The following is a 72,089-nucleotide window of genomic DNA, read 5'->3' on the forward strand; positions in this document are numbered from 1 at the left end:
AAAAAGTGTCAAACTGGGACCTCTCTGATGCACTGCTTGGAATTGGCAGACTGGACAATATTCAAGAACTCAGCAGAAAACTTGAACGAGTATGCCACACTGTCACAGACTTCATTAGCAAGTGTGTGGAGGATTGCATGCCAAAGAAGTAAATCCAGATGTTTCCCAACTGGAAACCATGGATGAACTGGGAAATCCATTGCCTATTGAAGACCAGGCGTGCAGCATTCAATTCAGATGATCCAGACCTGTACAGAAAATCCAGATATGAGCTCCACAAAGCCATCAGAGATACCAAGAAGCAACACCAGACCAAGTTAGAGAACCAACCATAAGGATACCTGCTGCCCGTGGCAAGAATTATACAACATGATGGGACACAAAGTGAAGCAGAGCAAGACAGCAGATAAAACTACATCCCTCCCTGATGCACTCATTGCTTTCTCTGTTTGGTTTGAGCAGAATTCCAATGGCATGGTGTCATCTGCCCCAACAACCCCGGATGGACCTGCTCCCTCTGTCACTGAGGCAGTCGTCAGATTAGTCTTTGAGAGTCAACCTAAGGAAAACGATGGGCCTGGACAGAGTTCCTGACTGTGCACTCAGATCCTGTGTGGAGGAACTGGCAGAGGTATTCACCAACATCTTCAAACTCTGCTTCCTAGAAGCTGAAGTCCCTACCTGCGTCAAGAAGACCACCATCATCCAGCACCAGGGAAAGTACATGTAACATGCCTAAGTGACTACCACCCTATGCCTCTGACCTCCATAATCTTGAAGTGCATTGACAGGCCAGTCACAGCCCATATTAACTCGAGCCTCCCAACCTGTCTCGATCCTGCAATTTGCCTACCAACACAACAGGTCCACAGCGGATATCATTTCTCTAGCCTTACAACATCTGGACAACAAGGACACCTATGTCAGACTCTTACTTATCCACCACAGCTTCACCTTCAACACCATAATCTCATAGAATTTCATAGAATCCCTACAGTGTGGAAACAGGTCATTAGGCCCAAGAAGTCCACACTGGCCCTCTGAAGAGTAACCTACCATACCCATTCCCCTGCTACTCTACATTTCCCTTGACTAACATACCTAACCTTCACATTCCTGAAGACTATGGACAATTTAGCATGGCCAATTCACCCTAACCTGCACATCTTTGGATTATGGAAGGAGACCAGACAATCCAGAGGAAGCCCATGCAGACATGGGGAAAATGTGCAAACTCCACACAGGCAGTTGCCCGAGGCTGGAATCGAACTTGGCTCCTGGCACTGTGAGGCAGCAGTGCTAACCACTGAGCCACTGTGCCGCCCAGACAAATCTCATATCTCTGAGATCTAGGTCTCATCTCTCCCCTCTGCAGCTGGATCTTCAGCTTCCTGACCCATAGTGAAAGCTTCCAATCAATGAAAACAGACCTCCTCTATGATAACCCTCAACACTGGAGCCCTCTAAGCATATGTTCTCAGTCCCGTACTGTTTTCCCTGTACACCCACAACCATATGGTCAAATTCCAAATGAATGCCATCTACAAGTTGCTGATGACACCACCGTGGTAGGACAGATATCAAACAATGATGAGTCAGGATACAGAAAGTAGATAGAGGGCTTGGTGACATGGTGTAATGAGAATAACCTTGCTCTCAACATTGGCAAAACTAAAGAACTGACCAGGAACTTCAGGAAGAAAAGAGGAGGTTACGCCCCCATCTACATCAAAGGAGAGGAGGTTGAGAGCATCAAGTTCCAAGGAGTGACGATAACTGACAACTTGTTTGGGACTTTCCATGTAAATGCAATGGTCAAGAAGGCACAACAACACCTTTTCTTCCTCAGGTAGCTTCGGAAATTTGAAATGTTCATGACAACCTTTATCAACCTGTACAGATGCACCATAGGAAGCGTACTATCCACGTGCATAACGGCTTGGTATGGCAACTGCTCTGCCCAGGACCAGAAGAAACCACAGAAGGTTGTGAGCCCAGATCTTCACGGAAGCCAACCTCTTATCCATGGATTCCATTTATACTGCTTGTTACCATGGAAAGGCTGCCAACATCATCTAATATGCTGGTAAAGCACTCCCCCAACCTCTTCCATCAGGCAGAAGATACAGAAGCTTAAAAATATGCACAAATAGGTTCAACGACAGCTTCTTCCCTGTTGTTATTAGACTGATGAATGGACTCTCTGACTTCAAATAATGTTGATCTTGCTAATGTTGACTTTGCTTTGTGAACTTCCTGTGCAGTGTAACCTGTGTAGCCTCGCTCTGTGTGAGCACCCAATGATCTGTATGTCCTTCTTTGCTATGATCTACCTGCACTGCTCACAAAGCTTTTCACTACACTTAGGTACACGTGATCACAATAAATCAAATCAAATCAATTACTTTGGAAGCAAACAAACAGTTTTACAGTTACAATCACAGGCAATACACCCAACTGGAGAAGCTGCTCCTCAACTACAGATGGCTGAAGGCATCGTCTGCCCACACCACACATCAATTATCAGACCCAGTGGTGACCAGAAACCCAACAACTTAAAACAGCAAACTAACAGGTAGCACAGCAACAACACATCAAACAGAAATAAAACCATAGCAAGATGAACAGCAAAAGTAAATAGAACACATACATGCCATTAAAAGACCAGCAAGATTTAAGGACTATTATTTGTGAAATTTATATGCATGGAAATTTATATACCGATGGGAATAACAAGCTGCTAAGGCGAGAGAAAAGTCATGTATATGTCTGAAACTGGTAACTCGAATTGTACAGAGTAATGTGTACAGTTGCCTTGTACAGAAAGGAGGATGTTTTGATTGAAATGAAATCATGAATATATGTCCCTCTGGTCTGCTATAGCCATGAGACTTCTAGCATGAGGCATGCATTTTTTAGGCAGACATCACCAGCTCAGTTCAATGGTATCATTATATTGGACCCATTACTGCATAACTGTTATGACGTGGAAGTCGAACCCTAGTGCTAATTAAAACTAAAACACCCAGAAAAACTCACCTTGCCTCATAATCTGTTAAAAGAGTGAGTGAATGAAAGAAAACCCCTGATTTCCCTGGTTTAAAGGAAAAGAAAGGAATGATTTATTTTCCTAAATGTAACACTGAATACCAAACAGAAATTATTAATTAATCTGAGCGCCTTTTTAATCACTAATCACTATCTGAACTAATTCTATTTAAATGTCACTCCAATAACACAATTATTAAACATTAAATTGACTTAATCTCTCAAAGCTTAAAAATGTGTTGCTGGAAAAGCGCAGCAGGAATGGGCACACCCTCCTCATTCCTGAAGAAGGGCTTATGCCCAAAACGTCGATTCTCCTGCTTCTTTGATGCTGCCTGACCTGCTGCGCTTTTCCAGCAATGCATTTTTAAGCTCTGATCTCCAGCATCTGCAGTCCTCACTTTCTCCTACTTAATCTCTCAAAGTCCATGCAGTCTCTTACGAACCTTCCAGCTCAGCGAGCAAACCTACATCCAGTCTCTTATGCTGTCTTCCTTCTGGTCTTCCGAATCTGCTGCTTCTCCCTGGGTCTTCTCCCTACTATATACTGCAAGTGTCTTTGTATACAATTTCTTGGTACCTTTAATAGATGATGCCTATGGAGAGATTTCTTTTGAGAGCCCCTTCCAGAAGACATGTACTTTCCAGTTCAGAATGCAGTTAGTTCTCACTAATTTTCAAAATACCCTCCTGTACTGAAGCCCCAGTGGCTCAGTAGTTAACACTGCTGCCTCACAGCACCAGGGACCTGGGTTCAATTCCAACCTCAGGGTAGTGTCTGTGTGGAGTTTGCACATTTGCCCTGTGTCTGTGTGTGTTTCCAGTGGATGCTCTGGCTTTCTCCCATAATCCAAAGATGTGCAGGTGAGGTGAATTGGTCATGTTAAATTGTCCATCGTGTTCAGGGATATGTGTTAGTTAGGTGGAAATGTACAGTAATAGGGTAGGGGAATGGGTCTAGGTGGGTTGCTCTTTTGAGGTTGAGTATGGACTTGGTGGGCCAAATGGCCTGTTTCCCTATGATACACTTATAGGGATTTTATGATTGCTTTAAACACCCTACATCGTAACCTCTCATTGGTCTGTTGCTGACAATACAATAAATTCAAATTCAATTGGGTTTTGATAACCTGGGCATAATTTAAATGTATTCATTAAAATCAAATCCAGTTGCCTTAAAAGCAAAACAAAATCTCAAGCTGATTGTTACACATCATCAATTCTCAGCACTCTCTGCACCTGTCAGCTCCTCACAGACATGTGTTGTCATCATCTCTCAGCTCAGAAAAGCACTTTCTGCCTTAAAGTGACCATACCCTCTTTTGACTTTGTAACAATTACAAACTCGAAATATTTGTGATTGCTGATGATCTAGGACACCAAATGAACTATAATGGCCTCAGTTTAACAACTTATGCCTGTATATTATTTTATCTTTGTTTTGATTTTGATGTTAGAACCTTTTCAACTTTGTGTGTATTTGTGTGTGAGTGCGTGTGAGAAACTGCTTGAAGGATATATGCATACTGAGTCAAAACGCATAGCATTGGAAAAGCACAGTAGGTCAGGTAGCACCCAAGGAGCAGGAGAATTGGCGTTTTGGGCACAAGCCCTTCATCAGGAATGTAGGGTGGGGTAGGGGTGAATGGGGCTGAGAGATAAATGGGGGGTGTGGGGTTGGGGGGATGGTGACTGGGAATGTGATAGGTAGATGCAGATGAGGAATGATGGTGATAGGTCGGAGAGGAGGTTGCCTACTGTTTGTCTGTCAGAGTTAGCAGAAGTTTTTCACTAAAAAAATCTATTTGACCCTCTTCTTCCCCTGAAAGTAGAAATTACTCTTAAGATCCTAAAAGTGCAATAGAACAAGACAAGAAAGCTGCTTCAACAGCACCATCCAAACCCATAACCTCGATCACCTAGAAGTACAAGGACAGTAGCAACATGGGAACTCCATTTCTGATAGTTCCTCTCTAAGACACATACCATCCTGACTCAGAACTCCATCGCCATTCCTTAACTGTTGCTAGTCTGGAACTTCCTTCCAAAAAGCAACCATGAGGTTCAAAAAGGCAGTTCATTGCAAACTTCTCAAGAGCAATTAGGGATGGGCAATAAACACTAGTGTAGCCAGCCATGGACACTGCACGAATAAAAAACTTAATTAAGTAACGTCAATTAACTACATTTTAATTGGAAAAAGCTTTAACCTTGCAAGTATATGATCAGTCAATCACATAGATTTTAAAGAGGGGAGCCAATCGATCAGAGTTAACATTTTGAATCAGAACTGAAGAAGAGTTAGTAGACTTGAAAAATTAACTGTGTTTTTTGTCCACAGATGCTACTAGATGTGGTGAGTTTCTCCAGCAATTTCTGTTTTGTTTTTGTTTCAGATCTCCAGCATCTGAAGTTCTTTGTTTGATTATGATGATTTGTGTGCTTGCTCTGTGTTGTTTTTGAGTCTGCATGTGCCAGATTATTCAGGACGAGTTTGTATTTTCTTTCTCCACATTGTAAGAATGTTTTCTGATCTCCTACTCTGAGAGTTGGCCATGCTGTTAAGCCTGTTAGTGATGTCCTCTCGGGCTCTTGTGTGTGGATTGCAGTTCTTCTTCATTCAACATCTTGAGGGGATTTTCCAAACTCAGGGAAAGGCTCGTAACAAGCATTTAAAGAACATGCCACTTTTCCCATGTGAACTTTGCGAAGAAGATGTAATGACTTGTTTTCTCCCCATGGTCTGAGATCAGAGCATCAAGATGCCAGTGTCTGAGAGATTTCTGATTCTGCAATAAAACTGCTGCTGCATGAAGTGGGGAAATGCAGTGTTATAATTCAGGCAACTTCCCAATATTCTGAACATTAGAATCTCCAACCACACTTTCCAAAAGCACTCCATTTCTATTGCCAGTTCTCTATCTGCATTGACCTGATGTTTCTGAAATTGTTACAGTTTCTGTCAGTTCTCCTTTGGGGGTAAAACTCCTTTGGGTTTGACCCAGGGGAATTATCAATGTTATGGCGTGGCAGCAGGAGAGGATCTGAGGAAATTAATTCCACAAGGACAAGGTGTGGGTCTGGTGCTAGCTGGGATGCCCTTTGGAGAGTCGGTGTTGACTTAAGGGGCCAAATGGCTTCTTTCCACACTGTCGGGATTCAATGATTCTACAATTCTATGTCTTATGTTAAAGCATGAGGAGTTTTCATTATGAGGAAAGACTTGACACCTTCATTAGAACAAAGAAGGTTAAGAGAATTGGAGGCAAACTATTGGTCTGAATCAAGAATTTGTGAAGGAATGGAAGGCAGACTGTGGGAATAATCAGTGTGTACGCAACTGGCTGAAGGCGATTAGTAGTTTATCTTAGAGCCGCACATCATCCTAGCTGCCACTGGTAATAATCCTAAACTCGCTTCCCGACATCACTGTAGTTTCATTTATACCCCAAGATCTTCAGCAATTCAGGAAGCCAGCTCGGAACCACTTTCACCAGGGCAGTTAGGATGTGATATACATCCTTGCCCAGGTACTGACTTACAAATCCTACAAATGAAGAAAGAGAAGGTAATACATCCAGAATGCCCCTTCACTTCTCCTAGTGTCTGTTCAATGATTCATGTGCATTTACCTCCTCTCTAGCCAAGAGTTTATTCCATCTATCACACATTCTTTGTGCAGGAGCATTGGAACTGGAGGAGGGTATTTCACCTATTGAGTTTAAGACCATAAGACCATAAGACATAGGAGCGGAAGTAAGGCCATTCGGCCCATCGAGTCCACTCCGCGATTCAATAATGGCTGATGGGCATTTCAATTCCACTTACCTGCATTCTCCCCGTAGCCCTTAATTCATTGTGACATCAAGAATTGATCAATTTCTGTCTTGAAGATATTTAGCGTCCCGGCCTCCACTGCACTCTGTGGCAATGAATTTCACAGGCCCACCACTCCCTGGCTGAAGAAATGTCTCTGCATTTCTGTTCTGAATTTACCCCCTGAATAGATCAGAGTGGAGCTGGAAAAGCACAGCAGGTCAGGCAGCATCTAAGGAGCAGGAAAATCGAGGTTTTGGGCAAAAACCCTGCTTCTTGGATGCTGCCTGACCTGCTGTGCTTTTCCAGCTCCACTTTGATCTAAACTCTGGTTTCCAGCATCTGCAGTCCTCAATTTTGCCTATTTCACCTATTGAGTCTGCTCCACTATTCAATGAGATCCTGGCTGATCTCTGACTGAACTTAATTAGACCCTTTGTCCATGTACACGTTTGCACCTTTTGACAACAAGAAATAGCATTTGAAATTCACAATAGATGGAGAATCAGTTGTCATTTACTAAAGAGTGTTGCAAATTGTACTACACTTTGTACAATAAAAAAATTCCCAAACTCACTTCTGGAACTTCTAATTATGAATATAAGTCAGTCATATCTGTAAATGAGATATCAATCTGGTGAAGCTACAACACAAGACTACATGTGTAGCACACAGGAAAAGCAGTGAGTGATAGCCTGGGCTAAGTGATTCCAATAGAGCTGATCTACATCTAGTTTGTAAATGTGGTGAACAATTAAACAACTAACAGAGGAAGGAGGCTGTACAATTATCCTCATCCTGAATGACAGAGGAGCCCAGCATATTAGAGCCAACTATGAGCCTGGAGTATTTGTATCCATCTTCAGTCAAAGGTACTGAGTGGGTGATATATCTCAGCCTCCTACTGAGGTCCCCAGGGGATAGTCTTCAACAGATTCCATTGTCTCAAAGTGAAAAGAATAATCAGCTAAAGGCACTGAATGCAGAGAACATTCCAACTGCACTTTCTGAGGATAAGTGCCCCAGTACTAGCTGCAGCTCTTTGGTGAGGTATTCCAGTGATGTGATAACACTAACATCTACCCAGAAATACGAGAGATTTTCCATCCACAAAAAAAAAGGACATTTCTAAATACCACCCCATTAATCTTCTCTTGATCAGGAGCAAAGCGAAGGAAAGTGTAATTGACAGTGCCATCAAGTCGTACTTGCTCAGAAATAACATCACATGTGTATATGTACGTTTATACATACGCAAGTAGAATGAGGGAGAGTGAGTCTACAGTGAGCACTGGGCCGGAATAGCAGAGATTTAGATATTGTCCAGATGGGATGTAACTCCAGGCAGGTAAACTGTGTGGTCTACTGGTTAAACAGCAACGGCGGTGAAGTGGTGTTGTATGTACAAGGAGTGTCGACATTACTGGATACATGCTGGGAGCTGGTGTGTCATTATAGTGCTGGTGGGAAAGGTAGCAATGCCAGATTGCTGACACTTATCCAGGTGCACGGTAGCTGGTCCAAGGGACAAGTGATACTAAGCTTTTGGCAGATATACACTGAATGGTGAGTAGTTCCAGTCTGTGGGCAGTCTGATAGCCACATGGGTTCAATCCGTGGTGCCCTAGGAAGCCAATGATGCCCAAAACAGTTGCTCACTCCATCTGGCTCTCCTTATTAGTGGTACATTTCAGCAAGGATCCAAACTCCTGAATGAATACAAGGGGTGGTAGCAGACTGGGACACCCCACAAAGATCTCTACAGAGCCCTGACAGACCTAGAAGTGTAGGAGTTAAGGGTGACTGTCACCTCCAGTACAATTGTCATTGACATCCAATGAAGATTAATGCCAGTGTTCTCAGAAATGGGAGTGACTGTCACCCATAGACTCATGAAATCTACTTCTACATTGTGTCTATGTCATTTTGCAGTTTGTGCACTGTCTGTAAATTTTGTCCATAGCGTAGTGGCCCCTCCGTTGGCCTTGTTTCTCCTGCACCTCTTGCTGGTTTTCAGCTTCTGCAAGTCTGGCTCTTCTGAGGAGAAGCCGCTATCCCTTGTTTCATTCAAGATTGAAGAGGTTGAGCCAAACTGGTTCTTAGCCCCCTACTCCAGAGACCCTACCATTCTCTGAGTGAAGGGAATTGTACTTTTATTCTGAGTATAACTACTGAGCAAGTGCAAAACAATCTGTACCAAAGTGTTGCCTGGTCACATTGAACTGGCTCCAGGCGTGTAAGGCTCCAGGCGTGAAAGTTGTCCTCTTTTACCATCCTCTGTGTGTGGTTGTGTTCAATGGAGCTTGTTAATGTTCACTCAGATAGGTTTGGACCTCATCTTGCCACGTGATGAAAATGGTGCCAAACCCACAGAACCATAATCAAGTGGCTGGAAGATCCCAAAATCCAAGCCAGTATTAGTTCAGAACATTCAAGGGAAGCAGTCAGGGCACCAGGCCAGTTATCTGGATCCAGAGATGGAGGAAACTCAACAGATTAGATTAGATTACATTACAGTGTGGAAACAGGCCCTTCGGCCCAACAAGTCCACACCGACCCGCCGAAGCGCAACCCACCCACACCCCACATTTACCCATTACCTAACACTACGGGCAATTTAGCATGACCAATTCACCTGACCTGCACATCTTTGGATTGTGGGAGGAAACCGGAGCACCCGGAGGAAACCCACGCAGACACGGGGAGAATGTGCAAACTCCACACAGTCAGTCACCTGAGGCAGGAATTGAACCCGGGTCTCAGGTGCTGTGAGGCAGCAGTGCTAACCACTGTGCCGCCCACAAAACAGTGTTTGGAACTGGTGAGCAATAGATTCCAAGGTCTGTCTAGGCCTCTTTCCAGACTGGGAATGCCCGCACAAACATAAGAAAAACTTGGGAGAAGGTGCACAGCAGAGAAAAAGTGAAAAGGATCAATTGGTCAAAGTGAGTCATTACTTGTGAAAACTGGAAGTCCACAGAGATGAATAAACATTTAAGAAAGGTCATCTGCCCAACACTGGAGGAGGGGTGAAAGCTAGGAACAGTTTTGTTGCTTTAATGCACACTCCAAAGACCTTAATAATGGAAAAGTTTTATCCTTTCTAACTCTCTAGAAATTGTGAAAGACCCTGATTAGGCTATGTATCGGGTAAAATGGCACAATCATTCGCAGCCATCATATTAATGATCAGGTCTTCACAAGAAAACAGACAAGCAGCAGTCTAGAATATTGTTGAACACCATCAGTGGCAATACTAATATCATTCTCTCAGTCAAGGTATTGCAGAAGAAATTTCAGGGAATGACAACATAATTAAAGTCTTTGCCTCTTAATTTAGTTAAGAAAGAAGCCCCATTGTAGAGCAGGGAAAATTTAAGCAACACAAGCAATGGTTTGGAGAAATCAGAATTGTCTTTAAGAAGCCCTATACACTCTTGTTCATTCCCAGATCAGAGAGCTGACCAGAAGGAAATGATTGTGAGATTTTCAGCTCTTGTCCTTTCACTCAAGAGACTGTGATCATTTGATTCCTGGAATTTCCAAGATTAGTCTTCACCACTGTTATGTCTTTGTAAGGCCGATTGAGTCTGCACTGCCATTCAGTGAGATCCTAACTGATCCATTCATACTTAATTCCATTTTCCTACCTGCTTCCTTGATTTCCTTACTAATGAAACATCTCCCAATCTCAACCTTCTGTACTTTCTCAGTACACTTAATGACATAACGATTCACTGCGATAAAGAATTGTACAGATTCACTACCCTCTGAGAGAAGGAATTACTGCTCATCCCTGCCTTCAATGTACGGCCCTTTATTCTGAGATTATGTCCACCTGGTCTTAGACTTTCCGTTAAGGGGAAACAACATCTCCACATCGCCCCTATCAAGCTCCTAAAAATTTATAATATTTCAAAAAGATTGCCTCTCATTCATCTAAACTCTAATCTTGCATGGTTCAGTACATTTGTTTCACATTCACCTATATTCCAATAAGTAAAGGCCCAATCTATTGACCCTCTCCTTATAAGACAGCTGTTTCATACTTGGGATCAACCTCGTGAACTTTCTCTGGCCTCCAGTGCCAGTATATCTTTCCTGTTCTATACTGTTCGCAGTATTCCAGGAGTGATCTAAGTAGTGCCCTGTACAGTTTTGGAAATTCCTCCTTACTTTAGACTCCATTCCCTTTGAAATAAAGACCTAAGTTACATTTACCTTCCCTATTACCAAGTGAACTTGGATGCTGGCTCATTGTGATTAACACATGAGTCCTCCCAAATCCCTCTGTTCTGGAGCTTTCTGCAGTCTTTCTCCATTTCATCAATGTTCAGTTCATCTATTCTTCTTGCCAAAAGTGAATAACATTAGCTTTTTCCAAAATATCGTTTTTGCTCACTCACTTAACCCGTCTATATCCATTTGCAAACTCTTTGTGACATCCTCGCCACTTGTTTTCCGATCTATTTTTGTGTCATCTGCAAACTTGGCTGTAGAGTACATTCACTTTCCTCGTTCAAGTCACTGACACATATTGTAGATAACTGTGGCCTCAGTACCAATCTCTGCAGCACTCCAGTAGTTACAGCTTACCATCCTGAAAACACTCCCTTATTCCAACTTTCTGTCTCCTATTAGTTAGTCAGTTATCCAACAAAACTAACATACTGCCTCCATGGGCTCTTTTCTTGTCCAAGTAGCATAATGTGTGGTACATTATATTAGACTTTTCAGAGTGAAGTTAGGAAACACTTTGTCACACAAAGTGAAGTGGAATTTTTGATCTCTCCAATTCCTGGAACAGCAGTTGATGTTAGGTTAAATGTGATTTTAAATTTGAGGTTGATATATTGCTTTTAACCAGTAACTTTAACAGGTATGTAGCTTTCATAAATTTAGGCACAGATTGGACATAATCTTATTTTTATTATTTTTCCATGGGATGTGGACATCATTGGTTAGGCCAACATTAATTGTCCACCTCAAATTACACTTAAGAAGTAGTTGGTGTGCTGCTTGATCTGTTGCAGTTTATAGGGTATAGGGGAACCCACAGGGTTGTTCAGAATGGGTTCCAAAATTTTTGTTCTAGAGACAGTGAACACATAACAATGGATTTCTAATTCAGGATGGTGTCTGTGTCTTAAAGGGGATATTGATGTTCCCAATCATTTGTTGTCCTTCTTCTCAGTTTTTTGAAGGGTGTTTTGGAAGAAGTCTCAGTCATTTGCTACATTGCATCTTGTACACACTACTGCTACTATGCGGAGGAGGTAGCTGTTTGTGGAATTTGGGTGCCAATCAAATAAGCTGCTTCGTTCTGGATGGTATCAAGCTTCTTGAGTCTTGCAGTTGGAACTGCATTCATCCAGGCAAATGGGGAATGTTTAATTACACTCCTGACTTGTGCTTTGTAAACAATGGGCAGGCTTTAGGGAATCAGGAGGTGAGTTACTTGCAACAGGATTCCTAAGATCTGCTCTGCTCTTGTAACTGTTGTGTTTGTGTGGCATGTCCAGTTCAATTTCTTGTCAATGCTAATCCCCAGGATGTTGATACTGTGGAATTCAGTGATAGTAACACCACTGAATGACAAAAGATATGGTTAAACCATCTCTTACTGGAGAAAATCATTGCCTGGCAGTTGTGTAGCATGAATATTACTTGTAATGTTTCAGCCCAAATCTGGATATCATCCAGATCTCCAAAAACAAAAACAAATTGCTGGAAAAAACTCATCAGCTCTGGTAGAAGCTATGAAGAGAAATGATAATTGAGGATGGTTTTTGATGGTTATTGGGGATACCTATCAATGGTTATGGGGGATGGCTGTCTATGGTTATCAGAGTTGGATGTCAAAGTTTAAAGGGGATGGCTGTGAATGATTGTTGGGATGGTTGTCAATGGTTACTGGGGATAGCAGTTGATAACTATTGGAGATGGTGATGGAATTACCTTCCTATGGTGCCCTGAATGGACTGGAAATCAATGTCAAAGTGTTAGGTTTGGTCATATTCAATGTAATGATGTGTAATGAGAAAACATTGCATTATCCATGACAACCAGGAAATCATGCCTTGACCTGAAGAGGTCAGTATTGAGCATGGCCCATGGATCAGTGCATTTGGTGTGAGGCAAGATAAGGCAAAGTTGTTCAGCATGAAGGTTTGGCATGCCTTCATTCCTGTATAGCTTTGTTCTATGACATGGCAGATTTCCGGCTAATATCCCATCTTCCCAGCCAAGTTTCGAGCTTGATCATTTCTTACCTGTATTTGTTGCAATTGTTAAAGGGTATCAGGTCACATGGACCCTCAAATGATGCTTTCCCTTAAAAAAACAGTCTTCTTGAGATATTGTGACTTCAGCCAGAATGGTCTTATCATCTTTTGAATATTCTGAAAACGTTATAGTTATCTGCAAAACTGTATTAAGTGAGGAAGGGTGATTCAGCTCCCTTCTCTTAACTCAAAGTGGCTCGCAACAAATAGTTTTACTTCTTTTTAAAATGCAGCTCTCATGCCTCAACTAAGATTTATTTATCCACATCAAAATGAAGGAGGTAATTCCAATGTTTTCTTGAGAGAAAGAAAGAAGAATTTTGTTACCTGCTATCCCAAGAACAAAAGTAATAAATTACAACATCAAACAGAGACACAGGTAACAAGGTTAAAAGAACGGAGAAGGCTTGAGTATGAAGATAAAAGAACATCTATTTTAAAAATCTTGGAGTCCTGGATATGTAAGAGCGAGAACCGAATCTGCAGTTGTATCGTTGTTGTGTTGCCAACTGAGTAGTAGTGAAATTTGTAGAATCCTGGAGATCTCAGGGAATGGCTGTTTTCCCAAGTATCTTTAGACAAGGCCAGTCTTTTGCAAGATGACATGAAAACACAGAGGGCGGGTGGTGGTGGGGGGGAGAGATAGAGAGACAGAGAGAGAGAGTGAGAGCAAAAGTCTCCAAAATTAAAACTAATTTTCTCTCTCTCCCTCTCTGCTGTACCAAACAAATTAATGAAATATAGTTTGTTGCACAGGCCACAGTTTACTCCACATGCTTCCAAGCTGTATATTTCACGGACACCAATTCATCTCCCAATATAGATGTGAATTTCTTGATACTGATTGAGTTCTCTGATTTTATTGGGCTTTGGATGAGACTTCCTGAACAACTAGAGTCCACAAGTGTGGAGCTGGAAAAGCACAGCAGGTTAGGCATCACTCAGATGCTGCCTGACCTGCTGTGCTTTATCAGTGCCACGTTTTTTAACTGTGATCTCCAGCATCTGCATTGCTTACATGGGTTTTCTGGACTTCTTCATCTACAGTGGAAAATCACAGCAGCCATTTTAGAGCAGTATTTGTCCTTTTTATATTAAAGAACTGAATTCCATGAAGGTTTCAGATACTAAATTCAGACGATGGAAGTTTAATGTTGATGGTATGCTTGCCATTATAGTAATAGTAATTCACAGTTGGATCACTGTGCATTTACTACCTCAACATGTAATACTCAGATTGCCTAAAATAAATGAAGCCAATATGCAGAATGTCTTTTCTTTCATTGACCTGGACATCTATTTGTAGATCTATGTATATGTCTGTATTTCTTAGTGAGTTAGGTAGACAGTTTAGGGATTGGATGTGACCATGGAGTTGACCAACTGGCAGCAAAAGTCCAATCATTACCTTATGTTTTGACATAAGGTAATCCTGGATGCACAGTTAGGGGTTTCCACAACAAATCTTTTTCCAAATAACTAAATGCATAATTGCTGTCTGCTGAATATCAATGTTAAAGTTTTGTGTTTTGAATTTGAATATTTAGCTTGGGCAGCAGACAAACTTTTGGAGTGAGAGTTATTTTGGAGAATGCATCCAGCCTAGAAAGATAAATGTACAGGTGTTCAGACTTACATATAGAGTAGAGCCATGCAAATGCTCTCACTTTAATGTGAACCTCCCTTCTCTTAATCTTTGTGCCACGGATAAGCCTGTTCAACTTTGCCTTATAAGATGACTTGCCCATTCCAGATATTACTTTAGTAAACATCCTTCAATTCCCTAACGTCCTTCCTTAAAAAAGGAAACCAATACGGCACACAGTGCTCCAGAAGTCAAAGATCCCACAGGTACGTTGAGAGTGACTGAGGAACGATGAATTCTTAAGCTGAGTGAAGGTGTGGGTAAGGGAATAATGTGCTAAATGGGTGATGGAGACATGGGTTCTGAGGGTAGGTTGGGATTTGGAGCTTGTCATGTTGGGGGAGGGGCAGGTGGTGATGGGATATCAGGTTGAGAAGTGGTATTGTCTCTGCAGAGCCAGGTGAGGGTGTGTGGATGGTGGGGTGCACCATCAGATGTGTAGGTGACTGTTGACCCCAGTATCCCAAGAGGGCTGGTATCTGTTCTAGCAAGACCAGAGATATAAGGATGCTAGCTGCAGCCAGGCTGGCAGAATGGGGAGAACGGTAGGTGAATCACTTCATGGAAGTCTCAGAGAATCAAGGGAGATGTAGTTGGGGTGTCAACAATGACACAAACTTAGCTGGAGGGACAGATAGTGTTGAGGGAGCAGGAAAACTGTAGAAGGACTTGGACAAGCAAGGAGAGTAGGCAAAAAAGTGGCAGTGTGGGAAAATGTGAGGTTATTCAATTTGGTGGGAAGAATAGAGATATAAACATTTTTAAAATGGGGAAAGGCTTTGGAAATGTGAATCACAAAGGGACTTAGCAGACTTAGTTCAGGATTCTCTTCAGGTACATGCTCAGGTTCAGTTAGTAGTTAGAAAGGCAGAGGCAATAGAGTTATAGAGTCATACAGTCATAAAGTCCGACAGCATGGAGACAGGCCTTTGCCCCAAACTGATCCATGCCAACCAAAATGTAAATCAACACTCATCCCATTTCCCTGCACATGGCCCATATCCTTCTAAATATTTCCTATCCATGTATTTGTCCAAATACCTTTTAAATGTTGTTAATGTACCCACCTCAACCACTTCTGCTGGAAGCTCATTCCATATGTGTGCCACCCTCTGTGTAAAATGTTGTCCCTCAGAGGGCTGATATTCTTTCCCCTCTAACTGTAAACTGATACCCTCAAAGGCTGGCACAACATCAAGGGCCAAAGGACCTGTACTGTGCTGTACTGTTCTATGTTCTATGTCTTGTATTCCAGTCCTTGGTTCCCCAACCTTGGGAAAAAGACTGAGTGCATTCACCCTATCCATGCTTCTCATGATCTTAACACATTTCTATAAGATCACCCCCCAGTCTCGTAAGCTCCAAAGAAAAGAGTCCTAGCTTGTGAGTCCTGGCAACATCCTTGTAAATCTCTTCTACACTTTCCAGTTTAATAACCTTCCTATAGCAAGGTGATGAAAAATAAACACAATGTTAACATTCAATTCAAGAGGGCCAGAATACAGGAGCAGATATATATTTGTTGAAGCTGTATATGGCTCTGGACAGATTGCATTTGAAATATTATGAGCAGTTTTGGCCCTGTATCTAAGGAAAGATGTGCTGGCATTAGAGCGAGTTCAGCAGAGGTTTCCAAGAATAATCATGGAGATGAAGGGTTGTCATATAAGGAACAGTTGAGGACTCTGCATCTGTACTTGATGGAGATGCGAAGAATGAGAGGGAAAGTAATTGAAAACTACTGGATACTGAGAGGCCTGGATAGAGTGGATGTGGAGAACATACTTCCACTAGTAGGAGAGATGGTGACCTGAGGACACAGCCTCGCAACAAATGGATGCTCCTTTAGAACTGAGATGAGAAGACATTTCTTTAGCCAGAAGGTTTGGATCTGTGGAACGCATTACCACAGAAGACTATGATGGCCAAGTCATTGAGTTTCTTTTACTCAGAGATATGTTTTTGATTAGTAAGAGAATCAAGGATTACAGAGAGAAGGCAGGAGAATGGGGTTTAGAAAAATATCAGCCATTGTCAAATGGTGGAGTAGATGTAATAGGGCGAATAGTCTAATTCTGCTCCTTTATCTTATGGTCTTATGGTCTTATGAACTGGTTAACAGTTAACTTGGAGTTTGACTAGAGTTTTAAACCTTTAATCTTTCCTGTGTATCTATTAAACTTAAGTGAATAAGATCCTTTTGAATTCTTTGGTTTTAATGAACACTTTCAGTGAATTTCAGATACAGCAGGATTTCAATTTCATGAGCAGATTCTTGGAGAGTCAGCTATACCGGGATTCTACAGAATCCTGATATGTGACTCCAGTCCAAAAACTCTTTGGCTACCAGAATATCTGAGTTAAATTTCTACACTGCATTATTTAACTCGGAAATGATAGTATTTTGTCACAGTTAAATGACTCAGTTTTCCTGCTGTTCTGTTCAGTGTAGTTTCCTGCCAAACACTGGATAAAAATACATATCAACCTTTGTCTGAACTGAATCTCACTCAGAGGGTGGCAGTCTTAGGCCGGTCAGATTAATCTCTGTTTACAGGAGGCTTCCCAGGTACACCTTATTTACCTCGACAACCCCATTGCATGTGTTCATTAATTATACTGGTGTCAGAAAAGACAGTCATTTTTAAAGTTCTGTGCATTTGTCCACATGATTTTAGGATGTTAGATTTCAAAGAAACAAGACAATTCATGAGACACTTTTTCCTTGAAATAAACAGACTCTCGAAGTGATTGTTGCGGTGTTTACTAAATTGCTCGTCATCAGCAGTACATGCAGGTCATTGTCTCTCCACAAGCTGGAGAATGTAGTCACTCAGACATTACTGTGGTTACATCTATCACAATGACATTGACCTTTCTGTGAAGCTATAGAAATGTATAGAAGCTGTTAGTACTGTATTGCATTTCTTTCAAATTGCAGCAGACAGTGAAAGCAATGGTGTCAATGAGTCGGCTTCAGCAGAAATGGTTCCATCATTTTTTCAGGTGGAATTTGATGAAGCAAGGGTTTTGCACATATACTTTCTCACTATTGGATAGACTCCATAGTTGGCAATTCCACACAAATTCCCTCGATTCTTAGCTATTTTGATGTAACCTTTTTCACCCCAGTGTGTTCCCCAACTGACAAACAAGAAAAAGAAATTAACATCACATCACAATGCTATTTCAAAAGACAGTTGTGGAGAACTGAATTGTTTACTCTTGGAGAGGATTGAGATCTTTTGATACGTTAGATTGAGTACAAGTATGTGGGTGATTTGTGTCAGAGGATTAGGACAACGGTACAAGCTGTGAAGCATAACATTACATTAGAAGCAAGGAAGTACATCTTTGTGATACCTGACAAAGGCTGGCTTCTACACTGTAGGGATTCTATGAGTGAGTTTAAAGACTGTGGTCTCCTGGAGATTGCCTGCTTACTTTATGGGGGAGGGGGTAAAAGCATTTCCTATAGCTTTTACCAACATTGCATTTAAATGTTGGAAATGTAATTGGTTTTGAGCAAGGAGTGGGTGGGACAAGGACAAAACAATAGGGTGGAAGACAGGAGAGATTGAATGACAGAAAAGGTTAGTCCTCCAAGGCCAAAGGGAATGGAGATGGAGCAAGAAATGGAAACAAAAAATATACCTGGCTGAAAAAAATCAAACAGTAATCTAATGTAATCTAAATGGAAGGAAAATGTGGACACATTTTCATCACTTTCAGTGTGATGCCATCACCAAATTTACATTCTCCTTCCCTTTAGCATTCCCAAGGGGCCATTCTCTCTGTGATTCCCTGGTCTACTGCTCAGTCACCCTGAACACTCCATAACTTTGTATAACACCTTTCTTTGTAAATACAAGAGGTACTAAACCTAACCCTTTATACTCTCTCCTCCTTGTCTGAGGTCCACATCATATCTGTTCTAAGTGAAGCAGTGATTAACATGTACTTCTTGCAGTCTAATGTGAATCATAATCACCTTTCACAATGTGGTTGCCTGTACTGTGGGGAGATCAAATGCAGATCAGGTGACTGCTTTCTGACAAGCTCAGTCTGTCCATTGCAAGTTCCTGAGGTCCCAGTGGTCCCACATTTTACTTCTCTACCTGTTTCTGACACTGACATCTCTGTTCTCAGCCTGCTGCAAAGTTCCAGCAAAGTTACAGTGATCATGGGGGATTTTGATACGCAGATGGCCTTGGAAAATCAGGTTGTTAGCAGTTCATATAAAAAGGAATTTGTGGATGTCTACAAGCTTGCTTTTTGGAGCAGCTTGTAGTGGAGCCCCCTAGGGAACAGGCAATACTAGATATATTGTTGTGCACGGAGACAAACTTGATAAGGGCATTTAAGGTAAATGAACCCTTACGGGGCAGTGATCAAAATGTGATTGAATTTACTCTGCAATTTGAAAGGGAGAAGAGGTAATGGTATTACAGCTGAACAAAGGCAACATGAGGGAGGAGCTGACCAGAATTGACTGGGAGATGAGCCTCACAGTAAAGACATGGAACAGCAATGACAGGAGCTTCTGGGAGTAATTCAGGAGACACAGCAGAGATTCATCCTGAGGAAAAAGAAGCATGATACAGGGAAGATGAGGCAACCATCGCTGACTAGGGACGTTAGGGATAGCTTAAAAGCAAAAAAGAAAGCATATAATGTAGCGAAGGGCAGTCAGAAACCAAAGGATTGGGAAGCTCACAAAGACCAACCGAGGGCAACTAAAAAAAGAAATAAGGAGGGAGAAGATTAAATATGAGGGTAAGATGGCCAGTAATATAAAGGAAAATTGTAAGAGTTTCTTTAGATATATAAAGAGCAAAAGAGAGGCAAAGTGGACATTGGACCGCTGGAAAATGATCCTGGAGAGATAATAGTAGGGAACAAGGAAATGGCTGCGGAACTGCATAATTGTTTCATGTCAGTCTTCATGGTGGAAGATGTGAATAATATCCCAAAAAGTTTCTGGTCTTATAAGGATAAAGCCGGGGGGGGGGCGGGTGGAATCTAATTGAAACTTACAGAAAACTGAATGGCCTCGACAGAGTGGATGTTGGAAATGTGGTCGGAGAGACTAGGACCCAAGGGCACAGCCTTAAAGTAAAGGGAAGAACTTTTAGAACGGAGATAAGGCGGAACTTCTTCAGCAAGAGAGTGGTGAAGCTGTGGAATTCACTGCCAAAGAAGGCTGCAGAAGCCAGATTATTGATATTGAGTATTTTTAAGACAGAGATAGATAGGTTTTTGAGTATCATGAGTTAGGGGGAGAGAGCAGGAGAATGGCATTGAGAAATCTATCTGCCATGATTGAATGACAGAGCAAACCTGATGGGCTGGATGACTTAATTCCTGCTCTGCTCCTATGTCTGATGTCTTATGGTCTAAGCTCAACATAAGCTTGAGGAGCTGCACCTCAGCTTTTGATCAGCCTTTCCCAAGCTTTCTGGACTCAACCTTGAATTCAACAATTGCAAACCATAAACTTTATTCCCATTTTATTTCCATGTTTCACATTTATTTCTTTTAGATAGCCATGTATTTATTCTAAGCACATCTTTAGTTCCTTTTTCATTTCCTGCTCCATTTGGCCTTAGAAAACAAAATTTTCTTTGATCATTTAATCTCTCCTCTTTCACATGCTGAAACCTTTCTTTTGTTCTGTCCCACTCACATCTTGTTCAAAACTATTACATGTCCAATTTTTTCCAGGTATGATGAAAGTTGTCAGACCTGAAACAAAGTTAAAAATCACACAACACCAGGTTATAGACCAACAGGTTTATTTGGAAGGGCAAGCTTTTAGAGCACTGCTCCTTCATCAGGTTGCTAGTGGGGTAGGATCATAGGACACAGAATTTATAGTAAAAGATTCAAATGTCATACAACTGATGTGACTTTTGAACAAACCGAGAATGCTGTTAAGTCTTTAATCACTTAGAATACAGTTGCAAGTTTTGATTCATTAATATGTAAATCCCAGAATTTCTTTCAACCCACATTCTTGAGAAAACTTAAAAGTTTTGTTTAAAAAAGGGTGACATCTCAGCTCAGATAATGCATTAAAGGTGTAAGTTTAGAGTCTGTCTGTCTCCCAACCATGAGTTAGACGGGTTCTATTTCCAAAATAGGAATGTATAAAATGCCACATTGACTGACTGCTGACAGATTGTGTGCTTTGTGAACAAAATAGAATACATCTGCAAATACAAATCTTTAAATGTAAATTCATCCCATAGACTTATCAGAGTGTGTGCATGAATGTGAGGTGGGGGAGGGGGCGAGAGAGAGATAGACAGACAGAGAGAGAGAGAGAGAGAGACAGAGACAGAGAGAGAGCGAGACAGAATGTGTGCATATGTGTGTGTGCGAGTGAGTGTGTGAGTGTGCATGTGTATGTGCCTGAGTGTTATGGAGTATATACCCGTGAAAGAGTGTGCCTGTGATTGGGTGCATGCGTGCATGTGTGTCTGTGAGAGAGCATGTGTATGAGGGAGGGTCTGTGTGAGTGTGTGTGTGCGCTTGAGTCTGAATGTGTGCATGAGAGTGTATAGTGTAGTGGGGTCACCTGTAGGGTAACACAAACCCAAGGTCCCAGTTGAGGCCATCCTCATGGGTACCGATCTTGAATATCAGCCTCTGTTTGAGAACTCTGCTTTGTTCCATATCCAAAAGACCACCTTGGAGGACGGTCACCTGACAGTCATTCGGTCTCAGATCTTTGGGTGCCCGTCTACCAAGACGGACTCCAGGATCCGCAACAATGCAGAGTGCCTGAGCAGAGGCTGATAGCCAAGTTTGGTACCCATAAGGATGGCCTCAACCAGGATCTTGGGTTGATGTCACACTACAGGTGACCCCACTTCACTATGCACTCTCACGCACACACCCACACAAAAGAATACATACACACATTCACCCACATTCTTACAAATGTTCACACTCACACACACAGCCTCTCACAGGCATATACTCTGTCACACTCGTGTACACACTCTATCAAGCACACACAAACATTCACATACTCTCTCTCTCTGACACACACAAACTCTGTCCTCTCTCTCACACACATGCACACACACGCACAAACCATACAATCTGTTGGCAGTCAGTAAATGTGACATTTTATAAATTCAGACTTTGGAAATAGAACCCATCTGACTCAAGGTTGTGAAACAGACAGACTCTAACCTCCCAACTTTAATGCATTGTCTGAGATGAAATATCACCTGTTTTTTTTATAAGACCTTCCCTTACATCAGGAATGTGAACTGAAATAAGTTCTGGGATTTACATATTAATGAATCAAAACCTGCAACTCTATTCTAAGTGATTAAAGACTAGGTTTGTTCAATATGTCACATTGGTTGTGTGACATTTTGATCTTTTACCATAAGTTCTGTGTCCTCTAATCCTACTCCACTAAGCTACCTGATGAAGGAGCAGTTCTCCAAAAGCCTGTACTTCCAAATGAACCTGTTTGTCTATAACCTGGAGTTGTGTGATTTTTAACTTTGTCCACCCCAGTCAAACACTGGCACCTCCACATTGGATCTGAAACATTAACTCCTTTTCTCTTTCCTCACAGATGCTCTGAGTTTTGCCAACATTTTCTGTTTTTATTTTACATTTCCGGTCTCTGTAGTATTCTTCTTTTCCATTATATTCATACCTGCTATTTTGAAGCCCCCACAAATGAAAACATTTTCTCTCCACCCACCGTTTCACACCTTTTCATTATCTCAAAGTCCTCTATCAAGTTACCTCCTTGCCTTTTCTTTCCTGACGAATAGAGCTCCATTCTGTTTAGCATTTTCTGGTAAATATCTTCTCTCAATTTGAGTGTCAACCTTCTGAATTATTTTATGCACCTCCTCCAGTGCCTTTGGGCAACAGTGGGAATTTTGGCTGATGTTTTTCTCCCTAACCCAACAACACTGCGAATAAATCCAGTGCTCCTGTCACTGCCCAAGCTCTGATCAGCTGTCTGTTGTTTGTACGTACCTGTTTTTAACCAGCCAATAATTAATTCCATTTTCTCTTCCAAATCCAACCACAAGCACTGCATGGCCTCGGCGTTGGGTGCACTTAGGATCAGAGTAAACTCCTGAAAGGAGACATTTATCTTTAATGTAACTTAGTTGTTAAATATATAATCATTTCCTTCCTGTGCTTCTTGATGTGTTTGGCTTTCCAATTGTCTTCTGGTCTACAAAGCCTTCTGCCCTAATATTCCCCTGTCTCACTTTCATTAAAGTTTCCCAGTGTCCTCACCTCTGCCATTCACAACTCCTCAAGGACACATCTCCTGTTACTGTGCTTTTTAGATTAGATTCCCTACTGCGTGGAAACAGGCCCTTAAGCCCAACAAGTCCACACCGACCCTCCGAAGAGTAACCCACCCCCCACTGACTAATGCACCGAACACAATGGGCAATTTAGCATGGCCTATTCACCTGACCTGCATATCTTTGGATTATGGGAGGAAACCAAAGCACCTGGAGGAAACCCATGCAGACACAGGGAGAATGTGCAAATTCCACACAGACAATTGCCCAAGGCTGGAATTGAATCTGGGATGCAGGCGCTGTGAGGCAGCAGTGCTAACCACTGAGCCACCGTGCCATCCAAATTTATCACTTCTCCTGACCCTGCAGCACTGATTCAGACTTGATTCCCTTTCACAGACTTACTTTTTTCTTTCTTTTCTGATCCTATCCCTCTTTGCACTCACTCCTTTTGCACTTACTTGACTGCTACCAGGGTGGATGTCTGGGTCTGGGTGTGGGTGAGACGCTCTTCACAGAGTCGGTGTGGACCCAGTGAGCCGAATGGCCTGTTTTTGATGATTCTAAACACTTTAGTAGTAAAACTTTGGATAAGATTAAATCTATCTGTACTGATTCTGGTGACATGATATTCACTTCCTTAAGAAACCTCTTGATCATACTCTGTGAAGACACATTGTGATGGATGTGGAGTTCCTTCACTAAAACTGTATTCTCTTTCTGATAGTCATCAACTCATTCACCTCACATAGACATCACCATGGCTGGAGACCCCTTGACTTTGCTTCAAATTGGAAGACCACGCAGAAAGAGATAGCAATTGCATCTTCTTCAGTGAGCCCATCCTGTCTAGCAGCTGCTGCACAGCCTCCAGAGGGTGAGGAGTAGGACAATAAGCAGAGCTCACATCTACAAGCCTCACCTGACTGTGCAGGCATTGCTCCAGACCAAAATCACCCCAAGCTGACACCTGCTTGAATACGACTTGCCTACAGAAGGAATCGGATGGCTATCTCAGCTTGGTGGCTGTCAAGGGCAAAGTTACTCAGCCATTTTAAGGAGTAACTGAGGACATCTTCCAGTACTGAACACGTAAGTACGTTCTGGATGTAATTTCTTTTTTATTCATTCATGGGATGAGACATCACTGGCTGGGCCAGCATTTATTGCCAATCCTTAATTGCTCAGAGGACAGTTCAGACTCACATGGAAGTCAGACCAATAATCGACAGTGGAGTCATAGTCATCGTTAGACTCTTAATTCCAGATTTTTATTGAATTCAAATTCCACCATCTGTTGCGGCAGAATTCGAACCCAGGTCCCCAGAGTATTATCTAGGTCTCTAACGGTCCAGTGATAACATCACTAGTTCATCGCCTCCTCAATATGATGTCAGGATGTCACTGCCAGTGGTTGTGAAGCTAATTGAGGCCCTGATGTTATTTTCACCTCAGGATCTTTCCAGGTTGGAATAGACTCCATGTCGGACATTTCCCAGTTCACTGTTGTATCAGGGAGGTAAAAGACACTGTCTATACCAGGAGAGGAGAGCCCATTGTGCTCCCTCTGAACAGAGAGAAGGAGGTAGAGAGGGCACATAGTATTGCCAGATATGGACCTCCTCACAGTACATTGTGAAATGGATCCGAATCACAAAGTGTTCCACTCGCTGAACATGCAATTTATTTTTTAATCTTTTTGTTGATTTGTGGGACGAGGCTGCAGGCATTCTCCGTGACAGCTGTCTGCTCCCTCTGCCTTCTTGATGTCCATCTGAAGGGTCTCCTTTTCCCGTAGAGGAAGGGCAAGTCTCTTTTCCTGTTTGCCTCCTGCACCAAGGTCTTCAGTGCTGTCCCAGAGAAACTCAGGGCTGCTGCCTGGCCTGATGCACCATTTTCATTCCTCTTTCTGCTCAGAGTCTCTTCCTGAGTTCCAGCCCCTACTCCTTTAAGAGGGACAGGGTTGTCTTTAAGCCATGCAGACTACTTTAAATGATGCCAACCTTTCATTTCCTTGGACCCAGAGACGAGGTCTGTGTTCACTCAGCAGCACATCAGCTCTGAATTGCACCTCACTGTCATTTACATCAGTGACAGCACAAAGTTTCTGAGCTGCCTGCATGACTCTGAATGGGAGGGGATAATTTTCTCATCTTCAGCTCAATTACCAGTCTGATCCAATTTTAACTCCTTGGTGTCTGACAGCACTGGGCAGCATGTAATATGGGGGAAGGGGGAATCACTAAAAGGGGATGAGATATCTCGTACTCATTATAGATATTGAGACAGCATTAACAGCAACAAACAAATTAACAGAAAATGTGTGCATACGTATGACTTTTCAAGTATTTTATGGGAAACCTGTAGACTGACCAATTAATTTACCTCATCAACACAGTCTGTCTCTTACCTTGTTTATACAAGTGGAAGGACCTTGGATGCGAATTGAGGGATACAGCGATGGGTCCATGTTTCCACAAAGCCTTCGCTAAGTTTTGTTCACCTTTTTTTACTTTGTTGCATTTTTTGATTCTGGCAGCAATCTTATCTTTCCGAAATTTGCAGTGACTTTGCTAATTGTAAAAAAGGAAAAAATTAACATTCATGAATAGTTTATGATACACTTAATGGTAAGGCACTAGGGAGTGTTACTGAACAAAGAGACCTTGGAGTGCAGGTTCATAGTTCCTTGAAAGTGGAGTCACGTATAGATAGGATAGTGAAGAAGGCATTTGGTATGCTTTCCTTTAGTGGTAAAAGCATTAGGTAGAGGAGTTGGGAGGTCATGTTGTGGCTCTACAAGATGTTGGTTAGGCCACTTTTGGAATATTTTGTGCAATTCTGGTCTCCTTCCTATCAGAAGGATGTTGTGAAATTTGAAAGGGTTCAGAAAAGATTTACAAGGATGTTGCCAGGGTTGGAGGGTTTGAGCTGTAGGGAGAGGCTGAACAGGCTGGGGCTTTTTTCCTTGGAGTGACGGAGGCTGAGGGGTGACCTTGTAGAAGTTTATAAAATCATGAGGGGCATGGATAGGATAAATGGACAAAGTCTCTTCCTTGGGGTGGAGGAGTCCAGAACTAGAGGGCATAGGTTTAGGGTGAGAGGGAAAAGGTATAAAAAAGACCTAAGGAGCAACTTCTTAATGCGGAGGGTGGTATGTGTGTGAAATGAGCTGCCGGGGAAGTGTTTGAGGCTGGTAATTTACAGCACTTAAAAGACATCTGGATAAGTATATGAATAGGAAGGGTTTAGAGAGATAAGGGCCAAGTGCTGGCAAATAGAACTAGATTGGGTTAGGATATCTGGTCGGCATGGACTGAAGGGTTTGTTTCTGTGCTGTACATCTCTATGACTCTATAATTCTATGATAGTTTTTCAGCCCTCAGACTCTCACGATGTCATCAAATGTTTCAATGAAAATATGCTGCATAATCTGGGTTCCATGCTTACTGATGTTACTATACATTAACCAGAATTACTGGCTGTCTCCACTGGCTCCTTAAGATAGGGAGAGTGACTGAAGATGAAGCAAGAGCTTTTATACTGGAACATCATACCTGGTGGTGGCCATGCATCTGCCTTAAGATTTCATGCCTGTCTAGTCAGGGATCTATTCCATAACCATATGGTAACTATTAAAGAGTCTCCCTCTTGCCAAATAGAAGCAATGTTTTCATCATTGTGTCCCTCATTTGCCTTTCTCAGAAGGTAGTATGCTTTCAGAAAGACAGGGTAGAATTTGGTACAATCCTATGTGCTGAGTTTGTAGTGAGGAGGCAGTAGCTAATTGAACAGGAAGGTAACAAGTGTGAATCCTACCCATACCCTGAACAAGTCTATGATGGCCAGTCTATTAATAGTCTTCCAAATCTGACAGCAATTGAGGCTCTTAGGTCTGTAATGACTGACCACTTGTAGGTCTTCTCCCACCTACTGTTGGCATGAACCCATGCAGAGAGCACAACAAGCAAATTACTGTGATGCTGCTTCCTAGCTCCTTATTTTATAGGGGGAGCAGATATTGGGAAATGGGGAGGGGCCCAATTACAGCCACCTACCTGTCAATCGCAAAGATTGTGCACCCTGAGACCTCCATCCTGCCGTCATTCACTGTGTGGGTCTGTTATCCAGCAATCACACAAGGCCAAGAGGTATTGAGTAAAGATTTGGGAGGTCATTGCATGATAAGGGAGAAATGAAATGCGAGTGCTGGCCCTGCCTGTCCTGAAAGGTGATATTCTCTCAGCCTTCCTCATGCTGCTTGTACAATGATACTGGCAGAAACCTGGGAGCAGATTCGCAGGGAAGAATTGATCCAGAGTAGGATGCCAGCTTCCATTTGACTAAGGGGGCATAGCTTTAAATTAAGGGGGGGTAGGTATAGGACAGATGTTAGGAGTAGGTTCTTTACTCAGCGAGTCGTGAGTTCATGGAATGCCCTGCCAGTAGCAGTGGTGGACTCTCCGTCATTATGGGCATTTAAGCGGGCATTGGATAGGCATATGGAGGATAGTGGGCTAGTGTAAGTTAGATGGGCTTGGATCAGCGCAACATCGAGGGCCGAAGGGCCTGTACTGCACTGTATTCTTCTATGTTCTATGTTCTATGTAACATTGGGCTCCATTACCTAGCACCATGAATGTTGGAAACATGTTGCACGTGATTAATTTGAAATACATTGAAAAGTGATTTACCTTTGCTATGTATGGGTAAGCTTTTTCTGATTGAATGCCGTTTTCTTTCACATATTCAAAGGCAGACAGTTTGAATCCACCCATACATCCATAGCTATGTGTGTCACAATCAAGCAAATTCTGTTCACTCAGAGAAACTAGCCTTCTACATTTCTTTGCCCACTGTCCTTCAATGGCACCAGTCACACTGAAAGCCCAGCACGAACCACATCTTCCCTGGTAAGGACAGAAATGCAATACAGTAAAGCGTCCTGATGTAAAAATAAAACCCTCTTTCCATATTTTGTCATCTGGAGTACAGATTTACACCAATGTTGATTAATTTTCTTCATGTGTTTTCCAGAACTTATGTAAGTCCCCACAGATCCTGAGAGCCAGGCAGCTAGAGTGATGTGATTCACTGCTGTCATTGGATTTCAACAGGTATCAGGGCAACTGCATATATGTAGGTCTAGGAACTTCCTGAGAAGTGACAGCAGCATTTTATAAACTGTTGGGAATTTACTCCCTCAATGTGCTGCTGGTCTCTGATCATGAATGAATTGTTCAGTTATTTGCTCATTCCCTGAGAGCACTTGTGATTCTAAAATTGCCACTCACTCTTGGGTGATCATGAAAACGTTGTCAACTGTTTCAGTAATCCATTGATTTCATTGATGTCTTTTAAGGAAGGAAATCTGACATCCTTATCTCTTCTAGCCCATAGATGACTCCAGGCACACAGTGTGGTTGGCTTTTAACTGCCCTCTGAAATGCCCTAGCAAGTCACTCAGTTCCAGGTGCAATTTGGCAATGTATACTGGCCCATCCAATGACATCTACATCCCATGAATGAAATTAACAAAAAAAAGCCAGATTAACAAACCAATGGAGATGGGGTGTATATGATTCCTGGTCATGTCAAGGTCAATGTCCATAGATTCAGGACATGGTTAGTAAGATGAAAGTGACTGGTTTAAGCCTCCAGCATGGATACTGTGAAAGGAGCATGAGAAGTATCAGAAAGGCACATGGTGAGGCAGAAAGCATTTTTTTTTCAAATGGAAGTTGACGGGGCATTCACCAGGTTAAAGGTCTCCCAGATAATGTTATGGCGCAAAGTGTATCTGAAAAATAAAAGGTCCTTCAATGGAGAAATGAGCCACAGATCAAAACCAGGGGTCTCAGCACTCAAACGAAAGACCTTATAATTCTAAATAAAGTGCATTCTGAATGAGTTTTGAGAAGTCCAGAATCATAGAATCATAGAATCCCTCCAGTGTGGAAACAGACCCTTCAGCCCAACAAGTCCACATCGACCCTCCAAAGAGTAACTCACCCAGACCCATTCCCTTACTATCCTACATTTACCCCTTACTTATACATCCCTGAACACAATGAGCAATTTAGCATGGCCAATCCATCTATCCTACACATCTTTGGACTGTGAGAGGAAACTGGAGCACCCGGAGGAAACCCACGCAGACACAGGGAGAATGTGCAAACTTCACACAGGCAGTTACCCGAGGCTGGACCCCAAGAGTCACCAGACCCCCTGAAGTTATGAAATCAGAGATTTGTGGCACTAGTACATCATTATATACATGACTGTATAGCTGTTAGCCATGGAAGATGTTGCACAAGTTAATTTACTGAAAAAGTTATTCCTTAGGTTACATTGGTTCATTACCCATTCCCACTGATGTTACACACTGTAGGTATGTGGAGAGGAGTTTTATTCTAGCTTTCGGAAAGGGCAGGTATATCTGCACCTGCTTCTGAAGGTGTTGGTAATTATACCTGAGCCAAGGTATAGCTGTACCTGTACTAGTACTCATTGCTATCCAGACACCAACCTTCTTGAAGGCTGCCTCTTTTGGTGGATGTGGCAAGTAGCACAAGGTGTCAGGGGTGGTATTTGGGAAAAATGCTGCAGTGCTGGAATCAGAGATGATGGAACACTGGTATACAATTGTGTGGGAGCTTTCCTGAAGGTCCTCAATATTGAATGTGGATCTCATGATAAAACATAAAACATGAGCAAGTGAAGCTCCTGGTGATTAGACAGGAGCTTGCTGGGGTGGTTTGGAATAGTTTGTTTGCAGTGCTATGGACTAAGCCAGACCCCCCTCAAAACATTTCAAGAAAGTAGTCCAGACCCTAACTTTGCTCCTTGCTTTAAGTCGGTGTATTGCGGATATTCCAGGAGGGATGCAGCTGGCCCAACCATTTAGTTTCAAACAAAACAGAATTAATTTATAAGATTACCAAATGAAACACAAATAAAATATAACAATAACAATAGAATAACCTAACATATCTGAAAACCCAACAGATTATCCCAACTTAATGCCACTGTTCAAAATACTTGCAACAATCCCATAAACACCCCTTGGCACAGGGTCTTACAGAAGAAAGAGATGGTGGAGGGATTCAGCATGGAACACCTTCTTCCATGTAGCTATTGTTTGGACCAGCAGCCTCAAAACTGACTGACTACTTTCAGTGAACAGCCAGACAGCTAAAACCAAACCGAACTGGAGTAAAACTGAGCTGAGAGAACTGGCACTCCCAATGCCCTTTCATTGTACAAGTGTTCTATTTTAAACTGAAAGCCTTTTGCCTGAGGCATAATCTGTCAGCTATAATCAAACTGGCCCTAAAAGCCTTCAAATCTAGACTTTTCGAGAATCACTGCTTTTACAACGTCTTTAAAAAAAGCCAAGGACAGCATATCCTTGTTAAAGGAGTAGCATCATCACACCAGGCAAAGGGACCCCCAGTAAGTGGGAAGCCTTTAGAAGTGAGATAGCTAGAGTTAAAGGTCTATATGTTCCCATGAGGGTTAACGGCAATGTTGGCAGGAATAGGGAACCCTGAATGACAAGAGATAATGAGGTTTTGACCAAAAAAGAGGAGGCATGGCTTGGGTATAGGCAACGGGATCAAGGGGATCCCTGGAGGTATATAGTGGATGCAGGAGTTTCCTGAAGAAGGAAAGCAGGATGGTGAAAAGTGGCATGAGATAGCCTTGGCTGAGAAGATTAGGATGAATCCAAAGAGGTTCTTTAGGTATATTAAAGGAAACAGAATAACCACAGAGAGAATAGGATCTTTCAAGGACCAAAGTGGACATGTAGGACTGCAGGAGATGGGCAAGGTCCTCAACAAATATTTTTCCTCTGTGTTTCTATGGAAAAGATATGAGGACTTGGGAACCTGGGGAGGTTAGTGGTGATATCTTGGGGACAGTCCATATCACAATAGAGGAGGTGTTGGACGTATTAGAATGTATGAAGGTGGATAAATCTGCTGGTCCTGACCAGATATATCCAAGAACACTGCAGTACATCAGAGAAAAAAATTGCAGGGGTTCTGGCTGATATTTTTGCCTTGTTGTTAGCCATGGTGAGGACCTGGAAGACTGGAGGATAACGAATGTTGTGCCCTTGTTCAAGAAGAGCTGCAAAGTAAAACGTGGGAACTGTAGACCAGTAAGCTTAACATCTGAGGTAGATAAGTTACTTGAGAATATTCTGAGAGATAAAATATGCATTTGGAAATACAGGGTTTGATTAGGAATAATAAGCATGGCTTCGTGCGTGGGAGATCATGCCTCACAAATTTGTTGGAGTTTTTGATGAAGTGACCAGGAAGATTGATGAGGGCAGGACAGTGAATGTGGTCTGTATGGATTTCAGTAAGACCTTTGATAAGGTTCCATATGGTAGGCTGCTCTGGAAAGTTAGACTGCATGCAATCTAGGGGGGGATGGCAAGTTGGATACACATTTAGCTTGATGGTAAGAAGCAGAGACTAATAGTGAAAGGACGCTTGTCAGACTGGAGGCCTGTGACTAGTAGAGTGCCTCAGGAGAAGGTGCTGGGCCCATTGCTCTTGTTATCCAAATCAATGATTTGGATGAGAATGTACAAGGCAGGATTAGTAAGTTTGCAGATGACACTAAAATAGGAGATATTGGGGACAGTGAGCAAGGTTATCAGAAATTACAGCAGGACCATGATCAGCTGGGGAAGTGGGTCGAGAAATGGCAAATGGAGTTTAATATCGATAAGTGTGAGGTCTTGCATTTTGGAAAGTCAAATCAAGGTAGGGGTTTCACGGTGAATGTTAGGTCTTTAAGGAGCATAGCGGAACAGTAGGAACCTAGAGTTCAAGTGTATGGTTCTCTGAAAGTGGAGTCACAGGTAGACAAGGCAGTGAAGAGGGCTTTTGGTATCCTAGCCTTCATCAGTCAAGGCATTGAGTACAGAAGTTGGGAAATTATGTTGCAGTTGTACAGGACGTTGGTGAGTTCGCATTTGCAGTATTGTGTTCAGTTTTGGCCACATTGCTATAGGAAGGATGTTATTAAATTGGAAAGAGTACAGAAGGAAAATTACAAGGATGTAGTCTAGACTCAATTGTCTGAGTTACAGGGAGAGGTTGGACAAGCTAGGACATTTATCTTTCGAGCGTAAGACACTGAAGGGGGGCTCATACAGAGGTGTATAAGATCATGAGAGGCGTGGATAGGGTGAATGAACACAGTCTTTTTCCCAAGGTTGAGGAATCGCGGACTAGAGGGCATCAGTTTAAGGTTGGGGGAAGCAATAAAAGGGAACATAAGGGGCAACTTTTTGACACAGAGGGTGATACACATATGGAATGATCTGCCAGTGGAAGTGGTTGAGGCAGGTACATTAACAACATTTAAAAGGCATTTGGATAGGAAAGGTTCAAAAAGATGTGGGCTAAGTGCAGGGAAATGGGGTTAGCGTGGACAGACATTTTGGTCGGCATGGACTGTGTTTGGGGCTGAAGGGTCTGTTTCCATGCTGTATATGACTCTATAATTGGCACCTACTAGCCTAAACTCAGTTGATGAATCAGGGATCCTCCACACTAAACCATAAATTGGAAGAAACATTGAGGGTGGGGACATCAATACCCATTATTAAGAGTGGCTCAGTAGCACCTCTGACGAGTGACAGACCTGGACAAGTCCTGAATGTTGTCACAGCACGACTAGATTTGTGTCAGGTTGAGAGGAAGTCAACAAGAGGGAAAACCTACTTCACCTCATCCTCACCAATCTATTGGCTACAGAAGTATCTGTCCATGACAACATTGATAGGATTGACCATTACACTGTCTTTGTGGAGACACAAATCCATCTTCAGACTGAAAATATCCACCATTGTTTTATTTGATATTATCGCTGTACTAGATTTTAAACAGGGAGAAAGCGAGGACTGCAGATGCAGGAGTACCAGAGTTGAAAAATGTGGTGTTGGAAAAGCACAGCAGGCCAGACAATGGAGCCTGCTCCTGCCCCACCAAACTCATCTCTGCATACCTCGACACTGTCCTGTCCCCCTTAGTCCAAGAACTCCCCACCTAGGTTCGGGATACCACCCATGCCCTCCACCTCCTCCATGATTTTCGCTTCCCCGGCCCCCAACGCCTTATCTTCACGATGGACATCCAGTCCCTATACACTTTCATCCCCCATCACAAAAGCCTCCAAGCCCTCCGCTTCTTCCTCTCCCGCTGACCCTACCAGTACCCTTCCACTGGCACCGTCCTTTGACTGACTGAACTGGCCCTCACTCTAAACAACTTCTCCTTCCAATCCTCCCACTTCCTCCAAACTAAAGGAGTAGCCATGGGCACCCGCATGGGCCCTAGCTATGCCTGCCTCTTCGTCGGATATGTGGAACAGTCCATCTTCCGCAACTACACTGGCACCACCCCCCACCTTTTCCTCCGCTACATTGATGATTGTATTGGCGCTACCTTGAGCTCCCATGAGGAGGTTGAACAGTTCATCCGCTTTATTAACACCTTCCACCCCGACCTCAAATTTACCTGGACCATCTCAGATTCCTCCCTCCCCTTACTAGACCACTCCATTTCTATCTCGGGCGACCGACTCAACACAGACATTTACTACAATTTGACCGACTCCCACAGCTACCTAGATTACACCTCCTCCCACCCTGGCCCCTGTAAAAACGCCATCCCATATTTCCAATTCCTTCGCCTCCACCACATCTGCTCCCAGGAGGACCAATTCTACTACCGAACAACCCAGACGGCCTCCTTCTTCAAAGACCGCAATTCCCCCTCCGACGTGGTCGACGATGCCCTCCACCGCATCTCCTCCACTTCCCGCAACTCCGCCCTTGAACCCCGCCCCTCCAATCGCCACCAGGACAGAACCCCACTGATCCTCACCTTCCACCCCACCAACCTCTGGATACATCATATCATTCTCTGTCATTTCCGTCACCTCCAAACAGACCCTACCACCAGGAATATATTTCCCTCCCCACCCCTATCAGCATTCAGGAGAGACCACTCCCTCCGCGACTCCTTCATCAGGACCACTCCCGGCACCATCCCCTGCAACCGCAAGAAGTGCAAAACTTGCGCCAACACCTCCCCCCCCTCACCTCCCTCCAAGGCCCCAATAGATCCTTCCATATCCATCGCAAATTCACCTGCACCTCCATACACATCATTTACTGTATCTGCTGCACCCGATGTGGTCTCCTCTACATTAGGGAGACAGGCCGCCTACTTGCGGAACGTTTCAGGGAACACCTCTGGGACACCCGCACCAACCAACCCAACCGCCCCGTGGCTGAACACTTTAACTCCCCCTCCCACTCCGCCAATGACATGCAGGTCCTTGGCCTCCTCCATCGCCAGACCCTGGCCACACAACGCCTTGAGGAAGAGCGCCTCATCTTCTGCCTAGGAACCCTCCAACCACACGGGATGAATGCAGATTTCTCCAGCTTCCTCATTTCCCCTCCCCCCATCTTATTTCAGTCCCAACCCCTGGATTCAGTACCGCCCTCTTGACCTGCAATCTTTTTCCCAACCTCTCCGCCCCCACCCCCTCTCCGGCCTATCGGCCTCACTCTCACCTCCTTCCACCTATTGTATTCCCAGTGCCCTTCCCCCAAATTCCCTCCCCCCTACCTTTTATCTTAGCCCGTTTGGCACACCAGTCTCATTCCTGAAGAAGGGCTTATGCCCGAAACGTCGATTCTCCTGCTCCTCGGATGCTGCCTGACCTGCTGTGTTTTTCCAACACTGCATTTTTCAACTCTAGATTTCAAACACCCCTAACAATGTAGAACAGGGCAACTATGAGACACTATGGACCATCATCGGCAGCAAAATTGTATCCAATTACAATTTGTAACCCCGTGGCATTGCATATCTCTGCTCTGCTGTTACCATCAGGATGGTTCAATGAGTACAGGAAGGCATGCCAGGTCTACCACCCAAATAGAAGTGTCAACCTGGTGAAGCTACAACATGAAATACAGCATAAAATCAACAGGGCTTATCTATCCCACAATGGATCGGATCTAAGCGCTGAGGTCCTGCATGATATTGGACCATTAAACAATTAACTGGAGGCAAAAAGTAGAGAAGTTGCTGGAAACCTTCAGCAGGTCTGGCAGCATCTGTGAAGAGAAATCAGTATAAATCAGTCATACCTGGCAAAAAGAAAGATGGTTCTGATTGTTAGAAATTAATGATCTCTGTTCCAGGAAAGTTCAGTAGGAACTCCTTGGTATAATGTCTCAGAACTAGCCATCCTCTACCCTCAGGTCAGAAATAGTGATGCTTGCTGATGATTGCTGATACACAGCTCTTCAGATACTGAAGCAGTCTGTCTCCATACACATCAAGCTCTGATCAAGACCAAGGCTTGGGCTGATAAGTGGCAAATTAGACTTACACCACACGTCCGTCAACCAATAGATATCTCCAACAGGAGAGCATCTAACCATTGTCTCTTGACAATTTCATCATGAATTTCCTTACATCCTGGGAGTAACATTGACTACAAACTGTCCAGTGCTAACCATATAAGCACTGTGACTACAAAGGCAGGTTAGAGGCAGGGAATTCTGTGACAAACAACTCATCTCCTGATTCCTCAAAGCCCATCATCAATTACAAAGCTCAAATCTGTTGTGTGAAGGAATACCCTGCATTTGCTTCAATGGCTGCAGTTCCTATGACACTCAAGAAATTCAACCCCAACCAGGACATGAATCCCGCTTGATTGGTGTCTTATTTAACATCTTCCAGTTTCACTCCCTCTACCACTAGTGGCTGAAGCTGTCAACCATTTATAAAATGCTCTGCAACAACTTACAACTCTTTGAATGATGTCTTCCAAACTTCCAAGCCCATGACACACACCACCCAGAAGGACAAGGGCAGGCAGGTGCATGGGAACACCAACATTTGCAAAATCCCTTCCAATCTACACACTATTCTGACTTGGAAGAGTATCATCATTCCTTCATTGTTGCTAAGTCAATTGTAAATTGTAAATTGTAACTGAAAATTGTAAGAAATCTTGCAAAGTGCCAGGATTGTCTTTCCTTACAATCCAGTACCTCTGCTCAGAATGCCAGTCTGGTCTTTATCCACACTTTCGGTTTTAACTACTATCTCAACTTAAAGTTGTACCATGTTCCCAAATTTATATTGTTCATTTTCTTTTAATTCCACGTTGATCATTGTCCCATTTGATTTCAAGTTAGAAATTCTTCAGTTTGCTTTATATTCATTAACATTGCTGTCGTTAGGAATTCATCTGAAGGTGCTAGCACCATCCATCAGATGGAAGACCAGATTTGACTCTGCCTCCACTGGACTTGGGAATAGGATCTAAAACTGTAAACTAACCTTCCTTATTAGTTGAGACAACTCATGATAACATCAAGATTTGTTTGCTGACTAAACTTTCACATGTAATAATTAACAGAAGAACTCCTGCTGTCTATTACCTGATTTTTCACTGGAGTAACCAAACCTTTTTCACGCCAGTCAAGTTTTCTATATTTCATAACATCATCACTTTCTTCAATTTCATCAGATTCAAGATCATCAACATCTTCATCATAACCATTTCCTTCATCATCATCTTCTTCAGTCGAGTTATCAGCTGCATCTTGGAAGAATCCATTCATGAGTTCATTAAACTCTTCAGTAGTCTAAAAGTCAAACACATAGACAGTCATTTGTGAAATGAATGACTTTAAATGGGCATTGTTCAGAAGGAGAATCAATAACTTCACCATACATTGTCACCCATTCACGAGGTTTAGCAAGATGAGAGATCAAAGCATCATAGATGCAATGGTGTGGTAACTTATAAAACTTTTCATTTGAATGTTTCATGTAAAAGTACATGTGATGATAAATTTCTATTCTATTCTATTCATGTTGAAAATTTGACTTAAGTAAAGAAATGGAGAAAAATTAGATGAATCAATTTCTTGGCAGTTCAGTGTAAAGGTGAAAAGAGGCCCTGAAGCGGATAAAATATCCCTCTGGACTATTATGCAATGACCAAGATGGCAGCTGAGATTATAAATGTGCTTCACTTTGTTTGAAATTACTTGAGGAGATGATAATTAATATCTTATTAAATTCTATAATTAAAATCTTACAGAGCACTTTCCTTATGAGCGGAATGGGTTGAACCTCCTCCATGATGGTTGAGTTTAAAGGTGCTTTACTAAGCCTTCTTGATAAAGAGCATCTCACATTGCATCACCAACCTTACATTAAATTCCAGGTCATAGCTAAAGAAGCAGGTCTGGAATTGGCCTCAGAACCCATAGATATAAGAGGAAAACGTTTGAGCAATATTCCTACTTCTGATCACTCCAGGAAGCAACGATTATACAAGGATTAGTTTTGGTTTTGAATCACCGACCAACATTAACTGTGTGAGGATGACAAATCCTATGAAAGTGGAGAGTGCTTCTGGACTAGTTTTCAATGAGTTTTTGTCTTTTTTGCAGGAAAGAAGGGAGGGGAAGGTGCCATTTTGTGCTGAAATCCAACATTCCTCATGTTGGCTTTATTCTATTTTCACAATCCATTTTATTTCTCTTCGATTTTCCAATTATTTTAATGACAAGATATGATCTAAAGTTTAGATCAGAGTGGTGCTGGAAAAACACAGCAGGTCAGGCAGCATCTGAGAAGAAGGAAAATCGATGTTTCGGGCAAAAGCCCTTCCTAAACTCTGGTTTCCAGCATCTGCCTAGATATGATCTAAAGTCTATCTTGCCATTGAACCCAATGATGGGTTTTAGTCCTCATTGTGGGAGATGAGGACCAGGGAGCGATTCATACAGCTGGTGGCTGAGCTCTCTCAGCGCTATCCCATCTTTTTGAAATTGTCTCTTGGTTTGGTGCAGGTGATCCCATTCCCTGTTTATATTTGGAAAGTACAGCAGACATATGGGCAGTGCCCCATGCCATGACAGGCTGTTTGACAAGAGCAAACAGAACGAAAAGGAATGTAAAATGTAATGGAGGATTTATTTTTCCAGAAACATACAAAGGTAAAGGATGTCAGATTCTTTGTTAAAATGAGGTGTTGTGATCTCATTGATCAGATCACATGTCATTCAGTAACAGAACCACAATATCCAATATCTAAACAATCCCAGATGATACATTTTATACACACCAGATCTCCATACTGGTTCATTCCCACAGTGAAGGTGTGTTTCCCCATCGAGTGCTCCAGATTGTGTTGTTTGATGTATCTCATATTGTCTTCCCATACCATTCTCCTGTAGCTCTCTTCATCCTGAATAAACGCATAAAGTAAATGATGTGCCAGTATCTTTCAGTCTTAAAATAATACAATAGCCTTACAAATTCCTGTGCAACACCTGAAATAACACTTTTCAGTTAGGTTTTTATCTTCCCTAACATATCAGAGAAGTTGAACACATTCCCTTTTCCTCTAGACACAAAACAAAATCTGTTTGATCTTCCAGTCTGACAGAGTGACACGGAGAGTATAGGAGGAATAATGAGGTGATAAAGATCAATATCTTTAATCATGAACCAAACACTTGAGTGTCAGCAACAGAAAATTGGATCATGGAGGATGAATGCCACATTGCACAGGTTAGATTTTGTCTCCTTGATTCCATTAATTTTATGGGGTGGAGGTGCTGCTGTTGGACTGGGGTGGACAGTCACACAACACCAGATAACAGTCCAACAGTTTAATTTGAAATTGTAAGCTTGCAAAGAGCTAATTAATTTGACAGATATGTTCTGATTGGTGTGTGCAATGGTAATATCAATGTGAACATACAGTTTAGGCCAATGGACCTCTCTTGCCCTGTTCTGCACCGTCAATACAAACATGGCTGATTTGATTACTCCACATTCTCATCAAACACTGAATGAATGTTAATATATTAAAATAACACCATTACATTGAAATAATGAGTTAACTACAAGTACTTTTTTTTATATAAAAGAGTCTGAACTTTCTCAAAGTATTGTTAATGATTCCATGGTCATTTCACCAGGGATCCAATGGAACATCAATAAACTGAGTTCTTGAAGACAGAATCTTGCAATAGGCACTTTCAATCTGGTAGTGGACACAGAACTAGAATTACTTCAGCAACTTTTAGCCCCTGTTGGGATCTTCTGAGGTTGAAGTCCTGAGTGCCAGACTTAAAGGGCAGTCAGACAGATTTTTACTCCCTGCAAACAAGGGTAGTCAGTCAGAATATGTTAGTCAGCTCATACCCAGAGATGGAATAGACATGACAGAATGTGGCCAGACAGTTTATTGATAACTTAATGGAGAATCGTCTCCAGGCAACTTGGGAAGGACAAGATGTCTGTTCCCCAGTGATCATAACAGTCGGGTCCTCCCTTCAGACCAAACCCGCCTGGACTGTCACAGCAAGAGTGACTGTCCATTAATTGGAAATAAGAATATGGCTGCATTACAGGATGGGGATGAATAGTCTTCTGTACACCAGAAGGATAAGTGACTACGAATTGACAATCATCAGGTATCGCCCAGTCAAACCATACCAATGCAGAGGGATCAAGATAAAGGAGGATCACATGCAAATCTCAAAAACAAGTGGAATATGTGCGCTGAATGGGTGAAAATTACTTTATGCTAGCTAAGTTCTAGCAAGTTCTGGACAATGGTCCTCCTTACCCAAAGACTGCCTCTCCTTTATTCCAATCTTCACTTCATCATGCCCTATTCTAGGGAGAACTTAACTGGAAAAGAAACTTAATTCCTGTGACCGTGTCTGTTAATGGCAAAAACATGCAATAGGCTTCCTGACGTCTGCTAATTGGAAGGTCCACCATCTTTTAATTCGGGGAAAGAATTCTGGATGTTAGCCTCCTGCTTGCTTGAATCCCCACCCAAATCCCATCCTTCCTCCTCTGGGATCAGACGGTTATATCTTCAATCCCTGCTGTTTTACTGTGAGTTTGTTCAGTCCCCATTTGGAGATGGAGGATGGACGAACACACATGGAATTTCAGGATCAATATGCTTTCAGTTTCACTACACATATCTATTGCAGCCAAAAGGAAACACAGCTCTCCCACCTGATCTCAGACTAAAAATTCTCAATAATTTCACAAATGTTTGGAATCTTGCCCTTTCAGAATGAGCTGAATGCTTGAAATAGATTTCTTACTGGAGAAAATTCTCCTTTTACCTGGGTGTACTGCTTCTCATAACATGATTTCCAACTCTTCCAGTCTTCATCCAGTGTTGAATTAAACGTGTGGCCTGAGGCTACAACCAGAATAGACACTGCCACACAGCCCAGAAACAGAGAGAACTTCATGATGGACAATCTAATGGAGCAAAACCATTGTTGTTAATGGACACCATTTAGAGATTATGTAGAGACTCAAATCATTAAGAGATTATATAGTTATTATTCTGTAAAGTGAACTATATAAGCAAACAGTATCCTGTTCAAGCATCTTTCATTTGTCCTTCCCCTTTATCTTAATACGCTTACATTGTGTTTATTGCAAAATCACCACTAGGTACTGCAGTTAAGTGTAAGTCCATAAACGCAGATTATTGTCATATAGTTGAGTGTCCAATCATTAAAGTGTGTCAAATGTACTGTCAATGTGTTGTGATGAAAGGTGCATTGTTATGAGCATGAGATTTTGTGATTTGGTTTTCAAAATAGAGGCAGATGGATTTGGGCCTGTTCTGTGAATATACTTTTAAAATCTGGTCGGAAAGGAATTTGAACTGTGGCCTTTGGTGTCAGTTTGAAAAAAAGCGTGTGATTCCGTCAAGTGCCTGAGCGAACCCCTGTAATGTTAATGGATATAAACATTTCTACTGTTGAGCTGAAGACAAATTGCAAGGTCTGAATTCAAAGGAATCAAGCTTAGAATTCAGAAAAATACATGACCTCAGCAGGAGTGGTTCTCCAACCGGTGAAGCATTCATGTTACAGGAATTAGCATTAGAATTAGGTTTATTGTCACATGAATGTATTGAAAAGTTTACACAGTTGTGAGAGTTTACAGAAGACATAACCAAAATGAAAAAGCATTTTAGAGTTTGGGAGATTTCAGAATTGAAAAAGATTCCTGCCAGCAGACAGGAAGAGTATTCATAAGATTTAACCCCTACGGTGCACAAAGAGGCAATTTGGCCCATTGAGTCGACACTGGCCCTCCGAGACGCATTCCTCCCCATCCCTGTAATCCCTGGAAAGTAAGTAGGAGATGATTAGAGTCATTGGGTCATAAGAATGTACATAAGAATGGAAACAGACCCTTTGGTCCAACTTATCCATGCTGACCAAATATCCTAACTTAATCTCATCCAATGTGCCAGCACTTGGCCCAATCCCTCTAAACCTTTTCTCTTCATATGCCCATCCAGATTCCTTTTAAATTTGTAATTGCACTAACCTCCACCACTTCCTCTGGCAGTTCATTCCATACATACACCACACTCTGCATGAAAAAGTTTCCCCTTAGGCTAGAAGCATTTCTAAATCCATTATTGACTCATGGTTCTGAGTGTCCAGATTTATTAATCTAGAGTATTTCACACTCCAATTTAGTTGCTGTTTGGATCAATTGGGAACTATCTGTTTTGCCTATCTTAACATCTGCATCTGACTCCACGTCTTTCTTGTCTGAGGAATTAATGGCTGGTCTGTCTTCCTCTCTGCTTTGTTGTCCCTGTCATTGAGCACAATTCTGTGGAGCAAGCAAACAATCACTATTCTAGCGATTTTGCCTGGTGAGCTCTGAAGTAGTCCTGAGTGGTTCAGATAACAGAAACTCATTTTCAACAAACCAATTATCTAGTCAATGATGTCTATAGTGCATTCACCTCACTATACTGCAAATGATTGTGGCCCCAGCTCTGATCCCTGTGGCACTCGACTCGTTACAGGTTGACATCTGCCCCAATTATCCCAACACTTTATCTTCTGTGAGTTAGTCAACCCTTCATCCATGTTAATATGCTGCCACCAACTGCATAGGCTCATCTTATTAACTAACCTGATGTGTGGTAACTTGTTAAATGTCTTCTGAAAATTCAAATGTATTATATACATTCTTTCCCCTAAAGCTATCCTGCGTGTAACCTTCTCAAAGATTCTGTCAGGCATCACTTCCCTTCATGAGGCCACGCTGACTCTGCTTGATCTTATTGTGTGTTCCTAAATGCTCTACTGCACCATCTTTTATAGTAAACTCTAAGTTTTGCCCAATTATAGATATCAACCTAACTCATTGATAGTTCCCCGTTTTTTGTTTCCTTCACTTTTGAAATAAAAGTGGTACATTGATACTTTCCCAATCTCTGGGACTTATCCAGTAACTGGGATTCCTGGGAGAATACTCCGATGCATCCATTATCTCTGTAGCTACTTCCTTTCATGTTCTGGCATATATCCCATTAGGACCAGGAAAGCTAGTGATCTTCGGCCCCATTCATTTCCCTGGTATTGTATCTCTAGTGACAGTTACTGCATTTATTTCCTCCCTTCCTTTAGTCCTTGAATATTTAGTAATTTGGAATGATATCAGTGTCCTCTGCCATGATTACTGTTGCAAAGTATTTAAGTAAACTCCTCTGCCATTTCCTAGTTCCTGTTATTATTTTCCTCATTTCATTCTCTCAGGGGCCTATGTGTTGCAATAGATTTGCAATGAACTGACAGACATTGATTACACCTGAGGCATCTGATGGAAGGCGCCTGACTCATACCCTCCTGTGTGACCATTCTGTGCTTTGAAAAACATCAAATGCTTCATGCCCTTGTGAATGTGAGTTACCATTGAATGGAGAGTAGAACATGCCCTTACAGAGTGCAGCGGTTCAGTCCTCTTTTTGTGACTCTGGTTCGAGGCTCTGCTGAGACACCCAAGGGTGCTGACCTTTCCAGTGTCTTTGGTCAACCCTCTGTTAGGATTGCCTCCTGTTCACGTTTCCATGAAACGGAATATCCCTTAATCCTCCGGTTGGTTATAGAGACATCACTGAGGAATGGAGTCACTTTATTTCTGGTCTGAGGGATCTCCAAAAATGTGTGAGTATGGCAGATACAGGCTAACTGATTCTCTGGGAGTGCAGAGTAAAGGGTGAATTCTAGCACCTTTCAGGTATGGAAGTTGGAGCCTGGGAAGTTCCGGTGAGGGGCCGAATTTGCTTCTAGAGCCAGCTATGGGGTTTAGCGTTTTACTTATGCATATACTGAGGTGAGCTGGGAAGATCATAAGCTCATAAATAACTTGACCTGTCCCTCTCAAAAGGACCTCCCACTGTTAGATCTCACACTTTCCCAAAAACAAGACACCTCCCACAATCCTACGCACCTCCACCGGCCTATTTCTAATTCCAAGAGTAAATCTGCCTTTAATGACGTTTCTTTAATCGGGTTAGAAAGCTGTCCTGCGTAAATTATCACAATGACATTCCCTTTCCTACCTCATCTGACCAACTAATATTTGTATTGTTCAACCCTCTCTATAATTATTAGTCTAGATTTTTCACTCAATCCACTTCATTTCATTAATTCGTAGGATGCGAGCATTTCTGTCCAAGGGTCAGTATTTTGGTCCATTCACAAATTGTCTGTGAAGGTAAGATACCTTCTTTAAACTACAGCTACAGTGCTCTAGAGAATAGCCTCAATGACTGTAATGGATATTACTGTTCTAAGTCAGAATGCTGTGTGGTTTGGAGGGAGATGTTTAGTTGATGGTATTCCCATATATTTGCTGCTCTTGTCCCTCAAAGGAGTAGAACTCTTCTTCTTATTTCTCTGTCGATCTCCCTTCCACTATTTGGTAGGCTGTAAACTGCACCTCTTAGTGTGATTAATCCTTTGCTGTATTCCTATCTCTATCTATCTGGATTTTCTTTTGGCTTTGTGTCATATTTTTCTGCATCTGTTCTGCTATCTCTAACATTTACAGCTTCTTGACTCTCCCATTTACCCCTCCCTGTCTTTTCAAATCTATTCTGTGCAATGCTGAATTGCCAAGTCTGGTTTTATGTAACTCAGGAGGTAGCATTGAGCCTCCCGTCTATCGGCTGGAGAGCTGGTGAGAGACCACTTTGCAAGAGACTAATTTCGGGGGTGGGAATGGGGGCAAGCGGTTTAAGGCCATGCATTGGTTTTTCATTAGACGAAGGTGAGGACTGCAGATGCTGGAGATCAGAGTCAAGATGAGAGTGGTGCTGGAAAATCACAGCAGTTCAGGCAGCATCCGAGGAGCAGGAACCTGTTGTGATTTTCCAGCACCATTCTAATTTGACATTGGTTTTTCATTGCCTTACCTTCTATAACTTGCTGATATCAAGTCTGACGATTCAACATCAATCCCGTGTCTCAGTCATCCCAATGATATATTAACCAATGCATCATTGTCTACCCTGTTTCCTTCCAGTCAGCATGTGCCATGTTTAACATTCAGTTTAACATATTTTTCACAGAATTTCCTCCCACTTTAGTGCAAACACCATTTTAGACTTCTGTAACTCTACTAGCTCCCTTGCCATCAATGGCCTCCGTGACTTCATTGTTTCCTCAGCTCTTTCCTGTTTCAGTCACATTTAAGTTAAAGTCACACGACACCAGGTTATAGTCCAACAGGTTTAATTAGAAGCGCACTAGCTTTCGGAGCATCGCTCCTTCATCAGGTGACAGTGGAGGGCTCAGAACTAACACAGAATTTATAGCAAATATTTACAGTGTGATGTAACTGAAATTATACATTGAGAAATTGATTGTTAAGTCTTTCATCTGTTTGAATACCATATAGGTCCACTTCTTTCATGTGTAAATCACAAAACCTTTTTTTAAAAGTTGCATCCTCAGGTTCGGTGTTAACAATGGGTGATAGCTAGACAATATGTTGAAGGTGAGCTGAAAAATGTGTTGCTGGAAAAGTGCAGCAGGTCAGGCAGCATCCAAAGAGCAAGAGAATCAACGTTTTGGGCATAAGCCCTTCTTCAGGAATGAGGAAGATGTGCCAAGCAGGCTGAGATAAAAGGTAGAGAGGAGAGACTTGGGGGAGGGGCGTTGGGAATGCGATAGGCGAAAGGAGGTTAAAGTGAGGGTGATAGGCCGGAGAGGAGGTGGGGATGGAGAGGTCGGGAAGAAGATTGCAGTTCAAGTAGGCGGTGCTGAGTCCGAGGGTTGGGACTGAGATAAGGTGGGGGGGAGGGGAAATGAGGAAGCTGGAGAAATCTGCATTCATCCCTTGTGGTTGGAGGTTTCCTCGGCGGGAGATGAGGCGCTCTTCCTCCAGGCGTTGTGTTGCCATGGTCTGGCGATGGAGGAGGCCAAGGACCTGCATGTCCTTGGCGGAGTGGGAGGGCGAGTTAAAGTGTTTAGCCACGTGGCGGTTGGGTTGGTTGGTGCGGGTGTCCCAGAGGTGTTCTCTGAAACGTTCCGCAAGTAGGCGGCCTGTCTCCCCAATATAGAGGAGGCCACATCGGATGCAACGGATGCAGTAAATGATGTGTGTGGAGGTGCAGGTGAATTTGTGACGGATATGGAAGTGTCCCTTGGGGCCTTGAAGGGAAGTGAGGGGGGAGGTGTGGGCGCAAGTTTTGCATTTCTTGCGGTTGCAGGGGAAGGTGCCGGGAGTGGAGGTTGGGTTGATGGGGGGTGTGGACCTGATGAGGGAGTCATGGAGGGAGTGGTCTTTCCGGAATGCTGATAGGGGTGGGAGGGAAATATATCCCTGGTGGTGGGGTCCGTTTGGAGGTGGCAGAAATGACGAAGGATGATACGATGTATCTGGAGGTTGGTGTGGTGGTAGGTGAGGACCAGTGGGATTCTGTCCTGGTGGCGATTGGAGGGGCGGGGTTCAAGGGCGGAGGAGTGGGAAGTGGAAGAGATGCGGTGGAGAGCGTCGTCAACCACGTCTGAGAGGAAATTGCGGTCTTTGAAGAAGGAGGCCATCTGGTTTGTTCGATATTGGAATTGGTCCTCCTGGGAGCAGATGAGGCAGATGCGAAGGAATTGGGAATATGGGATGGCGTTTTTACAGGGGGCAGGGTTGGAGGAGGTGTAATCTAGGTAGCTGTGAGAGTCGGTCGGTTTATAGTAAATGTCTGTGTTGAGTCGGTCACCCGAGATAGAAATGGAGAGGTCTAGGAAGGGGAGGGAGGAGGATAGAAATGCTCCACCAAGTTTCCTATAAATTCTGTGTGTTAGGGTTGAGTCCTCCACTATCACCTGATGAAGGAGTGACGCTCCGAAAGCTAGTGTGCTTCCAATTAAATCTGTTGGACTATAACCTGGTGTTGTGTGATTTTTAACTTTATAAAAACGTTTTGTGATTTACACATGAAAGAAGTGAAACTATATGATATTCAAGCAGATGAAAGACTTAACAATCAATTTCTCAATGTATAATTTCAGTTACATCACACTGTAAATTTCTGCTATAAATTCTGTGTGTTTGGATTGAGCCCTCCACTATCACCTGATGAAGAAGCGACGCTCCGAAAGCTAGTGTGCTTCCAATTAAACCTGTTGGATTATAACCTGTGTGACTTTTAACTTTGTACACACCAGTCCAACACCGGCATCTCCAAATCATTCATAGTTAGGCTGCTTTTGTTACTTGTCACTCCCACCCTTAATCTCACTCATTGAAATGTAGAGGGATCAGAACTGAAAGGTTTTCCTGATGAAAATATCATTGTATATGTTGAAGATTTTTACTTCAGTAAAGAGAACACTTAGGAGTGAACTAATCAATGTCTTTAAGATTGTGAAAGTGTTTTTGATAGGTTAGCCAGAGTATAAATATAAGGTAATCCCTAGCAAAAGTTAGTGAAGAGTGAACTCAAAAGAAACTACTTTACCCAGAGAGTGTTTAAAATATGGAACTGGCAGCCACAGGAAACAGTTGACACTAAGAGCAGAGATGCAATTAAGTGTAAACTAGATAAGCAGATGAGGGCAAAAGGAAGGAAAGGACAAGCTGACAGAATGAGATAACAAGAGCTGAAAGAAGGTAATTAGAGTTGTGGAATCTTAGAGCTGCATAACACGGAAACGGACTCTTCGGTCCAACTCGTCCATGCTGACCAAATATCCTAAATTAATCTAGTCCCATTTGACCAATATCCCTCTAAATCTTTCCTATTCATATACCCATCCAGATGCCTTTTAAATGTTGTAATTATACCAGCCTCCATGACTTCCTCTGGCAGCTCATTCCAAACACACACCACCCTTTGTATCAAACATTTGCTCCTTAAATCCATTTTAAATCTTTCCCCTTTCACCTAAGATGCCTGCCCTCTAGTTTTGGACTCCCCCACCCTGGGAAAAAGACCTTGACTATTCACCCCTCATGATTCAATAAAACTCTGCAAGGTCACCCATTAGCCTCCCATGATCTAGGGAAAAAAGTCTCAGCATATTCACCTTTCCCTATAGCTCAAACTCTCCAACCATGGCAACACACTTGTACATCTTTTCTGAACCCTTTCAAGTTTCACAACATCTTTTCTGAAGCGGGGAGATCAGAATTGAATGCAATATTCTAAAAGTGGCCCAACTAACGTCCTGTACAGTTGCAACATGACATCCCAATTCCTATACCCAGGTATGTCAAGCACCTTTTTTTCACTACCCTGTCTACCTGCAACTCCACTTTCAAGAAACTGTGCACCTGCGCCCCGAGGTTTATTTGTGTGGCAACTCTCCCCAGGGCCCTGTGATTAACAATCTAAGTCCTGTACCGATTTGCCTGACTAACATATACACTCGAGTGGACCTGAGAAGCGTAAACGCTTGCTTCTGTGCTGTGAATGCTTAGTAATAATTTACAGCTTTCATGTCACCACATTCTCTCCCATTTAGTTAGTAACAGATGAACAAAGGAACAGAAATAGGCCATTCAGCCTGTCAAGTCATTTCCAACATTCATTGAGACCAGTTGCCAACTCCATATAACGGCCTTTGGCTCATTTCCCTTCATAGTTTTGTCTGATTCATATCTAACTCAAATTAAAATGAAGAACTGTTTTGTTCATGGGACGTGGACATTGCTGGCTGGGACAGCATTTATCGCCCATCCCTAATTGCCCAGAAGGCAGCTAAGAGTCAATCACATTGCTATGGGTCTGGGGTCACGTGTAGGCTAGCCAGGGAATGATGGCAGTTTCCTTCCCTAAAGGACCTTAGTGAACCAGATGTGTTTTTCCCCAACAAACATTTCATGGTCCTACATTAGATTCTGAGTTCCAGATTTTTAGTGAATTCAATGAGTTTTGTCAGGTATGAGCTGCCTGTCTTGAATCCATGTTGGTTCTCCCTGACTAACTGCAAGATTTTGAGGTGTTCAGTTACCCATTTCTTGATTATAGACTCCTACAGGTTCCCCACTACAAATTTGAAGTGAATTGGTCTGTAATTCCCTGCTTTGCCTCTTCCACCCTTCTTTGTAGGCAGAGTGACATTTGTAATTTTCCAATCCAGAGGGATGACTCCCGAAAGTAGGGAACCCCTGTATTTAGTTACCTCCTCCTTCTGTTTTTTTTTTAGAAACTTACTATTCTGTTTCATGAATATTTATCTTCCACTGTGTTCTGTTTTATTGAAAAATAGAGCCCTCCTAATGCTCACAGGCACCAGCTTATAGCGTTCCTCATTGCCCGGAAACTGGACTGGAGCAGCCAGATTAACACTATAGTTATAGACACAGGGCAGAGGCTGGGTATTCTGAGACACGTGCCTCACCTCCTGACCCCTCAGTTCTTCCCCAAAGCCAACCAATCAGGAGTGTGATGGAATAATCCCCACTCCCCTGAAAAGTGCAATCACAACAGCACAACACCATCCAGCACACAGCAGCTCACTTGATTGAGGCTCTAGCTACTAGACTGTGTTTCGAATGCAGCATCTAATGCTCCTGCAGCTGCACTACATACTGTCTACAGGATGAGCTGTAGCAGACCGCCAAGGTTATTCCTTCCCTTACAAGCTCTCCCACTGAAGGGCGGAGAGCAGCAGTGTACAACCCCCATGTCCACACTCCCCTCTCAATCACACACCATCCTGACTAGGACATATTTTGCTGCTCTCCTGTCTGTGTCATTGCCTCAGAAAGCCCTAAGACCATTGTGGGAGCACCTTCACCACCAGCACTGCAGCAGTTTCAATAGAAGGTCCTGCAACACCCTCAAGGCAGTTAGGAATGGGTGATAAATGCTGACATTGCCAGCATCGTCCACACCCTGAGAATAAATACTAAAACAGAACAGGGAAGAGGAGAAGCTCATCGTGTTGGTGATTTGAAACATGTTTAATCACTTCCCCACAATAGTGATGCTAAAGCATTTATACCCTATTCAATCTGAACAGATGCACAGAAGGAGCATTGAACATATCCCATTTCATCCAAATAATCAACAAAAACCAGAAGGAATGAGATAGAGGCCTTATATCAGCAAACTCACCTTGCAGTGATCCACTGAGTGCGACTTCACCAAACTCCAAGTGGGCTCCCACATTATATAGACACAGTCTTCCAGTGGGCCCACCCATTTGGACTTATGGCAACATCAGTAATTGGGAAATTAATAAATGTGTTAAAAGCAATTATTTCAGTATGTTGCTAAAATATCCAATTTCACTTTTGCAATGGTGAACAAAAAGAACTCTTTGAAAAGCTTGCTACCTCCTGTTCCTTTTTTTCTGCTTTCTATTTAACTTGATGTCACCATATGTAAGGATGGTACACAGCTTTGCAGGAACACAGGCCAAAATGTAATTGTTACTTTAGATCCTCTCTTTGTTCACTATTTCGGTTGAATTTTCATTTTCAGTAGAAATAGTGTCAGCGCTGGGAAGGTTTCGTAGACTGTTTACATGTAAATGTTGACATCGAGCCGTTCTTCATGGTGTCTCAGTGTTGCGTAACCTTCCTCTACTCTGTCTCAATATCCACCAAACACCCTGCTGCCCCATAGCACCAGGGTCCCAGGTTTGATTCCAGCCTTGGGTGACTGTCTGTGTGGAGTTTGCACGTTTTTCCCGTGTCTGCATGGGTTTCCTCCGTGTGCTCCAGTTTCCTCCCACAGTCCAAAAATGTGCAGGTCAGGTGAATTGGCCATGTTAAATTGCCCATAGTGTTAGGTACTTTAGCCAGAGAGAAATGGGACTGGGTGGGTTACTCTTCGGAGGGTCGGTGTGGACTTGTTGAGCCGAAAGGCCTGTTTCCACACTGTAGGGAATCTAATCTAATTGAAAAAAAACCCTGCTAACAACACAGGAATAGGGTGATGCTATCCAGCCCCCTAGCCTGTTTCACCATCACTGAGATAACCTCTGATTTATGACTGTAGCTTTCAAGGCACTTCAGAAAAATGACCAACTTTCATTGGTCGCAATTTCCACTCGAATGTCCAGACTTCAATGAAATACATCATTCCATTCTGTTACAGAATTTAATTTATTTCATAACTTAGAGCATAACATACCCTGTGTTGCATACCAACCAACCCAACTGCCCATGGCTGAACACTTTAACTCCCCCTCCCACTCTGCCAAGGACATGCAGTTCCTTGGCCTCCTCCATCACCAGACCTTGGCCACACGACGCCTGGAGGAAGAGCGCCTCATCTTCCGCCTAGGAACCCTCCAACCACATGGGATGAATGTAGATTTCTCCAGCTTCCTCATTTCCCCTCCCCCCACCTTATCTCAGTCCCAATCCCCGGATTCAGCACCACCCTCTTGACCTGCAATCTTCTTCCTGACCTCTCCTCCCCCACCCCCTCTCCGGCCTATCACCCTCACCGTCACCTCCTTCCACCTATCGTATTCCCAGCGCCTCTCCCCCAAATCCTCCCCCACCCCACCTTTTATCTCAGCCTGCTTGGCATCTCAGCCTCATTCCTGAAGAAGGGCTTATGCCCGAAACGTCCTTTCTCCTGCTCCTCGGATGCTGCCTGGCCTGCTGTGCTTTTCCAGCACCACACTTTTCAACTCTGGTCTCCAGCATCTGTAGTCCTCACTTTCTCCTTGCATACTTGTGTGTATATTATAGATCTTGAACAGGTTTAATAGTGTTAATATAATTGACTGACTGAGCTTTCCACTTAAAAAAAACTTTGCTTGCTAACTCAAAATGTTCTGGCTTCATCATTCATAACTTTACACGTGGACAAATACATATTGTCTAAGGCAGATTAAAAACACTTCTTAAAAATTCAAACACTGTTATATCACTGTCAAGACTGAAAAGGGAGGAATTTATTCATTTGTCTGACGCAGTCACAACCATCTCTATCAGACCCATACTGGTCCCTCACACACTCATTGCACTCAATTGCTCGCATTAGCCAAATCTTTCTATGCCTTGGTACAACATGGGTGAAAGAACTGAGCACAATGTTGCTAAGTTTGGAGATGACATAAAGGTAAGTGGAATGACAGATAGTGTTCAGAAAGCAGGAAGACTGCAGATGAACTTGGACTGGCTAGGACAGTGGGCAAAAGTGGCAGATGGAAATCAATGTGGAAGGTGTGAGGTTATGCACATTGGCAGGAAGAATAGAAGTGCAGATGATTTTATAAATGAAGAAAGGCTATGAAAATCCAAAGAACAAAGGGACTTGTAAGTCCTAGTTCAGAATTCTCTTAAGGTTAACATGCAGGTTTATTTGATAGTTAGAAAAGCAAATGCAATGTTAGCATTCATTTTGAGAGGGCCAGAATACAAGAGCTGGGGTGTACTGCTGAAGCTGTATAAGTCTTTGGCCTGAATACGTTTGGAATATTATGAGCAGTTTTGGGTCCTGTATCTAAGGAAGGATGTGCTGGCCTTGTAGGGGGTCCAGAGGAGGATTCACAAGAATGATTGTCATATGAGGAATGTTTGAAGACTCTGGGTGATGGAGTTTAGAAAGATGAGAGGAGATCTGATTGAAACTTACAGGATACTGAGAGGCCTAGTCAGAATGGATGTGGAGAAGATGTTTCCGCTGGTAGGAGAGACTCGGACCCGAGGGCACAGCCTCAGGGTGAATGAACAACCCTTTAGAACAAATGTGGGAGGAATTTCTTCAAGGAGAGGACGGTGAATCTGTGGAACTCACTTCCTCAGAAGCCTGTGGAGGTCAATTCATTGAATGTGGTTACGACAAAGAAATGTATGTTATGTGATTAGTAAGGGGATCAAGGATTATAGGGAGAAGGCAGGCGAAAGTGTTGAGAATCATATCAGCCATGATCGAATGGTGCAGCAGACCTGGTGGGCCAAATGGCCTCATTCTGCTCCTGTATCTTGTAGTTTAACGACCATGTGATAATGAGGCCAATTTGTAGCCGCTCATTTGCAAATATAAATTAATTGATGACCCTACTGGGGACTCTTTGGTAAGATGTAACCTTGATACTTATAGATCAGAGAGGTCATTGTACCATTTCCAGCACTGGACCAAGTTCCTTGTATGGAATCTAGGTGTTGCTCACTTCATCCTGAATGCAGACTCAAATGTGGAGCATAGCTGAACTAGGATGAAGAAGATTGAAGAAGTTAGGACTCTTCTGCTTGGAGGGAAAATGATTGAGAGGAGATTTGAAAGAGTTTTTTAAATCTATGAATGGTTTGAATAGAGTTAAAAATCACACAATACCTGATTATAGTCATCAGATTTATTTGGAAGCACTAGCTTTTGAAGCACTCCGAAAGCTTCATCAGGTAGCTACCTGATGAAGGAGCAGTGCTCCGAAAGCTAGTGCTTCCAAATAAACCTGTTGGACTATAATCTGGTGTTGTGTGATTTTTAACCTTGTCCATCCAGCCCAACACCGGCTCTTCCACATCTTGTGCAGTTGATAACAAGAAGCTGTTCCCGTACATAATATAGAAATAGACTGAGATACTTTAGGTTTAAAAGAATGTAGAAAAGAATCAAACGTGATATGAGTAGTTAGGGTCTGGAATGCACTGCCTGGAAATCCGGTGGAGGCAGGCTCAATTGAGGTATTCAAGATGGGCATTAGATAACCATTTGGACATATGGGGTATGGAGAAAGGACAGGAGACTGGCACTCGAGGATAGAACTGAATGGCCTCTTTCTGCATTGTAACAATTCTGTAATTTGCATCGATGGACTCCAGCATTTCACACCTGCCAACCTTTTCGAATTCCCTCGGCACCTCCCCAATCCGCTTGCAGAACGTTTTTATGCTGAACATAAGTGTCTTGTGGTTCTCCAGCATTGAAATATTACTGCAAGGATGCAGGGCATGCCAAGCTCACAGTCTGGACCTGTCTACATCTCAGGGCTGTTTGCTTATTCTCTTGGCAATCTGGATGTTCAGTGTCCTCTACTTTATTGCATTTTGTCCCCTCAGCCAGAATTACAAGACTCACAATACTTCTGTCTTGCATTGCATTTCAGTGCAAACACAAAGCCAGGAAGCTTACCCTGACTGTCAGCGGTCCACAGTCTACTATGGAAGTAGCCCTTAGTGAATGAGGGGGGGGGGGGGGGGTCCCAGTACAGTAAATCAAGGGCAGCCTCTGATACCAGTCCAGAGGTCTGGACAAGGTCAATCAACCATTTGGGGCAGTCAAGATAAGTTAATCTCAAAGAATGAGGCATCATATGTCAGTCTGCCCACCACTGGTCTTGGATCTTTCTGCCATATTGTGGGCTCTTCACTCTTGGAGTGACAAAAAGGGAGGGATTGAGTGAGGTGGGAGTGGATGATACAATACCTAATGCTGGTGGGTGGGGAAAAATGGTGGGTTGTAATGAGGGAATGAGTAAGTGAGTGTGAATGGGAAAAGCAGAGATCTTGTATAATTGGTAGTATCAGTACTTGGCTGGGTAAGGACTAGTAAGGAAAGTAAGACCATGAGAAATAGAAACAAGAGTAGTCCATTCTGCCATCATTCAATAGGATCACGGCTAATCCAATATTCCACACATCCAATTTCCCACATTTCCCCATAATCCTTGATTTCCTGACTGATAAGAATCTACCTATCCCAGTTGTAGACACAAGGACACTGCCCTCGCAGCTCACTGAGGCAAGGAGTTCCAAAGAATCACAACCTTCTAGGAAAAGAAATTCCTCTTAAATTCCTCTTCAGTCTTAAATTGGTACCTCTAAATTCTCAGACTGCTGTCTGGTCCTAGACTCTCCCATTAGGGAAGCATCCTCACAGGATTTATCCTATCAAGCAACTTAAAAATCCAATATATTTTAATGAGATCGCCTCTTATTCTTCTACATTCCAAAGAGTACAGACCCAACCTGTTTAGCCTTTTGCTCATATGACAACTGCTCCATACTCAGGATCATCCTAGTGCATCTTCTCTGAACTGCCTCCAGTGACATTATATCTGTCCTTAAATAGGACCAAAATTACTCACAATACTCCAGATGTGGTTTCACCAATAGCAAAGATCCTTAGATTCTGGAGAAGTGCCAGAGGATTGGAAAACTGCCAATGTGACAACCCTATTTAAAATGGGAGGAAGGCAAAAAGACGGAGACTATAGAGCAATGAGTCTCAATTTTCTGTTGGAAAAATATCATAATTAGGGGTTATGAAGGAAAAAATCACAGAATGTTTGAAAAATCATGGTCTAATTAAGCAGAGTCAGCATATATTCATGAAGGGAAATGGTGTCTGACTAAGTTATTAGAGTTCTTTGAGAAAGTCTCAATCAGAGTGGATAGAGGGGAGCCAGTTGATATGCTGCATTTGGATTTTCAGAAGGTGTTCAACAAGGTTCCTTTTATGTCCTGAAAATCTGGGGCAAATGCACAAGCTGTGTCTGGCAGCTCAAGACTGGCAGTACTTGTCTGGGTACACAGTGGAATTTCAAAGATCATGCCGCACAGAGTGGTGAGGATCTATTTCAGATATCCTAGTTCTTGGAGGTTCCTCTGAGTATGGTGAACAGTGGGATTGGGTAAAACCATTGCCAAAGGGGAGGGGGAGGTAATGAGTCAAACTTGGGTTGATATGGTAAGAAATCTCTCAGTAAAATTCAACAAAATTGACACTTAATCAAATTATGATAATATTCAGCCACAGAATTGCCCATCATATTTGCACTAGGTTCCTGAACATTTTAGACAGAAGTTGGTATTGCAGATGCTGGAGATTAGAGTCAAAATCAGAGTAGCGCTGGAAAAGCATAGCAGGTCAGGCAGCATCCGAGGAACAGGAAAACCGATGTTTCGGGCAAAACTTAGTGTCAATTTAATGCCTTTTCAATGTAAACCTGCAGACTCTTTCTATTCAAGCGACTCTTAGATAGGCACATGGATGATAGTAAAATGAAGGTTATGTAGGTTAGTTTGATCTTAGAGCAGGATATAAGGTCGATATAACATTGAGGGCCGAAGGGACTATACTGTGCTGTACAGTTCCATGTTCTGATCATACAAAGGCCTCGGTGAGCCTCAGTTGAACATGTCTCCAACAGCCAGTGTTACAAAGATATTAAAAAGGACTTGATTAGCTGTGATGTTGGTGTATCTTATTTGAATGTAGAAGGATTGACTTGGCACACTCTCAATTCCAACAATCTATTTCTGTTTGCCCTCCAAGCTGCTGGCATGTAACTTACTAGATATAGTGATTGTCCAAATTCAGGGTAGCATTCCTGATGTAGTTCCCAATACTTAAAGGATTGGATCTATCTATTTAAAGGATAAGTCACTTTTTCCAGGTGAAGACCATGTAAAGATTTGTTTGCTCTCTGCAGATTTAGCACAAAGCTTCAAGATGGCAGTGTCTGAGGGATTTCTGATGCTCCAGTAGAACTGCTGCTGCATGAAATAGAGAAATGAAGTGTCACAGTTCAGGCACCTTCCCAACATTCTTAATGTTCATTAATTAGTTTGTAATAACTGTTAAACCATAATTTCCAAACATGCTCCATTTCTATAGTCAGTTTTCTATTTGCATTATTCTGACCTTTCTGTAACAATTTCTCTCTGCATTTCTGTGACTTGGGGAGAAATTCTTTGGAGGTTTCTCCCAGTGGAATCACCAATGTTATGGTGGGGTGGGAAGTGAGGGGCAATCTGAGGAAATTAATCCCACTTGTGTTAAAGTTTGAGACACTTCAGTTCTGAGGAAAGTTAGGAATGTACAAATTAATCTGTATATTCTTCATGTACAGCAAGAAATGATCTTTGACAATAAAGCTTGTTTTTGACCATGGTGCATTTCCATTACTTGATTCAGTGTTTCCATGGGCTTGTGAGAAATACATGAGTGAATGGGATGAAGGCAAATAGATTAATTTCATACTTTATTGATACTTACCCTAAATGATATCCCTGCTCCACATGCATGTCTTTTGAGTGTCATCCATATTCTATGTGCCAGATTGTTTCTGGCTAAATTGGATTTTCTTTCTCCACTTCATTGTTCTGTTTCCCAAACTCTTGCTCTGAGAGTTGGTCATTAGTGTTGACTCATTTAGATGTCCTCTTGGACTCTGGTGTATGGATTGCAGTTTCTCTTCATTTAACAGCTGGAGGGATGGAAGCTCAGCTTTTCTGACAAAGGCTAATGTGTCTGAGATGTCATTACTCCACCTAGAACCACCAACATTGACAAGTTAGATTTTGCTAATACCTTCATGTTTGGAAAACTTCAAAATACTGCAGAGTACAACATGAAGTGGCCACTGCAGTTCATCTGATCTGAGTCATTAAGAACATGGATTCAAATCCCACTTCGAGAGCTGATGGAATTTTAATTCAATTAGTTATGAGACTATTTCTGAAAAAAAACATGAAATTCAAAGCAAGTCTCATTCATGGTGATCATAAAATTACCATTAATTGTTGTGAAAGTCTGTCTGAGAATCAATGGAAATGAACCATTTTTCCCTGGTCTAGCTATTTGTGATTTCAGATCTACACTAACAACTCCTTATTGCCCTCTGAAATCAAATCCTCTGTTGTGGCCATTAAGGATGGGCAATAATGGCTGGCATCACCAATGATGGCCTTGCCTCAGACAGAATAAAACTGTGTAGAATGTTGTTTGAGCTGCCCCCTCCTCAGAAAGGCAGCACAGAGTGCTGGTGCTGAGTAGAATGTAAATTACACAACATTGAACAAGGGAATTAGGTTCATACTGATGGCTTTGGAAAGAAACAAATAAAATTAAAATCCCATCACTCATCACTCCAGTTTTGTAGTGTATCTGAGAAAACCCAAGATGATTTCAAGGGCTGAATGGCACAATGCATCACAGAGATTGGAAATTAGAATTGGAATTAGATTTTATTGTCTCATGTATTCAAATACAGGGATACAGGAATATGGTGGAAAGTTTACAATGTCACGATCCATACTGCCATCTTATGTACAAGGGACTTAGCAACAAAATTGTAGGTAAAGTGTTGTAAAATAAAGAAATAAGTTAAAAGTTCAACATCACAGTTCTAATCAGTATAAGGTAGTTAATAAGAAGCAATGTTAAAAGTTCCTTTTTTAGCCATGGGCCTGCAGTTGCTCCATGTTGGGCTTTCTCCACGGGGCCTCAATGTCTCTCCTGTGCTGGGTTTGATCTCTTGATCCCTGCGCCTTCACACTTCCATCTCGCTGCCAACTGTCATCCTCTCTCCCCAATGCTGGGCTCAATCTCTCAGTTCCCATGCCTTCGTGCTGCTGCTGTGCTGCTCCAGGCCCCCAGCTGCTTTCACGATGCCACTGACCAACAGGGTTCTGCCCAGGCACACAGCCGTCCCGTGGCTGACTGCCAAAGTTCCTGCCAAAGCCAGCCACCGCCCATCACTGCTGCGGCCACCATAACCGAATTCACTCCATCAAATAAGCAGTGTTACAAAATCGAAGGAGTGTATGTTCACTTTAAAATGGGAAGTGTTTCTGAATTTTAAAGTAAATTTAAAGTACAGCTGCCAGAACAGAACAGCTAAGGGATGGGCTGTTCCAAAATAATTAGGTGTATCAAATGGCTGTTTATTGGATACCTGAGTTTTGGTTGCTGTTTTAACAACAATTCAAATGTAACCAATTAATTTAAATTATGCACAGGATACCAAAACCCAGTTGAGTTTGAATTTATTGTATTGACAACATCAGACTAATGAGAGAGAATGATGTTGGGAGTATAAAAAACATGAACATTTTGAAAATTGGTCAAAGCAACAGCCATTGAGCAGGGCAGCTAACTACCCAAATAACATCTTGCTCTCAAAGAAATCTCCAAAACCACTATCTATCGAAAGGTACCTGTTCCTGTAAGAGCAGTAAAAGGAAAGAAGACACAGGGAGAAGACAGCAGAGTTGGAAGACCAGTAGTATAAGAGACTGTGTGGACTTGAGATTAAGTTGATGTAATATTTAATCATTGTGTTATTAGAGCTTTATATTAATAGAATTGTGTTCAGGTAAGGGATAATGGTTAGTTAGGGGAAAGAGTGTTCACTATTAGAGTTAGGAAAATAAATAGTTATTTTTCTTTAATTAGTGGAAATTCGTAGTTCTCTTTCACTCGCTCACACTTTCAGCAGATTACGAGGTGAGGTGAGCTTCTCTGGGTGTTCGGTTTTTAATTAGCAGATGGGTGCGACCTTCTCATTGAAGCCGTAGAGAGAATCAAAATATAAAATATAACTAAAAAAATAAGAAAACAAAGAAGAAAAGAAGTCAGAGCAGACAAGCTCCAGCTCAGCAGTCCTGTTCCACCATCATCTAGGATGATGAAAGCAAATGTTATGGTAGCTCCCGTCCAGGACCTGGGTTTGATTCCACCCTTGGGTGACAGTCTATGTGGAGTTTGCACATCCTCCCCGTGTCTGTGTGGGTTTCCTCTGGGCGCTCCGGTTTCCTCCCACAGTCCAAAGATATGTAGGTTACGTGGATTGACCATATTGAATTGCCCTGCACTTGCCCTGAATTGTAGGCTAGGTGGGTTAGCTATGGTAAGGATCAGCACTGACTTAATGGGCTGAATGGCCTCTGTCAGCACTGTAGGGGCAGAGTTTATTCTGAGATCAGCGAAGAGAGGTCTGTTAGTGGACAATCTGCTAAGCAGTGCTGATTCTATACATGAATTTCCAGTATGATCACCTAACCTAGGAGCTTGTGGCACAGTGTTAGTGTTGCTACCTCTCGACCAAGTGTCTGGGGTTCAAGTCTCACCTGCTCCAGAGGCATGTCATAATGTCTCTGAGCCGATTAATGGAGGGCGATGTATATACTCCTGATCCATGGTGTTCTGAATCAGGATTATTAATTTCTAAGCCTACACCACTCTCCCTTGTATCTGGTTTCAGACCCAGCTCAGCCTTCTCTCTGTTTATTGGCTGCTACAAAATATGTGCTTGGCTCATTTCTATGTGTGGGAAGTTTGTCATGCTTCAGTATAAATGGGCGCATGTGGTCCTGTGATATGACCCTGCATCTAAGTCAGAAGATATAGGATAAAGCCCCATCAACTCCAGAAGTATGTAATGACATCTTTGAATTGATTCTTTTAAAATATCTGTAAATTACATCCAAACCTCCTCAGGAAAAAAAAGTATTGCTTTGATTCAGAGAACATTCTTATTCAGAAGGAATTATTTTTTGATGCTGGAACAGAATTACAGAATAAGAGGGGGTGGGGGGGGGGGGGGGGGGGGCGGCAGCAAGGGGGTTGGTTAACCGTCTAATGCTGAGACTGGCAAAAACATTTCCTTCCCATTGCTCGTTAATCTCTGTAATAAACACCAACCTTGTTAAAACTAAGAGGTTGATGAAAGATAATTATCATTTATGGATGTAAGTTCTTTTATAAACTTATTTTTAATCCACTTGTACAAGCATATAATGTCACATGTTTGGGGAAGGTGGGACTTAAATCTGGACGTCTGACCTAAAGATAAGGGCTCTATCAGTGCACCACAAGAACCCTCAATTTTCTTTTATACGTTTGGGTGACAAACACACTTTATTTTTTCCCTCTTTCTTTCATCTGGAGATGCTATTACAGACCTCTAGTTTTGCTTTTTAACCATCAACAATCCACAGTTGATAAGCGCAGTCCATTAGGGACAGGATGCAAATTGTTTAGCAATTCTCTTCATGACTTGCACTATTTGACTGATTTGTTCATTAAACAATTAGCAACGTTCTATTTTTCAATCAGTGATGTAGTCACGAAATTGAAGGTTGGGTTCCAGGAGGCAATGTGTATATAAATCAGGATTACACACACACTGTGTATGGAAGAGCTATACTTTGATGGATGTGATCACTCCAAGATGAATGCAAGGAATAATTTTCTTCTTGGAATTCAGGGATGGACGGACGGATGGATAGACGGATAGATGGATGAATCAGATGGGATGGGACTTCATTAAACATATTAATTTTGTTGAGTGGTGATGATACTGTGACTTTAAGAGGTGTGGCTTGTCCTGGTTTCTTTTAGACAGAGATTGGAGGAATGGATGGCAAGCAGCCTGAGAAGATAAACAACTTGTGAAGTCTTGGGTGATTTTCTTAAAAGGTGGAAAAATAAAAGCAGCCTGAATGGGTATGGTCAAGCTCCCGCCAACAGAACCAGCGATTTTAAGTTTATCTTTCTGAAGTTGAAGAAATGAAAGCTGATTTTTCCCTCTCTCAGTTTCAGCTGAAAGAGTGTTCTCTCTCTGTCAGAATTGTCTTTTGATAGCCTTTCCTCCTGGATTGGTGAACTGAATGTGAGACAATCTGTTTTCTGAATTTGCCTTTCACGAAGGGTGTGTTTATGGGATATTACTATAATGGAGCAGTTATTGGTTAGTAATAAAATTATTTATTATTCTGTTAAGTTTTCCCATAGAGTTAAGTTATTCCAAGTTCCTCCTTTCTGTTGTATTTTAACTATAATATTTGAATAAATTGTGTTTTGCTTGATATTAAGTAGTTTGACCAATCAAATTGCATCCGGAACACAGTACCTCATATTCATGTATAAAATTAGAAATTTAAGGTCTATACTGTCTTCTGAATTTTTTGAGGAGTGTTTGGTCTGGTCCGTAAAAGAGTTTTGTGATTTGAGAGCAAGTATTTAGCCATGGTAGAGGGGATTGTGGCAGCCTTTTATTTAGCTGCTTCCCATTTGTAGAATTTCTTCTTCTCTCTTTTTGCCTCAGTGTTCTCTGCGTTATTTCCCCTGATTTGGAAGGTGACTGACTTCCAGATCCTGCCACAAAGGGGTGAGTAGGATCACAGAACTCTGCCTGTAATTACAATCTGACAGCACATGGCGGGCCATGATTCACATATTGAAGCTGACGTCCCTCCTTTCTCCCCCACAATCCAGGGTTAAGTCATCTCGCTTGTCATGAGCACCAATATCTTTTGCTATTGAGGGTCACCATAGTGCTGTAACTTTCCAATGTGTACATCTGCAGCCTATTGCCCTGAAACTGGGAAGTAATCACATGTAGGAAGCTTTGTTTACTCACCTGCTTTGTAAAGTGACCGTGATGTGTACTCCTTAATTTTGGCTGATATCCAAAATTAAAACTGATTGTAGATCTGGGTTTATTTAGAACCAATATTCTCAGATTCACAATGTTGTGGTTCTGTTCGCCGAGCTGGGAATTTGTGTTGCAGACGTTTCGGCCCCTGTCTAGGTGACATCCTCAGTGCTTGGGAGCCTCCTGTGAAGCACTTCTGTGATCTTTCCTCCGGCATTTGTAGTGGTTTGAATCTGCCGCTTCCGGTTGTCAGTACCCTAGTAGAGAACAGCCAGGGAATTCCTAGAGGCATGGCACTCATCCACAGATTCAATCAATAAGCACATCAATCTGGACCCAATATACCGACCACTGCAGCGGACAGCTGGAACTGACAACTGGAAGCGGCAGATTCAAACCACAACAAATGCCGGAGGAAAGATCACAGAAGCGCTTCACAGGAGGCTCCCAAGCGCTGAGGATGTCACCTAGACAGGGGACAATATGTCTGCAACACAAATTCCCAGCTCGGCGAACAGAACTGCAACAACGAGCACCCGAGCTACGAATCTTCTCACAAACTTTGATCAGATTCACAATGCCTGCAGAACAGTTTATTCCTTCATGTTCAGGAGCTCCATAATCTCCAGGAGGGATCTTTCAGATGTGCAAATATTCTAAGACTTCTGAAGAAGAGTTACTCCAGACTTGAAACATTAACTCTGTTTCTCTCTCTCCACAGATGATGCCAGACCTGCCAAGTTTTTCAGATTTCCAACATCCACAGTATTTTGCCATTATTCAGGCATCTACATGTTGATTTTATTTGTCAGTAGCATGTAACCTCTTAGTATGGATTTGTCGGACTTGTTTGCAATTTTATTTTTAACCTTAGAAATATTTTGAAAGATCATTCAAGTGTTTATTTTTATCTGAGTATCTGCTGCCTTTTGATCTAAAAGAACAACATCAAAATTATCTTTTTTACAAAGTTTAAAATTACACTCACCTTGCATATGACTTGTACACAGCAGATTTACTTCCAGCTCCTCAGAAGAAAATATTAAAGATTCCGCCTTTGAAGAAGACACATGCCCTTTCCAACCCATGCTTCCAGTTACAAAAGTGTAACACCAGGAATTATAATGAAGAGTCAAGAATCAATTCCATAGACTGATTAGAAAACCTTATTATGTAGTCCAGAGAATAGTAGGAGAGGATGTCATTGGTGACAATGTTGGGAGGGTTGTTTGAAGCAACAACATTTCAGTGAGAAGATAATCACCTGCCTGTGTGATATCTTATGGGAAGATCTGTAAAGCTAGCCCAGCTTTATCTGTGCCAATGAAGATTATCACAGCACTGGTTGTATTTTTAATGCATGTGGGCCATTCTTGCACAGTGATATATAGGAGATCATTCAGAGCACTGCAAGAGGCTGCACTTACCAAGTAACCAGTGGTATCTTCTGCAGGGCAATTATTTAATTAACTTTGACATCCCCTGAGAACAGGTACAATTGTGTTCTATTATGTTTCATGGGATCCCTGGCTTCCCCATGGATGGCTTGCATATTCCACAAAAGGCACTGAACGATGAATAGATTATCAGGAAAAGCTTTTACTTGTTCTTTGAGAGAATGATTTAGAAAGTCACCAATGGACAATAAATGCAGATTGCTTGAGGTGTTAATGACATTGTCATTTCCCAGAATTCAGACTTGTGTTACTCCTTGAGAATATCAACTCTACAGCTATTTACTGACAGGTGCTACCCATGAAAATGTAGATTTGAATATGTGAGTGGGGGGGAAGGGAAGGAAGTGGTTGGAAGATACAAATATGCATATATCAAGGGCTGGAGTGGATACCCAGGAGCTGAAATCAGCAGGGTTTACACACGTACTTATTTGTGAAAATGTCAAAAACTATGGTGACTTGTTTTGCTTTGACCTGCAGGAGAGGCTGAAATTTACCCCACAGATGAGGTTACATCAGAAACTGATTAAATAGACACCCCCAGCCTCGCTGTTGCTGGAGCCTGTCCTGAGGAATCCTTTTGGATTATCAAGTGCAGCTGCTGACTGATCCACTTGGACCGTGGAAGTGGTTCAAAGTATTGAAAATTGTGTTGTATAATTTATTCACCTGAGTGGACCACAGATAGATGCACCAACAAGTAGAGTCTAAAAGGAAGAGAGTTCTGATTCTAAATGTCTCGGTACATATAAAATGTCTGCTTCTGTCCCAAAAACTTTACAATTGATCCCCCTCCCTCCTCTAAGAACGTGGACAAAGGAGCAATTTTGACACGACAAATGACTTTGTTTTAAAAAAAGCAAAGCCACACTACAATACAGTATTGAAGAGGCTCTTTGGCCCATTGAGTCTGTACCAACAAATATATAACTATCTAGTCTAGTCCCATTTGCCCATATTAGAACACAGAACATAGAACAGAGAGCATAGAATAGTACATCATAGTACAGGCCCTTCAGTCCTCAATGTTGTGCTGACCTGTTATCCTACTCTAAGATCAGACTAACCTATATACCCTTCGTTGTACTAAGATTCATGTGCCTATCCAAGTGTCGCTTAAATGTCCCTAATGTATCTGACTCGTTACCACTGCTGGCAGTGCATTCCATGCACCCACCACGCTCCGTGTAAAGAATCTACCTCTGACTTCTCCCCTAAATGTTCCTCCAATCACCTAAAAATCCTGCCCCCTCGTGATAGACACTTCTACCCTGCGAAAAAGAATCAGGCTATCCACTCTATTTATGCCTCTCATCATCTTATACACCTCTATCAAGTCACCTCTCATCATTCTTCGCTCCAAAGAGAAAAGCCCTAGCTCCTTCAACATTTCTTCATAAGGCATGCCCTCCAGTCCAGGCAGCATCCTGGTAAATGTCTCTGTACCCTCTCTAAAACTTCCACAAGCTTCCTATAATGAAGCGACCAGAACTGAACACAATATTCCCAGTGTGGTCTAACCAGGGCTGTATAGAGCTGCAGCATAGTCTTGCAGCTCTTAAACCCAATCCCCCTGCTAGTGAAAGCCAACACACCATACACCTTAACAACCCTCTCAACTTGGGTGGCAACTTTGAGGGATCTATGGACATGAATCCTAAGATCCCTCTGTTCCTCCAGACTGCCAAGAATCCTGCCTTTAATTCTCCAATCTCAGTCAAATTTGACCTTCCAAAGTGAATTATTTCACATTTTCCCAAGTTAAACTCCACCTCTCAGCCCAGCTCTGTATCCTGTCAATGTCCCATTGCAACCTACAACAGTCCTCCACACTATCCACAACTCCACCAACCTTTGTGTCATTGTCAAACTTACTAAACCACCCTTCCACTTCCTCATCCATGTCATGTATAAAAATCACAAAGAGCAGAGGTCCCAAAAACAATCCCAGCAGAACACCACTGATCACCAAGCTCCAGGTTGTGTACTTTCCATCTACCACCACCCTCTGTCTTCTATGGGCCAGCAAATTCTGTACCAAGACAGGCAGATTTCCCTATATCCCATGCCTCCTTACTTTCTGAAAAAACCTACCATGGGGAACCGTATCAAATGCCTTATTAAAATCCACGTATACCACATCCACTGCTTCAACATGTATTGTCACATCTTCAAAGAATTCAGTAATTGACCATCTCTGACTATCTCTGATCAAATTATAGTTCTCCAAGTAAACATAAATCCTGTCTCTCCGAACTCACTCCAATACTTTGCCCACCACTGACGTAAGACTGACTGGTCTGTAATTCCCATAGTTATCTCTATTTCCTTTCTTGAACAACAGAATAACATTTGCCACCCTCCAATCATCTGGTACCACTCCAGTGGACAGTGAGGAATCAAAGACCCTGTAGCAATCTTGGGTATCTCTCGTCTGGCCCAGAGAATCTATCTATCCTTACGTTTCTACAACTTTTCAACACATCCTCCTTCAGAACATCAACCTGTTCTAGCATATCAGTCTGTTTCACGCTGTCCTCAGAAACATCAAGGTCCTTCTCAGTAGTGAATACTGAAGCAGTATTCATTAAAAGCCTCCCCTACTTCCTTCAACTCCAGGTGCACATTCCCTCCACTATCCCTGATCAGGCCTACCCTCACTCTGGCCATCCTCTTGTTCCTCAAATAAATATAGAATGCCATAGGTTTTTTCTTAATCCAACCCACTAAAGCTTTTTCATGTCCGTTTCTAGCTCGCCTAATTCCATTCTTCAGTTCTTTCCTGGTTACTTTGTAACCCTCTAGAGCCCTGTCTGATCCTTGCCTCCTCAACTTTAAGTAAGCTTCCTTCTTCCTCTGGATTAGATGCTCCACATCCCTTGTCACCAAGGATCTTTCAACCTATCAACCCTTCCTTGCCTCAATAGGACAAACCTGTCCAGCACTATCAGCAAGTGCTTCCTAAACAACTTCCACATTTCCCTGAGAACATCTGCTCCCATGTTAGATACCCCAATTCCTGCCTAATAGCATTGTAATTCCCCCTCCCCCAATTAAATACATTTCCATATGTCTGCTCCTCTCTCTCTCTCCATGAGTATAGTAAAGGTCAAGGAGTTGTGGTCACTATCACCGTAATGCTCTCCCACCGAGAGATCTGACACCTGGCCTGGTTCGTTGCCAAGAACCAAATCCAATATGGCCTCCCCTCCAGCCGGCCTATCTACATATTGTGTCAGAAACACTTCCTCGGATACACCTGACAAAACCTGCTCCAGTCAAACAATTTGAACTACGTAGATTCCAATCAATAGTAGGGAAGTTGAAGTCACCCATGACAACAACCCTGTTACATCTGCATCTTTTAAAATCTGCCTCTCAATCTACTCCTCCATGTCTCTGTTACTATTGGGGGCGGTGAGGGTTGGGGGTGGGGTGGTATCTGAAGAAGCCTCCCAATAAAGTGACTGCTCATTTCCTGTTTCTGGATTCCACCCATACTGACTCAGTAGACAAACCCTTCTCAACAATCTCCCTTTCTGCAGCTGTGATACTATCCCTGATTAGCAATGCTCCCTCACCTCTTTCACTTTACCCCCTATTCCTTTGGAAACATTTAAACCCTGGAACATCCAACAACCGTTCCTGGCCCTGTGATATCCAAGTCTTCGTAATGGCTACAACATCATTGTTCCAAGTACTGACCCATGCTCTGAGTTTGTCACCCTTATTCTTGATGCTTCTTGCATTAAAATAGACTCACTTCAACCCATCACACTGGTTGCATTTTTGCCCTGTCAAGTGCCTATCCCAACTCACAGACCCTCTGCATGCTGTATCTGGCTGGTCACGCCTTACTTCATCATCTGATCAGTAGCTCTGGTTCCCATCTCCCTGCCAATCTAGGTTAAACCCTCCTGAAGAGCTCCAGCAAACCTCCCATCCAGGATATTGGTGCCCCTCCAGTTCAGGTGCAACCCACCCTTCTTGTACACATCCACCTTCCCCAGAAGGTATCCCAATGATCCACATTTCTGAAGCCCTCCCTCCTACACTAGCCCTGCATCCACATGTTCACCTGCACTTGCCATAACAGTGTTTGGCCCAAGTAATGGTGTTGGAACCCAGGGCCAACTCCTGTTATGGCAGGGGGTGGAATTTGTATCCAATAAAATTCTGGAATTAGGAGTCTGATGATGTACCACAAAACCATTGTTGGGGAAAACGTCCATCCGGTTCACTAAAGTCCTTTAGGGAAGGAAAATGCTGTCCTTGGAATTTGTTGTGTCTAGTTTTGGTTTATTCTTAATATTCTAATATCACTACCATGACACTTGTGTATTTAAACTGTACTCCATCCTTAAACATGTTGCATAGGCCGACATTTCATGTGTATTGAGGAAATGCTGCACTGTCAGGGAATAGTTTTTGGAATGAATTGTTGAATTTCAGTTTCTCTGTGTTCTCTCAGATAGCTCAGAACAATCCCACTGTGTAATCTGATGGAAAGCAATGGATATATCCAGGTGTCCCGACCAACATTTATCGCTTAACCAACAGCACAGGAAATAGATTCACTCATTGCTGTCTTCATTCACAAAACAGCAGTGACTATATTTCACAAATAATCATTGGCTGAATAACATTTAGGATTGTCAAAGATGTGCAGGTATTTCCATTCAAATTTCAGTAAACCCTACAACACTGCAGTCCATTCACTGTTTTATGGAATTATGGATATTATGGGAATTCTACCATAGAATCCTTACAGTGTGGAAACAGGCCACACCGACCCTCTGAAGAGCAGCCCATCCACACCCATTCCCCCACCCTATTACTCTACACCTATTCCCGATAAATTCACCGAACCTACACATTCCCGAACAGTATGGGCATGGCCAATTCACCTGACCTGCGCATCTTTGTGACTGTGGGAGGAAGCGCACGCAGACACGGCAGACTGTGCAAACTCCACACAGACAGTCACCCAAGGCTGGAATTGAACTTGGGCCCCTGGTACTTAAGAACTGAGTATTTCTCTGCTGAATCCTGATCAAATAGAGCTGTGTAAGACATAGGAGCAGCAGTAGGCAATTCAGTCATACAAGTCAGTTCCTCCGTTTGATGCAATCATGGCTGATCTTATCTCAGTCTCCACTCCACTATCCTGCCTCGATCCATGGCCCTTTAACTCATTCCTAATTAAAAATCTATCCATCTTCTTAAATCTATTCAGTGCCCTGATGTCCACCATGCTCTGGGGCAGTGAATGCCACAGACTCATGACCCTTTGAGAGAATTAATTTCTTCTCACCTCTATTTTAAATCTGCTACCCCTTATTCTAAAACTATGACCTCTCCTTTTAGATTGCTCACAAGAGGAAACATCCTCTCTACATCTACTCTGTCAATCCCCTTTAGCATCTTATATATCTAGATATCCTTTCATTCTTCTAAACTCTAGTCAGTATAAGTCTAAACTTCTTAATCACTCCTTATAAGAAAGACAACTCTTCTTGTTCAATTAATTATTACACATTGGCTCAATTTCCAACAGTCAAAACATTGGTTCAGCAAGTTGACCAGCACTGTAATATCTCCATACTGAACTGGAGTTAAATTTTCTCACAATTGGCCTTTGTTGAATTTCCAAATTTCCTTTCTTTTCAATGATCATGATTTGGGTTAGAGTTAGGTTACATTTTGAGGAGAATAGTTTCCAAGGCACTGGAGGGCAACTGGGAGACAACAAGGTTAATTCTGCTGTGATTGGAATAAGAGAGATAAGATATTAATATAACCTTGCATTTCTCATTGAGAAACTCAGTGGTAGGGAGAAAAAGAGGAAACAAGGAGGAGAAAAATGTGAGAAAGATATTAAAGGGAAGGTAAATTTATTGTGATGATCGTTTTTTATTGTTGTGGTATAGTCTTTGTGGCTTCCCCAGTAAATTGCAAACAGAATAACATTTTCAGATCAGATCTAATTATGTTTTCCGTGCAGGCTCCAAACTATAACTCACTAGTGTGAGAATCTTCCAAATTTGCGGTAATATTTTGGATACAGCCATTTAATAGATTGTTATAAATATTTAAATATCAGGCCTTTTTTCAGTAAAAACTGAGTGTAAGAGTGTTATTTCCTGATTTAGTTGCAACTGTTTAATTGAGTACAATGGGATCTTGGTCAGATGAGCCAATGAGCTGAGGAGAGGCAGATGGAGTTTAATTTAGATAAATGTGAAGCGCTGCATTTTGGAAAAACAAATCAGAGCAGGACTTACACTCTTAATGGTGAGGGAAGTGTTGCTGAACAAAGTGACATTGCATTGCAGGTTCATAATTCTTTGAAAGTAGAGTTGCAGGTAGATAGGATAGTGAAGAAGATGTTTGGTATGCTTTCCTTTATTGGTCAGGTCATTGACTATAGGATTTGGAAGGTCATGTTGCAGCTGTACAGGACGTTGGTGAGGCCACTGTTGGAATATTGTGTGCAATTCTGGTCTTCTTCCTGTCAGAAGGATGTTGTGAATCTTGAAAGGGTTCAGAAAAGATTTACAAGGATGTTGCCAGGGTTGGAAGATTTGAGCTATGGGAGAGGCTGAATAGACTGGGACTGTGTTCCCTGGAGTGTTGGAGGCTGAGGGGTGACCTTATAGAAATTTACAAAATCATGAGGGGCATGGATAGGATAAAAAAAAAGTCTTTTCCCTGGGTTGGTGGAGTCTAGAACTAGAGGGCATAGGTTTAAGGTGAGGGGGAAAGATATAAAAGGGACCTAAAGAGCAATTTTTTCACACAGAGAGTGGTGTGTATATGGAACGAGCTGCCAGAGAAAGTGCTGGAAGCTGATACAAATACAGCATTTAAAAGGCATCTGGATGGGTATATGAATCGGAATGGTTTAGAGGGATATGGGCCAAGTGCTGGCAAATAGGACTAGCTTAGTTTAGGATATCTGGTTGTATGGACAAAATGGACCAAAAGTTCTCTTTCTGTTCTGTACATCTTTATGACTCTATGACGAAAACTGAGGTCTAATTTCCAGGTGAACATTGTGAAGAAAATCTAATAACTTGTTTGCTCCCTACAAACTGAAGTAGGAGCCACAAGATGACAGTGTCTGAGGGATCTCTGATTTGGCAATAGAACTGCTGCTGCAAGAACTGGGGAAGTGAAGTGTTACAATTCAGGCAACTTCCCAATATTCTTAACGTTCGTTAATTTAGTTCGTTAGAATCTCCAGCCACAATTTCCAAATATGGTCCATGTTTATTGCCTGTTCTCTTATGGTACTGGTCTGATTAAATTAGATTACCTACAGTTTGGAAACAGGCGCTTTGGCCCAACAAGTTCCTCATTGACCTTCTAAAGAGTAACCCAACCAGACCCAGTCCTCCTAACTAAAGCACCTAACAATATGGGCAATTTAGCATGCCCAATTCACCTAACTGGCACATATTTGGACTGTGGGAAGAAACTCTACACAAACAGTTGCCAGAAGTGCGAATCGAACCTGGGTCCCTGGCACTGTGAATAGCAGTGTTGATCACTGAGCCACCGTACTACCCATGATCTTTCTGTAATTGTTACAATTTCTGTCAGTTCTTTATTGAAGAAACCTATTGGGATTTCTCTCAGTAGGACAACCAACATTATGGTATGGCAGTGGGAGAGGCTTTGAGGAAATTAATAGAACATAGAACATAGAAGAATACAGTGCAGTACAGGCCCTTTGGCCCTCGATGTTGCGCCGATCCAAGCCCACCTAACCTACACTTGCCCACTATCCTCCATATGCCTATCCAATGCCCGCTTAAATGCCCATAAAGAGGGAGTGTCCACCACTGCTACTGGCAGGGCATTCCATGAACTCACGACTCGCTGAGTAAAGAACCTACCCCTAACATCTGTCCTATACCTACCACCCCTTAATTTAAAGCTATGCACCCTCATAATAGCTGACTCCATACGTGGAAAAAGGTTCTCACGGTCAACCCTATCTAAACCCCTAATCATCTTGTACACCTCTATCAAGTCACCCCTAAACCTTCTTTTCTCCAATGAAAACAACCCCAAGTGCCTCAGCCTTTCCTCATACTATCTTTCTACCATACCAGGCAACATCCTGGTAAACCTCCTCTGCACCCGTTCCAGTGCCTCCACATCATTCCTATAGTATGGCGACCAAAACTGCACACAATACTCCAGATGCGGCCGCACCAGAGTCTTATACAACTGCAACATGATCTCAGGACTCTGGAACTCAATTCCTCTACCAATAAAAGCCAGTACGCCATATGCCTTCTTCACTGCACTATTTACCTGGGTGGCAACTTTCAAAGATCTGTGTACATGGACACCAAGATCCCTCTGCTCATCCACACTACCAAGTATCCGACCATTAGCCCAGTACCCCATCTTTTTGTTACTCTTACCAAAGTGAATCACCTCACACTTAGCTACATTGAACTCCATTTGCCACCTTTCTACCCAGTTCTGCAGCTTATCTATATCCTGCTGTAACCTGCCACATCCTTCCTCACTGTCAACAACTCCTCCGACTTTCGTATCATCGCAAACTTGCTCACCCAACCTTCTAGCCCCTCCTCCAGGTCATTTATAAAAATGACAAACAGCAATGGTCTCAAAACAGATCCTTTACCATCAACTACTATCCTCTGTCTTCTTTCAGCCAGCCAATTCTTAATCCAAACCTCCAACTCACCCTCAATGCCATACCTCCTTTTTGCAGTAGCCTACCATGGGGAACCTTATCAAACGCCTTACTAAAATCCATATAAACCACATCTACCGCTTTCCCCTCGTCCACCTCCTTAGTCACCTTCTAAAGAATTCAATAAGGTTTGTGAGGCACGACCTGCCCTTCACAAAACCATGCTGACTATCCTTGATCACATTATTCCTATCCAGATGTTCATAAATCCTATCCCTTACAATTCTCTCTAAGACTTTGCCCACAACAGAAGTGAGACTCACCGGCCTATAGTTACTAAGGTTATC

At 42.5% G+C, this 72,089-nt stretch overlaps 1 protein-coding gene across 1 annotated transcript; it reads right to left on the reverse strand.

Moving 5' to 3' along the window:
• Nucleotides 1–17,541: 17,541 nt before the first annotated feature.
• LOC122565168 (procathepsin L-like) lies at nucleotides 17,542–40,468 on the reverse strand. Its single transcript, XM_043720868.2, has 7 exons — nucleotides 40,327–40,468; nucleotides 38,295–38,417; nucleotides 36,595–36,801; nucleotides 27,788–28,003; nucleotides 25,504–25,666; nucleotides 22,810–22,912; nucleotides 17,542–17,937 (listed from the first exon to the last, which is right to left on the reverse strand). Exons 1-7 carry the CDS (start codon nucleotides 40,456–40,458, stop codon nucleotides 17,796–17,798), a joined length of 1,086 nt encoding a protein of 361 aa, XP_043576803.2. The 5' UTR covers nucleotides 40,459–40,468; the 3' UTR covers nucleotides 17,542–17,795.
• Nucleotides 40,469–72,089: the final 31,621 nt, after the last annotated feature.

This window comes from Chiloscyllium plagiosum, unplaced genomic scaffold (genome assembly GCF_037043375.1).
Source record: "Chiloscyllium plagiosum isolate Xiang-an unplaced genomic scaffold, Cpla_swu_hap1 HiC_scaffold_28, whole genome shotgun sequence".
NCBI lineage: Eukaryota > Metazoa > Chordata > Chondrichthyes > Orectolobiformes > Hemiscylliidae > Chiloscyllium > Chiloscyllium plagiosum.

Excerpts from the sequence above, each read along its gene's own strand:
- LOC122565168 (XM_043720868.2), bottom strand. The coding sequence starts at position 40,458 with ATGAAGTTCTCTCTGTTTCTGGGCTGTGTGGCAGTGTCTATTCTGGTT. Across the intron at positions 28,004-36,594 it reads TTACTCCAGTGAAAAATCAG|GGAAGATGTGGTTCGTGCTG; the intron begins GTAATAGACAGC and ends TGTCCTTACCAG. Across the intron at positions 22,913-25,503 it reads CTTCCACTTGTATAAACAAG|GAGTTTACTCTGATCCTAAG; the intron begins GTAAGAGACAGA and ends GTCTCCTTTCAG.